This window comes from Paroedura picta, chromosome 2 (assembly GCF_049243985.1).
Source record: "Paroedura picta isolate Pp20150507F chromosome 2, Ppicta_v3.0, whole genome shotgun sequence".
Classification (NCBI taxonomy): domain Eukaryota; kingdom Metazoa; phylum Chordata; class Lepidosauria; order Squamata; family Gekkonidae; genus Paroedura; species Paroedura picta.
The window spans coordinates 177,912,524-177,973,471 of NC_135370.1; the positions used below are offsets into that span (position 1 = coordinate 177,912,524).

The window sequence follows — 60,948 nt, forward strand, 5'->3', positions numbered from 1 at the left end:
ACCTTGGGGCCAAGAGCCATTCAAGAACCTCTGCTCCAGATGTTTAGCCAGTCCCCTCCGGAAGCTGCCCATGGTTGTACCCACCACCATTTCCTGCAGCAGGGAATTCCACCAGTGAAGAAGGACTTCTTTTTAGCCGTTCCAAGTCTACTATGCATTTCATGGAGTGTCCATGACTTTGGGTAGTGTCAAAAAGGAAGAATAGTACTTCTCCTCCTACCTTCTCTTTCCTTTGCATCGTTTTGTCAACCTCTGTCACACATTTTCTCAGCCAGGGTTTTGTGAAGTTTTTAATGCATTTAATTTGTTAATCATTTATTGTTTGATATGACCGTATACGGTTGCGTCAAAAGCCACCCCCATGGCCAATGATGGGCCGGAAGGGGAGGGGAGGGGCCCTGGGCTGGCCTGTCCACCGCTCTGCTTCCCAACCACATTCTGCACGATTGCACCACTTCTAGTGTTTCTTGAAGCCTGAAAAAGTTTCAGGGGGTTCTCATTGGATAAAAAGTTGAAAAAGGCTGGTCTGTCATTTCACCCCACGGCTATCATTTATTCAAGGTAAAGAGCCCTAAGCGCCCTAACCTTTCTTAGAATCATAGAATCACAGAATCATAGAGTTGGAAGGGGCCATACAGGCCATCTAGTCCAACCCCCTGCTCAACGCAGGATCAGCCCTAAGCATCCTAAAGCATCCAAGAAAAGTGTGGATCCAACCTTTGCTTGAAGACTGCCAGTGAGGGGGAGCTCACCACCTCCTTAGGCAGCCTATTCCACTGCTGAACTACTCTGACTGTGAAAATTTTCCCCCTGATATCTAGCCTATATCGTTGTAAGTTAAAGGTAAGGGTATCCCCTGTGCAAGCACCGAGTCATGTCTGACCCTTGGGGTGACGCCCTCAAGCGTTTTCATGGCAGACTCAATACGGGGTGGTTTGCCAGTGCCTTCCCCAGTCATTGCCATTTACCCCCCAGCAAGCTGGGTACTCATTTTACCGACCTCAGAAGGATGGAAGGCTGAGTTAACCTTCAGGCGGCTGCTGGGATTGAACGCCCAGTCTCATGGGCAAAGCTTTCAGACGGCTGCCTTACCACTCTGCGCCACAAGAGGCTCTTTTTAGTTTAAACCCATTACTGCGTGTCCTCTCCTCTGCAGCCAACAGAAACAGCATCCTGCCCTCCTCCAAGTGACAACCTTTCAAATACTTAAAGAGGGCTATCATGTCCCCTCTCAACCTCCTTTGCTCCAGGCTGAACATTCCCAAGTCCCTATCTTCATAGGGCTTGGTCCCTTGGCCCCAGATCATCTTCGTCGCTCTCCTCTGTACCCTTTCAATTTTATCTACGTCCTTCTTGAAGTGAGGCCTCCAGAACTGCACACAGTACTCCAGGTGTGGTCTGACCAGTGCCGTATACAATGGGACTATGACATCTTGTGATTTTGATGTGATGCCCCTGTTGATACAGCCCAAAATGGCATTTGCCTTTTTTACTGCTGCATCACACTGCCTGCTCATATTTAGTTTACAATTTACAAGTACCCCAAGGTCTCGTTCACACACAGTGTTACCTAGAAGCATATCCCCCATCCAGTAGGTATGCTTTTCATTTTTCTGACCCAGATGCAGAAATTTACACTTATCTTTATTAAATTGCATCTTGTTCTCATTTGCCCATTTTTCCATTGTGTTCAGATCTCGTTGAACTCTGTCTCTATCTTCCGGAGTATTTGCCAGTCCTCCCAATTTGGTGTCATCTGCAAACTTGATGAGTAGTCAACCACATCACCTACTGTGAAGAGTAGAAGAGGGGTGCTTTCATCGTTGGGGATTTACCTGAAGGGTTACTTACTCCTTCGTGAAACGACGTCACCAGTACAGCTGGGAGGTCCATGAGTGGCCATTAGCTACAAAATAGATGGAACACAGTCTAGGGCAGTGATGCTCTGTATTCTGGGGGGGGGGGGTCACAGGGGTTTGGGGTCCACTGATGGACCTCCTGATGGCACCTGGGTCTTTGGTCACTGTTTGATACAGATCGTTGGATTGGTCCGGCCACCGGCATGATCCAACATGGCTTCTCTCATGTCCCTTATGTCTGGGGCAGAGGTGCTCTGATTTTTGGGGCTTCAGGGGCCATAGACGTTCTTACCCCATTGGTGGACCGCCAAATGGTACCTGGGGCTTGGCCACGGTGGGACACTCAGTGCTGGACTGGGTGTGCCAGTGGCCTGATCCAAAATTGTTTCTCTTGTTATATCTGAGACAGAGATGCTCTGTATTCAGGGTCCATAGTGGGAAGGCTTCTGAAGTTCTGGCTTCATTAATGGACCTCCAGATGTCACCCGGGGCTTGGCCACAGTGTTGGACCGGATGGGCCAGGGGCCTTATCCCTCTTCTGTACTTATCTACTACAGAGGGCCTGCTTCAGGTGCCCCTGCTTTCTGAGATACGGCTAGTAGGAACCCGGGAGAGGGCCTACTCAACAGCAGCACCAAACTATGGACATTTCTCCTCAGGGAGATTTGCAGGTCCTTTTTTGTTGGTACCTTCCTCCAACAGGCGAAGACTTTTTGCTTGGCCTCCTCTCGGTGACTCCTTCCTTCTCACTGTTTTAACCTTCTTGTAGTTTGGTGTAGCGGTTAGGAATGTGGACTTCTAATCTGGCATGCCAGGTTCGATCCTGCGCTCCCCCACGTGCAGCCAGCTGGGTGACCTTGGGCTCGTCACGACACTCATAAAACTGTTAAGACCGAGCAGGAATATCAGGGCTCTCTCAGCCTCACCCACCCCACAGGGTGTCTGTTGTGGGGAGAGGAAAGGGAAGGAGACTGGAAGCCGCTTTGAGCCTCCTTCGGGTAGAGAAAAGCGGCATATAAGAACCAACTCTTCTTCCTCTTCTTCTTCTTCTATATTTCTTTTACGCTCTGATCTGAACTTGTTTCAATTATGTATTAACATGTTGGTTTTAACGGCTCTCAAGATGTCCATTTGTATGCTTTGATGACCCTCAAAGGGGCAAAAAGGCAGGGTCAAAAAATCTTGTTATTAATCCCCGCCAATGGTCTCCTTCAAACACTGCATCTTCTCAGAATTCACCGATACCACTCAGAAATTTAATGCTGTCAAAAGACGAAGATACACAAAAGCAGCATGCATATAGAAAGGAAAAAAAATGAATTTTTTTTAAAGCAGATGTACAAAATAGTAACACCCTCCGAGTGAATGTGGGACCATCGTATTACTTTATTTCATCAGCACACAGGATACCACGCCCCCCCCCTCTGGTTCGAGAAATAAATAGCACACAATTCTCCAAAACTTTGCTGCGTTTTGCCCCTGAGGTGTTCCAACATTTTTAGCATTTTTTTTAAAAAGTTGCAAAGAAAGAAAAAGCGCCCCGTCTTTTTCCCTGCAGATTTATGAACGAGAGTGAGCCCCAACCCCTTTGCTAGAGTATGTGATGCGCTGAATACATGGATTTAATCTCATTTTGGTATACATAAAATAGCAGAGTAAGAAGTAGGCGTAACTCACCACAGTGCTCTGACCACTTTAAAGTGCCCAACGGAAAGGAAGGGAAATCTGCAAACGCTGGACTTCTTGTAGCCCACGACCCTTTGATAGCACTAGCAGTAACTATATGTGGATAGTTACTTGCGACAGGGACACCCTTATATATGCATACATATATATGTGGGGGACACCTGTAGCAAGTTTAAAATACGTGCAATGACATTATGACACTTATAATTATTATTGTTTAACATATGGCTTTCTACTTGCAATTTTTTTTCTGGGAAAGATTCCACACCTTCGTTTCCGCCCGGTTTTGCAATTTTAGAACTAACGCTACTTTTACATAGGAAAAACAAACAAACAAACAAGAGTTTCCTTGCCAATGCTAAAAGCCAGTTCAGCCTTCCGATCGAGCGTCCCGTGGGGAAAGTCCGTGAAGCTACGATCGACAGCTTTCTAGTTGGAATTCAGTGAAATTGTTGGGTTTTAAACATTTATTCGTAGATCCGATGATTGGTTGTTTGCCCCCCCCCCGACTGCTAAAAGTTTATAAATACAGACAGTGCTTTTACACTTATGCTTTGAATTGGGGGGGGGTGGGTGGGTTTACAAACCAAATACAATGATGTTAAGGTCAAGCACCGTACCCAAAACAAGAGGGATCGTATAATGTGTCTGCTGATATAACACCACCCATAATTGAGACAGTTCCTTAGGTTAATTCTTCACTGTTCGGCAATCCCTAATTCTGCAATAGGTTTTAAGGCTATATATACACACAACTGTATATTTCAAAGTTAGGAGGGAAAGACAGATAATAGAAAAAACGCATTATACATTGCTTCCTATAAAAAGGTACATTTTACACCTTTTAAAAAAATTTTCTAGCTACATTGCTACAACTTATTCATATCATGTTGATTTTCCTTTTTTTTTTCACGGGAGGGGAGGGGGAGGGAAATCCTGCTAAACGAACGTAGAGAAAGCTACATAGCATACAATGTCTTCAACTTTTAAAAAAGAGAAAATACAAGGTGCACGAAGTCGCAGTTCTGTCGTCATCCTGACTGATCAGAAAAAAAAAATTATCCTGTAGAAGAAAAGTCAAATTTAGTCAGATTACTTGCACAGGGTTTTTGTAGTTGTTGTTGTTTTAAAGGTCAATTAAATCCAAACACTTAAATATTCTGAACATGCAGTTATTTCACATGACGTATAATGTTAAATCGCTAGGAGAGTATTGTTTCGTTCTTTTGTTCTAAGTCAGGGGTAGTCAAACTGCGGCCCTCCAGATGTCCATGGACTGCAATTCCCATGAGCCCCTGCCAGCGAATGCTGGCAGGGGCTCATGGGAATTGTAGTCCATAGACATCTGGAGGGCTGCAGTTTGACTACCCCTGTTCTACGTCAACAGGGGAGATATAAAACATACCAGTCGAGGGTAAGATTGTCTGGCTCTGACAAATGAATTTTCATTAACGTAAACTCCGGGAGGTTCTCTCAATAATAATAATTATAATTATAATAAAAAGGAAATAAATCCATGTAAATAGATTATTCCATTTTGGAAGCCTAACGGGCAGCGGAGGGAGGGGGGGAAAAGTCCGCCTGTGCCTTGGGCAACAGTCAAGGGTTCTTCCCATTTCAGAAACGGGAAACGAATGAATAAAAAATAATTATCCACGTAGGACATCCCATTTACAAGTATTTCAGAAGGGGAGGGGGAAGGAATTACACGTCTATGGTTACGTTTCTTGGTTAAATCAAGCTTTATTGATAAAATGGAATCCAGGCTACCTTACGCGGAACAGCAGCCAATCCAGCTGGTCAGGAGAATCAGTGGGGTGAGCGCCCGCCAGATACAGAAAGATACAGCTTTTGATAAACTGAAAACCAGAGGAGGGTAAACGGGTCGCGTGCTTACCAAACGGATGTGCCAGCAACAGCGTTGTCCTCTCGGAGGAGAGCGCTGCCGTCAGCCAACGGATGGGACGCAACCCCAACGCTTCGCTCTTTTTAAAAAGTGCGTATTATCAACGTGTTTTCGGTCTTCCCCACTCCACGCCTCCCCCCCCCCTACCATGCCACGTGGCACTACTGGCAAGCCTATCCCTATTTTGGGTTGACCCCTCCCACGTACGAACATGTTTCAGTGGGAGTTTTAGGCTCCCCCAGAGGGATCCCAGCCAATTTTAAAAGTCTGACGGAGAATTCCAGTTATTTCTTCGTACTCAAGTCAACGGTGATCTAGCTCTGTAAAATACCCCCGTCCCCTATATCTTTCTGGGCGCCTCTTGAGCATTGGCTGCTGGCTCGGCTGCTGTTCCCAGCGATCCAGAACCACAAATATGAACGGGAAAGGGAAAGGGAGGGGAGGGCCGGGGTACTTGTGGCACCGAAGAACAAACCAAGCATCTTGTCTAACCTTGAGTAACGTAAAGCCGTTCATTATTAAATAAGCATTTTGTACAACCACAATTGCACTTTACAAAACAAAACAAAAAGAAACCAAAAATCATACAACGTAAAATGCTTTTCCGAGTCCGATTTACAACATTATGATTTTCTCAATATCACTTTTGCAGAAGATCTGGGTTTTGGGTTTTTTTTTTTTTTTTTGCAAAATGAGACCACCAGTTCCTGGGCTACGGAAGTGGGTGGCAGGACCACTGCTTCCCGGCGTGTCACCGCCTTCCTCAGCACAGCTTGTCCCCCTCTTTCGGGTAAGGTGGAGGATGGACGTTACGAAGGGTCACGGTTGAGCTAGGTGCATTTTTTTTTGTTTTCCATACGGGGAGGGTGGACACAGACTCCACGCAGCTTGGATGGCGGCCTTACCACATTTCATCCGTTGACGCAGAGTCCTTAAAGAAAAGAGAAGGGACCCTTTAAAGTCTGGAGCGCCCCAAATGACGGCAGTTTCTGGATAATCCAGACTGGAAAAGGAAGAAATGCGGATCATTTTAGGACTTCAATTTCCATCCCATTTCTCTTGGGGGACAGGGAGAAAAGAGTTTTTCTCTGAGCATAAAAGTTTTTGAGCATATCGCAAGAGAACAGATGCACTAAGCCAGGGGTGGTCAAACTGTGGCTCTCCAGGTGTCCGTGGACTACAATTACCATGAGCCCCTGCCAGCATGTTAGCAGGGGTTCATGGCAATTGTAGTCCATAGACACCTGGAGAGCCACAGTTTGGCCACCCCTGCACTAAGCTGTTTGGCGTTTGGGCCTTGCCTTTAAACAATTTCAAAGCAGCCTATTTTGAAGGTGTCAGAATTAGCTTGGCTATGAAATTACAGTACAAAGAAAGAAAGGTTCACAATGAACAATCAACAGAAAGGAAAGGGAAATTGCCTTTCTAAGGCAATATGTTTGTAATATATACAATGAGTAAATACAATTTCTTTTACATTTTTATATATCAGAAGGAACAACCATAACGGCTTCTAGATCAATTCCATTTTCGTTGGCTTCGTCCATAGTTGAAACCTCCAATCCTCCAAAACAGTTCGGAGTATCAAAGGTGGCAAAATCCTATCGGCGATCCTTATATCACTATTGTGAATATTTTAGTATCAATTGACCAGAGGCTCTCTAGGGCAGTGGTCCCCAACCTTTTTATCACCGGGGACCACTCAACGCTTGACAATTTTACTGAGGCCTGGTGGGGGGGGTAGTTTACTCCTCTACTCTCAACCACTGCCCTAACGCTCTCTGATCGCTATGGCAATGTTTAAACATCCCTTCAAAATAAGATACAGACACGCCACAACAATGAACATAAGGAACATTTTATTTTCATGGAAATTTTAACTCATGACAATGACAAATCAACGGGAACCCTGAGCTTGTTTCTCTGCAACGAGATAGTCCCATCTGGGAGTGATGGGAGACAAGGACACCCAAAGTGTGCTGTAAGGGGCCGGGGGGGATGAAGTAAAGGGCCGGGGGGGGGGGGGGAGAAGGCGTCCTTCGCGGCCCACCTCCAATTTAGTCGATGGACCACATGTGGTCCGCGGCCCACAGGTTGGGGATCGCTACTCTAGGGTACTGTGGGGAATGCTAGTGAGAGCTTTCTTGTCCTCCTCCCTTGAACTCCGAAAGAACAAAAAAGAATCTTTTTTGAAAAGCAGAAAGAGAAACATGGATGGAAGTGAGAAAGAAAAGGTAGGAAAGAAAAGAAAACAATTAGACAGGAGTTACCACGGGTTACCACGGAGTCGTTCTCCAAAAAGAGGAGACACAGCGGAAAACTCCAGTAAAAGTGCGAGGGAAGGGCGAAGGAGAGAAGGCTAGAAGAGTGGGAAATATTAGAAATATTTAGAAAACTTTAGAAAAAGTCTGCAAACAAAGCAAAAAGAAGAAGAAGAAGAAGAAGAAGAAGAAGAAGAAGAAGAAGAAGAAGAAGAAGAAGAAGAAGCAGCAGCAGCAGCTTTTCCCTGGCAGAAGCTAAATATAACTAGGAGGGGGAGGTTCCAGTGAAAAACTCAATTGCGAAACAGTACAGATGCACTGGGACAACAATAGCAATAATAAATAAATCAAAGAAAAGTCGTCTCTCTTCAATATTCAGTTGTTTTTTAATCCTTCATATAAGTCCCAATGCGTTTCACCTGTTGGCTTTATCAAGGGACAAATATGAGTGTTTCAAACACGCTTCTTATATGCCAAAAACCTTGTCTCTTGGACAGTATGTAAGGTCGTATTAATCACAGCTCTTAGCTAATGGCGTTCCAGACGCCTGGCAGAGGCAGGAAAGAACTGGAGCAGAGAGGCCCATCACATGGGAAGCAGGAGGGGGGGGGGAGTGAGCCTGCCTCCCTGAACCGAGGGATGAAAACACCCAAAGATGTCTTCCGCCTCTGGGGGAGAAGAAAACACCACAGTGAAATGAAGACACATTCACTGGGTGAAGTCACTGGGGAGCTATTCAAAAGCGCACCGAGCCTGGCTCACATCTTGATCCTACACTCCAGGAATGTTCCCTCCCTTACTCCAAGCCCTGATCCAAATGAAGGAAGAGTTACATTTTTAGTTATCAGTTTTGAAAGAAACCAATGCCCACATTTTCAGGACGAGTCTGCTGCGGGGTGGTAAACTGTAAGTTCGGAAAAACACCCTCCCACCCCCTTCAAATCAGAATTAAAACGAGTAGAAAGGACCAGCTTCTGCTGGGAGGAAATACTCACAGTCTCGTCATTTCTATAAGGGACCAGTCTGTTATAAACTGCTTCGATCAAACCCCGTCTGCAGAGAGCAAAGTGGGGAAAAAGGAGAAAGTTTTAAAGGAAGTTCAGCTTTTCTCAAAAAAGAAATACTTGGGAAAGAAAGTTCTCATGTGTTATAATTTCGTAACGTTTTAAAGGTAGCCAACATTTCTCAAAAGACTAACCATAATTTAAAGGTAAATGGTAAAGGTATCCCCTGTGCAAGCACCCGGTCATGTCTGACCCTTGGGGTGACGCCCTCCAGCGTTTTCATGGCAGACTCAATACGGGGTGGTTTGCCAGTGCCTTCCCCAGTCATCACCGTTTACCCCCCCAGCAAGCTGGGTACTCATTTTACCAACCTCGGAAGGATGGAAGGCTGAGTCAACCTCGAGCCGGCTGCTGGGATTGAACTCCCAGCCTCATGGGTAGAGCTTTCAGACTGCATGTCTGCTGCATTACCACTGTGCGCCACAAGAGGCTCTAACCATAATTTAAGATCCTTAAACAGAGCTACACTTGGCAATCCCTCCTTGAGGATCACAGCAGAACTACTGCGGGAAGGCAGGAACGGAATTACGCCCCGGGATCCAACGTGTTAAAGGCTGTTTTCCCAGTTGGATGGGGTGTTGTCACCAGAACCCTTTGAGTGTGAGAAGTTCGGAAGCTTGATGCAGTCACCTCTTTTCCAGAAAAAGTTACGAGGCATTCTGCAAGGGGCTGGACTAGATGACCCTGGAGTTCCCTTCCAACTCTATGATCTTATGCAACTACTTCTTTTCTAGAAGAATCATTCAAACCCTAGAGCAGGGGTAGTCAACCTGTGGTCCTCCAGATGTCCATGGACTACAATTCCTGTGAGCCCCTGACAGTGTTGACTACCCCTGCCCTAGAGAACACCGACAGAAATCAGGACAAAGAACCACAGAGGTTAAATTTCTCCTCCTTGAAAAGCAAACCTCATCCTATCCTGTTGAAAACAGAGAAGATTCAAAAAAGAATAATTGGTGACAATCTGTGTCTGTTAGGGCAGGGGTAGTCAACAAATGCTGGCAGGGGCTCGTGGGAATTGTAGTCCATGAACATCTGGAGGACCACAGGTTGACTACCCCTGCGTTAGGGGAATCAAATATCCCACTGGCCATTCCTGAGCAGCTTCGCCTAGCTGAAATGGTCTCTGTATCCTAGCTTAAGGGGTCAAGGAAATTCTCTATATGACGGCCTCGTACTGGGAAATGCAGGCTGTTACGGCAGGCTCCTTTAGACAGGGAAATATCGCAGCTGATTTGGCTTTTTATTACTGAGATATTACTGCATGGTATTTATTACTGCATGGTATTCAAACCATCTCAAATCTCCTCTAACGCAACAGCAGCCAAAAGAACCTCAATTCTGGTGCTAAGTCTCCCGAAATAACCCCACTAAGTTTAAAAGGGAACATTTAGATCTGGCAAAAGTGAATGGCCTGAGCTGGGCTCTGAGTGGATGGCGTAATTGTTTCGGAGGCGCCGGTGACCTCGTATCGAGTATTTTGAGACGTACCACCATAGTTTATCTTTTCTCGGGCGATACGTTTTGTGACCTGTTTAATTATGGGAGCCCGTTATAATCCACCCCCGGTATTCCTTGACAAACTGGCCGATTGGTCATTCAGGAAAAGCAAGTTTTAATCTTGGCAAAAAACGCAAATGTACAAAATAAGCATGAAGCATGAACAACCCCCCCCCAGATTTCTTGACAATTTCAAAGCACAAAAACCCAGATGACAAATAGGAACGTATGCCACGATTTTATACTCGCAAGACCTGGAAGAGGTAAATATTTAAAGGACTTTGGCGAAAGGATGAGGCAAGACCTTAAAAATAGCATGACCTTTCTTCGGCTAAAGCATGACACAGGTTTACTTTTAGAATCCACCTCTCCCCTGCCTGCCACGGCCTTCCATTCCCTTTTTCAAAAATAATCCCAAATTGGAAACAGCTGGCTTGGTTCTAACACTCGGTAAGCCCCATTTTTGTTCGGCGCTATTTCGGTGGGCTTCCCAGCCCCCCCTTCCCCGCTTTAAAAATAACAACGACAATAGCGGGCTTATGTACAATATTTGAAATCAAAAGGACATTTAGGCTGGCGGAAACTCACTTGCTTGCCAATTCACCCCCGGGCGGAAGGTTGGGGATGTTCTCCGTTTGCAACGTGCGCATGACGTGGACCAGGTCTGGTGCTCCTTCCCCCTGCTTCTTGATGATCTCTGGGAATCAGAAGTACTTGCTTTGTAAGTTCAGTTGAAAGGCAACGGAAAAGACTGCAGTGCTTGGGTTTTTTTATCGAAAGTAGACCTTTGTAGGCCTTTGGCTCTGCAGTGTAGGGATGTTAGTAATCCAAGTGCTCCCAGCATCCCTACACTGCAGACAGAGAGAAACAGACCTATCCATCCACTGGCAATATGATAAATAAAGAAAAAATGTCCTATTTTTTGTGGTTTTCCTTGTTTCTTTATTCTTTAGGACTTCTGTCCTAAATTTTTGTGGTTTTTTTAGGACAGAAGTCCTAAAGAATATAGAAACAAGGAAAACCACAAAAATAGGACATTTTTCTTTATTTATCATATTGCCGGTGGATAGGTCTGTTTCTCTCTGTTTGCTTTAATTATTAGACCGTCCTTCTTATACTCCCTACACTGCAGAGCCAAAGACCAGGGTATACTTTAAATAATTTCTTCTCATAGAGGTATTGAAGTACCAGTTCATTTACAAGTGAGAGGAGCAACCACTGAGGAAAATTTGGTTGGATCCCGCAATAAAGCCACACAGAACGAAGAGACCTTTTATCTTATTTTTCTTGATTCTGTATAAAGTTTGCAAACATTTCTAGTAGCCTAGGGATAGGTTTTTCTTTCTTTTTTGGTTGTATACACTACAGACCGTCCCTTTTGTCTATATTTGGTTTTTATCAAAGCCAAGCTATGGCTCTTGGAAGCAGGCTAAAAGCAAAGTCAATACACACGCAAAAAGGAGCCGGGGGAAGAACAGTTTTATGTGTCACCTGTGTATAAGGTCAGCTCCTCTGCAGAAAACAAGAAATTCCATACAAGAAATCCTTTAGGAGCACACAACCGTAGGTTTATTAGATGGTCATGTCATAATAGCGAGCCTGAGGTTCTTATAAGACTGCGGAAGAGCTTGTGTTAAAAGGGCACTAGGATCTGGTCTGCTTATACTGACCGAGAGAAAAAACACAGATAGACGGTCCGTGTTAAAATGAAGCTGCCATTTTTAGCCGGGGGAAACGATACACACCAAAAACTCTGGTTTTCCCAGAGTTTATCACTTGAAGTATTCAAATATGATCGAGACAGTAAAAAGGCATCCCAACAGGAACAGATTGGCAAAATAACAGAAAAATGCATTACACGGTGTATGAAAGGGGGAGGGAACGATGCAGACAGAGAAGTTATAGAAATAATTAAGCCCCAATGTGAAAAACATTCAACGACCAGGTTTTTGGCCACAATGCTGTCATTCGTTTTTAAACAATATTTGAGCATGGAATGCATTCCCCTACATTTCCCATCCTTTTTCCCATCTGAATGAAGAGCAGAAATCTGTCACATTCATAGGAAAATCGGGTCCCAAGATGCTGGAAAAATGTTTAAACTCGGATTGCTTAAGTTCACCAACTCGACTGCTACCGATTAATCCTGGGACACGATATCTAAAGATCTTGGGGATCTGAGCTGTTGGTGTAAGGATCTACCTTAAATCATCAGATGAACATCGCCCAAGAGTCCTTGTCTTCACTGACAGTAGCCTTTCTCAGCTTCACTACCGGTATTGCTTAACTGAAGACATTAATGGGACCAATGTTGGAAACGTCTGCTTGTAAACTTGTCCTATTTTGCAGTGTGAAAACCTATTTTGCAACCCACAAAACCTTTCCGAGTCTGTTGGAATTTGGACACAGTCCAGTGAGCGCAGCAACAAAATGGCTGCCACAGGAGGCGGAGCTAGCCACAAAAGGAGGCTGCCACAGGAGGCGGAGCTAGCCACTGTGTAAATTCATTAACAGTTTAGATCCAGGTGCTGTGGCAGCAGCTGCTAGTGAAGCAGCCCAAAAAACCTGTACAGCCAATCAAATCTTCAGCGGTCAATCAGAAGCTTTGCCTGGCTCCGCCCACATCCTACCTGGCTCCGCCCACTTCCCACTTGGTAGGCACCATGGGGACCCTGTCCTAAGATGAGTATTCTAATACAGGCTTTCTTCACAGGAGCAGCATAGTTGTAAACCAAGAGAATATCTGGGCTTTATGTACACAAGTTCCATTACGATTTTATGAAAACGCCAAGAAAAAGGTCACTTGGGCCGATTTCTCCCAAAGACGTCAATTCAACCTTTTATATTCAAAATGAAAAGGGATATTTACCACAAGTAACCTTGAACCGTCTTGAGGAAAAAGCAGGGTGTAACTAAGCGGCGTGACATTTTTATGATCTACGCCAGTGAGTGAAGCTGCTATGCAAAACGTATGAAAGGAGAACACAACTGGTGAAGTAATTTTTTTTTTAAAGGCAATTTCTGTCATCTTTTTCTTACAGTAAGCTGCACCATTATGTCATGCATCCGACAGCAAACACGTTGGGAGACGGTTTGGGCAGCTGGCTGGGCAGCTTGTCATTTAACCCTAGAACTATGATTTTTATTCTGTTCAAGCAGGAACTGTTAACAGTGACCAGGGTGTGAAGACCTCTCTAAACCTGGTGGCCGGAGGCGTAGGCTAGCCCAGTGGGAATGCGGCCTTTCTCCCCCTTGTTTCAGCAGCTAATCCTCTTGCCTCCGATTCAAAAATAGCTTGCTGCGTGGATCAAAACGCTGTGGTTCAAGTTTAAGGATTTTTTAAAAGGCCCACCAGACTCACAGGAATTTCATTGCTCTTAGGATCCTGGACGGTGTTTTGTGGCAAGTGCTTTAAATTATGAGACAGAAGGTACTTTAAAGGGGAAGCACTAAGGCCAAAGATACGTTTTTCAACGCCTACTAATTTAGGACCAAAAAAGAAAGACTTCTAATTCTGAAGGTTGAATAAAGAGAAAAGATCTCGAGTTTTGTTTCGCCAACTTCTTTTATTGTGAATTGTGAACATCTAGCATTGTCTACATCGCTCTAACGCGGAGTTATCTTCTGTACAAAAATAAAGGGATTTAAAGGGACCTGGACGACAATTCCGAAACCTAAAGCTGCGGTACATTTTTTAAAACACGTTCCCCACTAAAATTAATACATTTGGATCCAATCGAGACATACGCACAGCCCGCATGAACATTTATGGCATGAACGGGACCATCATGCTGGCCTTCCTGCTGCAATCTCTCTTTTTTTTTTTTGGCATTGATGCATATCACAGTTCCTTCTCATTAAACTGTAGTACAAGAAGACTGACAGACAAGACAGACTCAAAATGTACCTTATTTAAACACGAGGCCATGGTGCTAAACATTTGAAAAACAATGTTCTATGTTTTTACAGTTGTGGGAGATGGTTTTTGCATCCAGACAACAAAGATTTACTTATGCTCTCTTTTGAGAAAGAGAGAGAGAGAGAGAGAGAGACAGAGAAAACATGTCTACAGCTAAACATCGTCTCTTATCGGCAATATGGAGAAATAGGTCTATACCACATTAAAACGTACTAAACTCAGTGTATTCCTCAAAATACAAACATTTAAAACAGTAGTCAAGATCTGTTTGCTACAAAACGTTATTTCAAAACACAGATTTTTTTTCTGACCAATCCTTAAAGTACTCTCCAAAATGGAATTCCCACACAATGGCAGGGGAGATTTGAGACTAAAATATGAACAGTGAAAGTTTTGGGAGTTATTTGTTTAAAAAGAAATTGGGTTCGACCCATTATCTGCGGCGTTAACAGGACACCTGGGGACAAAGATCTCAACATCGGCAATTTTGTGCGGGAAGAGAGCAAGGGACGATGGCGTAAAGATGATTTCCCACCTTTATTTACATGTGAACTGGTTTAACGTGAGCACAAGAAATTGAACAGAGAAGAAACGGCAAAAGAACCTGTTACTGCCGTATTCTAAACCAGACAACAGCGCAGCTCCCTCACAGCATTTATAAGTCTAAACCGGGTAAGTTATATTTATTATTCTCAATCAGGTTTGATTCTGAACAGGTCAACAGCAGAGCTCCTTCAGGGCAGTTCAGGTTACCTGTGATACTACCAGCAGCATTTTTTACAAGATCACCTGGGCAGAAGTACAAGCCCTAAAAGTCAGGTCATTCTGAAAAATGCAGCGTGTCCATTTCTGTTTGCCTTGCCTGGTTTCCCCGTGCATCCTGAAATACTTCAAATGTTACCTGAATCTTTTCAGTTTTCGTAGCACAATGTTAATTGGCTTGTAAATGTTCCTCTTTCAAAGGTAACCACTGGACGACAGCCAAAGCAGAAGCAGTCTGAAGAACCCCTCAATTGTTCCAAACCCTTCCCAAGTTAGAGGAATTTTGTACAAAAGCCGTTTAAGGAACAACATGGAGGAAAATGGAGCACATGTACCCCCCCCCCCCCCAGAGTTCCCTTTAAAATATTCTAGCATCAAATTCCTAAAATTGACATTCACATTGAGGACATCTTAAAGAACAGCTCAGGAGAGCTTGGTTGGGGGAGAATGAGAAATGTTTGAAGAAGATGAGGCTTCAAGAAGATGGTGTGCAGCAGAACAATTGGGTCAGAGCAGAGGCAGACAAACTGTGCCTCTCCAGATGTCCATGGACTACAATTCCTGTGAGCCCCTGCCAGCATCAGCTAGGGGCTCATGGGAATTGTGGTCCATGGGCATCTAGAGAGCCACAGTTTGGGTTAGAGTCTGGTAGGCTCTTAGAGACCCAACGAGACTAGGAACACTTACTTTCAAAAACTCCTACCCTGACGACCTTGTTGGGTCTCTAAGGGGCTATGGGACTCTCTCTGGATCACAGGTATGATGCTTAATCATAGCCTCGACAATTCCCCATCTACAGATTAAGAGCCAAAGAATCCAGGCCCCCATTAGCAACAGGTTTAAACTTTTAAATGTTTTTATCTCTGAACTGTGTTCGCTGTGATCCAAAAAAGCTCATGCGTACTGCACACTTTCGCCACATTGGTGACAAACATTGAAAGGTTGCCTATAGCCCCTTCAGGATTCTTGCTCAGCGTCCTGTGCTGCTGGGGGGGGGGGATGCTCTGGCCTCCAGGAGCACCTTTCCAAGTGGGGAGGGAGAGTGCAGGGGGAACCCGCCCTCGGGAAACCACTGAATGCTCCTCTTTGGCATGCGCCTCCCGAATGCTCTTTTAAAATTTCACTGCAAGGAAATTTGGCAATGGCGGACAAGCAACTTGCTGTAAACAGTTCTTTTATAAGCTTGTCAAATTTTCATGGGGGGACGGGGGCAAATGGGTCTGTGACACAAAGCAGAGGAAGCCCTATTTACTGGGTGAAAGGCAGGAGCTGCTTTAGGATAGGGCAAGAAGCCAGTAGCAGCCCTATGCAGACCGAGGGAGTGGGGCAAGGCACGGACAGGACTCTTGGGGCAGTGCTGGGCTTGACCAGTGTGGGCATAGCCTCAGGGACAAAAACGTCAATCTCAGAAAATACAGGGAGGGGGTGAGAATGTCAGGAAAGCAAACTGGCAGATAAAAACTGAGGAGGTGTGAAGGGGGAATAAAGAGGAACCTGAAGGAGGAGCTGGGGCCTGGGGCAAAGAAAGACTGCCAAACTGGGACGGGCCTGGGGAACTGCCCCAAGGCAGATCAGACCCCAGATCAGACCCCTGATGTTTGAAGGGGCAGAAACGGGCAGGTAAGCGTGCTTGTGAGACAGCCCCTGTAGAGTATGCTGCATCCCCTAAAGAGGCAATTAATGAACATCATTATGTCTGGTCTCTGCCACCTGAACAAGTCAGTAGTGATGTCCAGCTATTCCCCCACCTGAAGGGACACAGGGTCACAGGATGGATTGCAGGCACGACATACAGACTGCAACATCTCTTAGCCAGGGACAAAGAAAAAGGGTTGCGTTGCATCTACCCCAGACTCCTATGAGTGTCACACCGCCATGAAATGGGACTTCTAAATAGTTATGTTAGTAACCCTCGAGTATACTGCTTCTCGCATATAGTGCTCACATGGCTGCCCTTGTAGGCCTAGAGTTAGTAGATTTGGGTAAATGTTTAATGTACCTTTATGATTGGCACCTGCTTGGCACCTAGCAATACTGCATCAGTATTCACGTAATAACGTTTCCCCTTGTCATTGGGGGAGTTATTTCTCTCTGTCTTTTACTGCATTTTTTTCTGCACATTCTCAAGTATCCACATTTGTAGCACTGGGGGAAAGCTATAGTCTTTTCAATGTTTTTTTTTCCTTAGAAGCTTGCAAGCCTTCATTTGTTTCTTGCTAAGCCCTAGTTATTTCGATAATTCTAATCCAGCACATTCCCCCAGGAACGGTTAAGTTTGTCTAGACGCTGGGCTTTTTTTGACTGCGTGCTGAAATTTGTGAGTCGAGTTTCATTCCTAAGAAAGAGCCGTGCTCACTGTCGTGCAAATGAGGCCACACCTAAGGACTTGGCATGGTTTTTGTTTTGCTTGTTTGTAAAACACGCTTCCCATCCCACAGGCTATAACACACAGGGTCCAACGAGCAAATTTCGAGGGAGAAAACACGGACAGGCACGTTTACGTTTGAGGGAGAAGCAAACAGTCAAAAATAAAGTGCATGGGGACATGTGACTCAATCGTCGATATGGTAGACGTACGCCTGTGCACAGTGCTGATGTTGTCCAAGCGCATACGTGAATATGCTTGGATCCGTAACACAACCGTAACACAACCGCCCTAACACTGTTAAAAGGGTATACTGTAGTGGGTTTCTCCACTTGGGAAATGCCTGTGCACTCCTAGTTTCTGTCACCCTCCTTCAGGTTTCAAGGCACTGTTATATTCCAGATTGTGGCACACCTTTCAAACCTATCATTTTAACCAGATTCCAATTTCAACCCAGATGGTAAAAAGTCATATAAGACACGTTTTTTTAAAAATCTACCATTAAAAAAAGCATTGGGATTAACATTTCTTATGGACTACAGCAGGGGAGGCCAAACTGTGACTCTCCAGATATCCAGGGACTACAATTCCCATGAGCTCCTGCTGGATATAAGGAGAGACGCAGTTTGGCCACCTCTGGCCTACGGACCGTTCAGAATGGCTTTTATATAGCCATAACAGACGCTGCTGCATCTTTCCCTTACGTATAAGCGTATTACGACGGCTAACCCATGCCTCAGCAACCTAGAACAAGGAAGCATTTCTGCCTTGGGTTTATTGCTGTTCACGGTCCATCATGAACGCGACCTTCGAACTTTCGTCTCCCGCAGGCAAAAACTGCCAAGACCAGGCAGCGGACACCTCCCGTTACTTGGAAAGGACGTATGACACACGTCCAAAAAGACGACAACAAGCGCCTTTTTGACCGGTGTGTGCTAAATTGTCCTTGGGCACTTACGGGTTTTTTTTTTTTTAAAGCCTGCGGTTCTCGAGGGGTTGGCGGTTGGGGCTGAGAAACGAAATTACTTATTTTTTTTTAAAAGAGCCACCTTCTACTCTGCTCTCCAGGAACTTGTCCAGCTCTGCCTCTTTCTTCAATGCCTCCGGCAATACCTTTGGTGCATTTGGGAAACAGATCAGAATCACGCTCATGTTGTCCCGGCTGCCCTGGAGGAGAGGGGAAAAAGAAGAAAGGGGTTCAGAGGAGGTCCGATTTTTCGTCCCATTGCGCACTGAATGCAGTAACTTTTTATTCCTGAGAGAAAACCTGCAAGAGAAAACGGATGAAATGCTCTGCTTCTATATATGAAGAAAGTCCATTTGCTTATAACACGTGTCAAAGTTTCTCACTGGATCACTATCCTCTTTGTGACTTGCTCTCATGTCTCCTGCCTTGACGGAGCCCAAATTCGAACTGTATGACTGCTGAAACAGGGCAGCCGCCCCCCCCCCTCCCCTTTCCAGGCTGCAGAAACTGTTTAATGGCTGTAGACAAACTGGAGCGTGTCCAGAGGAGGGCAATGAAGATGGTGAGGGGTTTGGAATCACAAGATATATGAATCACAGAGTTGGAAGGGGTCATACAGGCCATCTAGTCCAACCTCCTGCTCAACGCAGGATCAGCCCAAAGCATCCTAAAGCATCCAAAAAAAGTGTGTCTCCAACCTTTGCTTGAAGACTGCCAGTGAGGGGGAGCTCAGGTTGGGGAAGCTTGGTCTGTTTAGCCTGGAGAGGAGACGACTGAGAGGGGATCTGAAAACCATCTTCAAGTATTTAAAAGGCTGCCATATAAAGCAGTGGTCCACAACCTTTTTATCACTGGGGACCGGTCAACGCTTGACAATTTTACTGAGGCCCGGGGGGGGGGTAGTCTCTTGCTGAGGGACGTCGCTGCCACTGCCTGAGCCCCTGCTCCACTTGCTTCCCCCCCCCCCGGCGCCCCTGACCTCCAGCCGCCCGCTGGGGGCAATGCCAGCAGCACCTGTGCAGTGCCACGCCGAGGGGGAGCCATAGCCATGGTGGTCGCTGGAGAGCACCAAAGGTGATCCAGCAGCAAAGTGTCAGGGAAGCCCGCGAGGCAGCAGCCGGGGAGGAGGACAAGGAAGAGCCATGGCCCGGTACCGACTGATCCACGGACCGGTCCTGGTCCCCGGACTGGGGGTTAGGGACCACTGATGTAAAGGATGGAGCAGAATTGTTCTCTCTTGCTCCGGAGGGACGGACCAGAACCAATGGCATGAAATTAATGCAAAAGAAATTCCGTCTAAACATCTGGAAGAAGTTCCTGACAGTCAGAGCGGTTTCTAAGTGGAACAGGCTTCCTCGGGAGGTGGTGGGTTCTACATCTTTGGAGATTTTTAAACAAAGGCTGGATAGCCATGATGGAGAGGCTGATTCTGTGAAGGTTCAAGGGGGTGGCAGGTGACAGTGGAGGAGCAAGTGGGTTGTGAGTGTCCAGCACAGTGCAGTGAGTTGGACTAGATGACCCAGGAGGTCCCTTCCAACTCTGTTATTCTATGATTCTAAGTTCCTGACAGTTAGAGCGGTTTCTCAGTGGAACAAGCTTCCTTGGGAGGTGGTGGGAATACGCACCAGAAACCGGGCTGCAGCGGAATATGCTGGCTGCAGCCCACTTTCTAGTGTTCAGGTGGCATGGAGGCAACTGAGTGACATAGACCTGCCCCAGCCCTGTTTCTGCAGCCTCCCACTTCCCTTTGGAGAAGAAGAGCAAACTGTTAGGCAACCCAGAATGCTAGTACAATTCTGGTCGCAAAACATCATCTTGAAATATTACTGTGCTGTCACTTCCTGTGCTTTTGGAGTAGCCTGATGATGTCACATCTGGCCAGTTTCTAGGTGATGTCACTTTTGGTGTCATGTGACTTCCGGAGGGGTGGCAAGAAGGTGTGGCCTGCTGTCCTCACTTTTGGGGTTTCTCTAAACCTGAAGAATGTTCCAGAGGTTTCTCAAAGGCTGAGAAAGACTTATTTAAATGGAGGAATATAAATACCTGCATAAATAACCTTAAGCACAAAGACAATGGTTAGCAAACATGGTTCAATGTATAAGCATGTGTGGTTGGCATCAGTCTTATATAACCCAATCTATGAATTTGCTTTCCAATGCCACTGGGGGAAGGTTTGCTCTCCCAGGACACACAATATTGAACACATGAAGCAGTCATACTAAAATCAGACCCCCTGGTCCATCAAGGTCACTGCGGTCTCTTCAGGTGGGCAGTAGCTCCTTCACATCACCTACGACCAGGTCCTTTTTAACTGGAGGTGCCAGAAGCGGAACCTGGGACCCTCTGCCAGCAAAGCAGATACTCTTCCATGGAGCCCTGGACCCTCCCCTCTACCCAAGCTGCAGGGTGCCGTATCTTACAAACTCTTCACTATTAAGTCATGCAAGGTCAGCCGTTCTGAACGGATAGCCTTGGAAAACTCCTAGGGAAATCAAGTGCAGCGGCTTCCCCCTCAAATTATCCAGCTACCTTGTACAAACAGGTGTCGACGATCTCATTGCAAACTCGCTCAAGGTCGTCGGTGACTTCCAGCCTCGACCTCACAAACTCGCACAGCTCCTCGTTCCCCATAACATCCCAGATTCCGTCGCAAGCCAGAATGATGAACTGATCGTCCTCTTCTGATCTCTCGATTTCATAGACTTCAGGCTCAGGGGAGACCAGCTGCTCCGTGGGGCCCTTCCCGTGGACACATTTGTAATCAAAGTCCCCGAGCGCTCTGGACACCGCGAGGGAGCCGTTCACGCGCTGGATCATCACCGAGCCGCCCGCGTTCTGGATGCGCTCCTTCTCCAGTGGATTACTCGGCTTGTGATCTTCCGTAAAGAAATACACCTTCCTGTTCCTACAAAGCAAACCTCGAGAGTCTCCGCAGTTGATAAAATAGATGTGCTGGGGGGAGATCAGGACCCCCACGGCCGTCGACCCGCTTCTGTCCACGCCGTGCTTCTTCTCGCAGATGACCCTCATTTGGTCGTCAATCTGCAGGAAGCCGGCTCGGATCCCCGCCTTGACGTTCTGCACGGACGGCGGGCCGCCGCCCATCAGGAAATCGTCGTTGTGTGTGATGTAGTATAATAAATGCTCGCAGCAGTATTTGGCAACTTGAGAGCCGGCGTGCCCGTCGTACACGGCGAAGAAAGACCAGCGGTCGAGTCCGTTTGGTAAGCCAATCACGGCGGTGTGCGCGTCCTCCATCTCGACCCGCCAACCCTGCATGCTGCTTAGCCCATAATGTAGTCCGTTGCCCTGCCCTTGGGCGTTGTGCTTCTCCATCTTTGGCTTATCTAAAAATGCTCCCATGATGTCTTGTCCTTTTGGATCTGGGGAAACAAAAAGGGTTGTTAGGCCGTTTCTAGGGAACAGATAGTTTACTTACAGGCTCCTTGACAAACAAGAAAGAGAGACTTAAGTCTGAACGGCAGTCTGTCATGACAGATGACGGGGTGATGAGGAATTGTATAGGGTCTGCCTTAACTCGGAAGCTGAGCAACTTTGCTTTTAGGGCCCACGCTCTCAAGCATATGTGGTATATTTTATAAATATTTAAGCTGTTACTATGTGAGAGGAGAGTTTACACTACATTTATGTCGCTTTTATCAAAACATCTGCAGTAAATGTCAATAAATCAAGCCACAGGGCTGGACGGTTCAGAAATAAAACTCCCTAGATCATTGGCTGCACTGAACCATCTTGTTTTGAGATGCTCAATTGTATATCAACAATTAAAAGTCAGATTTAATTAGAACGTGTCACATGCTTGGGATGGCTGACCTCCCCGCAGTCTACGGTTTCTTGACAAGCCGCAGCTGGAAAGCACGACTTATGTGTGGAGCCTCTCTTCGGGGCCAAGATAAATGTTTTGCACTATCCAGGATAATGGATCGGACAAGGGTCTCCCAACATGGTGCTTGCCAATTATTTTAAGACACAACCACAGTGCCGGTTAGGCTTGTGCTCTTTGGACGCTAGCGCTGCGACATGGAGGGGAGGGGCAGCGGCAGCGCACCAGTTGGTGCATGCACACAGGCACAGAGCTCTGCGCCGGGTCACCCCCCCCCTCACACCACAACACTGGCTGCCTCGGGCTTGAATGGCTGTCGAAGTGGCCAAAATGCGCCACAAGCTTAGAGTCGGTTTTGTCCTCTCTTCCGCTCTTTTTAATATGTTTAAAAATCAGCCCTCTTCTCTCCTGCACTTGGACTCCAATGTGTAGGCACGCCTGCCTCCTGACGTCACCATCTTGTGTCCACCACTTTGTTGTGTCCACCACTTTGTGTCAGAACTCCAAAATTGGCTACAGGCTAAAAAAAGGTTGGGGACCCCTGACTTTTTTCTTTTTCGATTTATAGACAGTGGTTCCCCAATTTGGTCTCACAGCGGTTCACAACACAGCATTAAAATACAATAAAATCCCCAATAAAACATCCCCCAACTTACATCATGCAACATGTATCACACATACTAGCGGCAAGTGTCACAATTCTCATCCCAACTCCTCCCTCTCTATGTCCAGCGTGGTGGGAAAGATAACATTCAAAGAGAGTGGGAGCCAGTCTGATAGATCTTAATATGCTCAATCTCAATATTAGAGATCTCAGTGTTGGAGGGGATCCATGGATGGATTTACGGGAGATTGCCTTGGCCTCAACCATACGCCTGGTGGAAGAGCTCCGTCTTGCAGGCCCTGCGGAAAGCTGGTATATCCCGCAGGACCCTTAGCTCTTCTGGGAGCTCATTCCACCAGGTTGGGGCCAGGACCGAAAAGGCCCTGGCCCGAGTCGAGGCCAGGCGAATGTCCCGTGGGACCGGGACAACCAGCTTGGAGTGTCCAGCCTACAAAATATAGGACGGATACACAGAGAGAGATATTATATGGATTATTTATTTATCAGGCGTGTGTAGTGTAGCACAGGGGTAGTCAACCTGTGGTCCTCCAGATGTTCATGGACTACAATTCCCATGAGCCCCTGCCAGCAAGCGCTGGCAGGGGCTCATGGGAATTGCAGTCCATGAACATCTGGAGGTCCACAGGTTGACTACCCCTGGTGTAGCAAACCGGCGTGTGTAGTGTAGTAAACCAGTAGGCAGCCCAAGAGATCCGAAGATAGTCTGATGTTTGGAGGTGGTTTGCCATTGCCTGCCCCAGCATGATCCCCCCTAGTGTTCCTCGGAGGAACTACTACCCAAATCCCTGGAGTCTCCCATCCAAATCCTAGCCACGGTTGGCCCTGCTTAGGTTCTGAGATCTGAAAGGATTGGGCTTGCCTGGGCTATCCAGATCAGGGCTATATTGTACGGAGTTTCAAAGGAAAACCTTCACGAGAGACATGAATGCCAATATTCTACGGAGAAAAAGGCTTATTCGTTTTAACCAGCAAATCCATAAGCACGTTTTTAAAACCACTAAAGATATAAAGTGATAAAGGTAAGATGAGCTGTATGAACTTCTCAGCCTTGGCCCTGACCTGGTGGAACAAACTCCCGGAAGAGCTGGGGGCCCTGCAGGAGCAGCCGCGGTTCCACAGGGCCGGCAAGATGGAACTCTTCCACCAGGTCTTTGGTTGAGGCCAAGGCATAGAAGATCTGCCCCCCCCCTCTACTTTATGGTATTCTATACAATAGTCAACACCCTGAGGTATTGAGGGGGAGGGAGGGAGAGGGTTGGATTTCTTACCATTTATTCTCGCCATGGGACTATGTTAGGGTTTTAATGTGTTATCTGTGGGGTTCTCTTACGTTGTAACCCGCCTCGAGCCAACTTATTCGATAGCGACGGGTAATAAATCGAATAATAATAATAAATTTTGCAAATGCTTCATTCCATGAAAACGACCTCTCTATTCAAATACAAAATAGGCCAGTGTGTTCCAAGATCTATGCTAGGTTGGGGCATGCATCTAAAAGCTGTCTGTGCAGACCGTTTGGAACTATCCTGAGAAGGATTTGCATCCCTAGTGATTTAACTGTCTGGCACAGGGCTACACAGCTTGTAAAAAAAAAAAAACCCCTCCATGTTGCTACCAAAGGCTCTATAAAGTCAACTGTTTTTGCTGTTTATCAGACGCTGTTAAAAAACGGTGCAGTTCTCAGGCATCTAGCAAGCCACGGTATCTGGCAGCCAGCTGCATCCCTGCTTGGTGGTCACAGCTACAGCGAGCCTGGTTTGGCGTCCTGTTCTCCCGGAAATGAAGCGCGTGCAGTCTTCAAATGCACACCTTTCGTGCTACGCCGGAAAAAAAAATATCTTCCATATGAGTAACCTGCAGCATGTGAAGCATGAAGCGACTTGGCCTGTGAGATGAAATTATATCCCAGGGCCGCCAACGGAGCTGGGTTTGGATATACTGGGACAGAAAGCACGGGGACTCACTTGCAATACTGAACACATGGTAATGAGACACCGTGGTGAGGCAAGGGATGGAAAACAAGAAAGGTTTCGGTGCAAATATGCTCCACGTATGGCTAAACAAGAAGACACTTTTTGGGCTGTACAGATGGTATCAGAAAAATGCCAAAATGATCCCATGGGGAGGAAAATAAAGCTGATTAAAGTGATGGTTGACGAGTCCTTTCAACGTTCCGCAGGGCCTGCAAGACGGAGCTCTTCCGCCAGGTCTATGGTTGAGGCTGGGGCTGCTGGGGTACATCGACTGCTCTCCCCCAGGCTTCTTCTTGGACACCGTTGACCTCCTTCTCCTCCACCCCCCCTTTTTTAGGAAGGGGAGTAAGGAAGGGGATCTTATTATTGTGCCACCATGTTGTGACATTTTAAAGTCTTTTAATGGGAGTTTTAATGGGGTTTTAAGACACTGTAACCCGCCACGAGCCATCTGGGAGTGGCGGGAAATAAATCAAAATAATAATAATAATAATAATAATAATAATAATAATAATAATAATAATAATAATAATAATAATAATAATAAATGTTGGTATGGTTTTGGTTTTGGTGGGCATTACTTGCATATTACCATTTGCAATTGCCATTTCCCTAGCATCCCAATGAATGGGATGTGAGCAAAATCAGCAGCTAAAAAAAAAAAAAAAACATAAGTACTAGAGTATATTAGAAAGCACTAGAATATATAAGAGGCTCAGAAAATATTGTCAGTTGTAGAATCATAGAACCATAGAGTTGGAAGGGGCCATACAGGCCATCTAGTCCAACCCCCTGCTCAACGCAGGATCAGCCCAGAGCATCCTAAAGCACTTCCTAGGTCAGGGGTCTCCAAAGGGGTGCCCATGGCCACCTGTCACATATCTTTAGAAGGTGGGTAGGGCCAGGTATGGCTTCTGCTCAGCATGGCTTCTGAACAGCTATGGAAGGCTTGATTGGCTGGCTGGATTTTTAAGCATGCTTAGGCGGCGGATTCTAGCTCAAGAATCTTCACTGCGTGACTGAAGGAACACTTTGGGGAAAGTTTTGTGGCTGGCTCCACCCCTTCTGGCGGCTATTTTGTGGTTGCCCCCACCAAGCTGTGCCAGAATTCCAAAAATGCACACAAACTAAAAAAGATTGGGGACTGTTGTGCTATGCCTGGCTATTTCATTCCCTTAAAACTTTTCTATCCTGCCTTATCTTCTAGGACACCAGGCAGCAGAAACAGAGAATCGACTCCCTTCATTCTCAGCACAGGATTTAAAGCTCTCGCAACTACATTTCCAGCAGACGATGACTGATGATCCTACCCAAGAAATCCTAATGTACTCAGGAACTGAGTAGGATATATGACTCCTTGGTTAGATGTTGAGAACTAGCACTGTCACAGGTCCTCAGAAATGACTCTGGAATCGCATGAACTTGACAAATGACTCTCAATCGGACCTGCCTTAGAAAGTTAAGAACAGAAACGTAAGAAGCCCAACAAATGCTTACAATATCCTGTAGAAATCATATCACCACCACACCACAGGTACTCTGACATAACCTTCCCTTTCCTATTAGATCTTGCACAAAGTAGGCATGATTTCTCTTGGAGACCAAGACGTATGAGGAAAGGTGGGGGGAGCTCGGTCTGTTTAGCCTGGAGAGGAAACGACTGAGAGGGGATCTGATCATCATCTTCAAGTATTTAAAAGGCTGCCATGTGGAGGATGGAGCCGCGTTGTTCTCTCTTGCCCCGGAGGGATGGGCCAGAACCAATGGGATGAAATTATTTCAAAAGAAATTTCGTCTCAACATCCGGAAGAAGTTCCTGACAGTCAGAGCGGTTCCTCAGTGGAACAGGCTTCCTCAGGAGGTGGTGGGTTCTCCATCTTTCGAAATTTTTACACAGAGGCTGGATAGCCATCTGACAGAGAGGCTAATTCTGTGAAGGCTCAAAGGGGTGGCAGGTGACAGTGGATGAGCGATAGGGTTGTGCGTGTCCTGCATAGTGCAAGGGGTTGGACTAGATGACCCAGGAGGTCCCTTCAAACTCTATGATTCTATGAACTGATCACTTCCATTCCAGGACATTATAACCGAGAACATGTATGTGCACACAAAAGCATAGACCCTGAATAATTCTTTTATGGGATCCAATTCAGTGTTTTGTGTGGAGGAATTTGTTGTGTGTGCTAAGTAAAAACATGTCATTAAGCAACTTGAAATTTATATGTAACCTATAGAGAAATCCAGCAGCTGCATCAAAAAGACTAAAGGAAGTTAATGGACAGTTGATTCAGCATGGTCAAAAGAAAACAGTTCTTCACACAGAGTATGATTAAAATGTAGAATTCACTGTCAGAGGATAGATTCAAATGAGTAGCCGTGTTGGCCTCAAGTAGCACAATGAAATCAGAGTCCAGGGGCACCTTTAAGATGAACAAAGATTTATTCAAGGCGTGAGCTTTCGAGTGCAAGCACTCTTCGTCAGACTAAGAACAGACCATCATAACAGTAGGAATATATAAGCAAAAGTTAATCCTGTTGCATTAGTAAACTGTGTCACAGCCTTCACACACAGCCACATGATAATTCCCTGCCAAACCAGGCTTTGACAGTTTTATTTCTGACTAGAAATAAAGCCCATTTTATTGTTAAATAAAATGGGCGCTAGGAGCCGGTCTTCTCTCGGCCCCGGGAGCAGCCTCACTGCAGCGAGGCCGCTCCCGGGGCCAAGAGAAGGCCGGCTCCCGCCCCCCCACTGTCCCCGAAGACGGAAGAAGGTGGCACGGCTCCCTCCCCACTGGCGGCTCTCTCGAGCCTTCGAGCGGCCGGGAAAAGGCAGCGCGGCTCCCCAGAGAACTCACCCCATCGGCTGGCAGTCCAGTCTATGTGGTGATTCCCTGGCCGGGTGAAGCATTGGCTGCTTGGGCCGGGATGGACACTCGGAGGGGCCAATCAGGAGCCGCTTCGTGGATCCTGATTGGCCCCTCCGAGTTTTTATCCTAGACAGGGCCCACCCTAACTCCTCCCACACAGCCCTTACTCTTTTATTCAGTCAGTGGCGCGCTGCGCCGTGGGGTTGTTTAAAGATATGTCTTTGTGAACTACAAATGGGTCCGAGGGGTCTGATTGGCTGGTTTGGCAGGGAATGATCATGTGGCTGTGTGTGGACTGAATAAATCTTTGTTGGTCTTAAAGGTGCTACTGGACTCTGGTTTTCCTGTCATAGGATGTAGGTCACAGGAATAAACAGCTTTAAAAGGGGATTAGACTCAAGGAGGAAAAATCCATCAGTGGCTATCAGCCATGGCAACTGAGAGGAACTTCCACATTCAGAGGCAGTAAACCTCTGAATCCCAGAGCTAGGAGGCAACATCAGGGAGAGGCCTTGGCTTCTATGTCCTGCAATTGATCCAGCGTGGTGTGATGGTTAAGAGGGGCAGCTTCTAATCTGGCGATCTGGGTTTGATTCCCTGTCTTCCACAGCTGGGTGATGCTGGCCTAGTCACAATCCAGATAGTGCTGTCAGAGCTCTCTCACCACCGCCTACCCACTTGAATGTCTGTTGCGGGGAGAGGAAGGGAAGGTGATTAGAAGCCGCTTTGAGACTCCTTAGGGCAGTGAAAAACAGGGTATAAAAACCAACTTTTTTGCTGCTGCTTCCCCTCCAAAAAAACTGGTTGGCCACAGTATGAGACAAGAAGCTGGACTAGATCTGATCCAGAAGGGCTCTTCTGATGTCCTTAGGAAGGCCTCGGCCTCTATACTCCGTTGTTGGCCCTCCAGAAGAATTGGTTGGCCCCTGTGAGAGATAGGATGTTGGAGTAGATGGACCACTGGTCTGATCCAGTAGGATTAATTTTATGTTCATATGAAGGCATCAGTTTCTGTGCCCTGTGGTTGGCCCTCCAGAGTAACTGGTGGCCCCTGTGAGAGACAAGATGCTGGACGAGATGGACGCCTGGTCTGATCCAGCAGGACTCTTCTTATCTTTAAACAGCCCGTGGCGCCACGGGCGCCACGGACTATATAATTCGTTAAGCCCCCTAGAGGTGGGCTTTGTCCGTGATGAGGAAGGGTCCGGGTTGGACCCTTCCTCACGACAGACAATCGGAGGGACCAATTGGCAGGCGCGAAGCGCCTGCCGATTGGTCCCTCCGATTCCCAGGCTGAGCAACTGCGAGCCGCGCACAGCGCGGCTTGCAGTTGCTCCCGGTCTGACGCTGCGGGAGGCGCGAAGCGCCTCCCGCAGCGTCAGACCGCCGCCCGAGGGAACCCCCAGCAGTCGCGCGAAGCGCGGCTGCTGGGGATTCCCTCCTTGCCGGTCTGAGGCTGCGGGAGGCGCGAAGCGCCTCGCGCAGCGTCAGACCGCCGCCCGAGGCAACCCCCCTTTCAAAACCCCTTTTTATAAAGGGGCTTTGAAACTAGTGTTCTTATATTTCATAACAATTTTGCATTTCTCTGCCTTGGGAGAAACTAGAGTTGCAGAGTCCTGCTTGATGAGTCATCAACAGCAGGGAAAGAAGCACAGACAGAGGAGGTGTGTCCTACAAAAGCACTACGGTTAGCCTAATGTCACCATAGCTACTAACTTTCTCTGCTGCTCTCTGTGGCCAACTCTGTATGTAGGAGGCTGAGAAGGGCGGTGCTAATGAACGAGGATTTCCAAATTCAGCCAAAACAAGAAGCCACTTGTGATACTAATTGCAGTTAATAAGTCAGGTACAAGCTGTGGCACAGAAATTGTGAATTACTGTGATTATACAAAGTAAAGTACTCTCCTGAGTTTTTCTTCCTTCTTCCTCTTCTTCTGAGATCTTGAAATTGTACTCCTATACATCCATCCCCAAAAATGAAAGGACCGATGAAATGGAATATTGGATACATCGGGAAAGTTCCTTTTGTTTGAGAATGAGGATAATATTCTAGCACATCTGGGTATTCCTCTTCCCATCATCCGAGGAGACAGGAACTAGATTGCTCTTTCCATCCCGTTGGGGAAGGGAGTGCCCAACCTCTTCAGTTCTGAGGCTCCACACGGCTGCTAAAGAGACTACTCTGTGTACTTTGAGAGCCTTCCTCCATCTTCCTCCTTCTGAAATAACCTGATCGGGAGAACAAAGCTCCACTACATCCCCCCAAGAAAATTAAGATTTACTCAGCAAAATTTGCTCAAGGTCTCCGGCCCCCCAAAAGTTAAGTTGGCCTTAAGCAGGGGTCACAGCCTTTCTGGCCTTGGCCCGGTGAAACGCTCTACTCGGTATGATCAGGATCATGCAGGACCTTAGACAGTTCTGCAGGTCCTGTAAGATGCAGCTATTCTGCTAGGCCTATGCTTGAGGCCTAGAAATACCATAAAATAACCACCTACCCAGAATCAATGGGGTGAAATTAATTCAAATGAATTTTTGGGTAAACATCAGGAAGAAGTTCCTAACAGAGCGGTTCCTCAGTAGAACAGGCTTCCTTGGGAGGTGGAAGTTTTTAAGCAGAGGCTAGATAGCCATTCGATAGAAATGCTGATTTTGTGAACTGAGGCAGATCGGGAGTGGGTGGGCAGGAAGGGATGTGCCAGCGTTTGTCCCTTGGGACCCTTGCTTGGATATCCAGGGAATTGCTAATTGTCGCTGTGGGGTGGCAGGTGAATTCCTTCCAGGCCAGGATGGATTCTGGAGATTTTGCATGAAGGGCACGAAACTGGGGCGACTGTGGGTGGGCAGGTAATTCTGAGTTTGCATTGTGCAGGGAGTTGGACTAGATGACCCTGGAGATCCCTTCCAACTCTATGATTCTATGATACCGATAATCAAGAACTCATTCGCTGGAAGAGGAGGTTGTCCTTCTGGAATCATTTGATTTTTAACATAAATTTGTATTTTAGGAATTTACATGCAAATGTTATTGTTTTACTGTTTATTGTTATGAGCAGCTTTGAGCCCTCCGGGAAAGGTGGCACACAAGTACAAATGTATACATCAATAAAATAAATACTTAAAGGAACAGAAAGAGGCAAACAAACAGTTCTATCTATTCCGCACCCCTGGAGGCAAAAAATACAAACAGCTTAGTGGGGGGGAGGTATCTGAAACATCCCCCTTGTTCTCAAATGAAAGGAACCTTTAGGATGCTTTGGGCTGATCCTGTGTTAAGCAGGGGGTTGGACTAGATGGCCTGTATGGCCCCTTCCAACTCTATGATTCTGTGATTCATGGAAGTCCAATGTTCCGTTTTTGTTTGAGATGAAGAGGCCATCTTGACACATATGGGCTGTTACACAAAGCTACATGTCCAGTGGGAGGGCCCCGACTGTGAACACAAATACAAATCTATCTACACCACCTGCTGCAGCACTGTTTGGCCTAAGGATGCGCCTGCTGCTACTGTAGTGCCCACTTTGTAATGCCTGACAAATATTGACTTGGATGCCCAAGGTACGTATGTCTTCCCCTGTGGCATTTGCATGGAATGCAGACAAAGTAGATGGACTTCTGGTAGAATGTGCCCTTTGGTTAGCACTGTTCTAGACTATACTGTGCTGTAATAACACATGGTTGATCTGTCAAATGGTCCTTTTTTAAACAAATGACAACCAGGTAGAATAGTCAATCTGTTTCAATTATCAAATCCTTGATGCTCAAATGTAAGATAAATTAAACAGTATTAATTTCCCTGTTGGACAGATCATCAATATACTGATATAACTGTTCCCAAAAATGCACGATTCAGGCATTAATAGTGTACCAAAAAGGGGGGGAACTGGGTAAAGGGGAGCACTACATCAGGGGTAATCAACCTGTGGTCCTCCAGATGTCCATGGACTACAATTCCCATGAGCCCCTGCCAGCATTTGGTGGCAGGAGCTCATGGGAATTGTAGTCCATGGACATCTGGAGGACCACAGGTTGACTACCCCTGCACTACATTACACTGTCAGCAAGTGTACAGCAAGAGATGGATTCGGAAAAGCCAAATCCCAAAACAAAATGTAGGCATAACTTGGCAATACTTCAGACTAGAGTTGGGCACTTTGGCGTCTGAAGCGGCCGTTCGTGCCCGAAGCAGCCAGCGGGGGGGGGGGGGGAGCGCCCGCACCCATGCCTCCCCTTCCCTTCTGCGCCACTGGCTGCTTCGGGTGCGAATGGCCGCCGAAGTGCCCAACCCTACTTCAGACCACCGTTACTTACCGTTCAAATGAGACTATGGGGCTTTTTCATATGTACACCTTTAATCAGTCATTTCTCTCACTACTGCACGTTTCTCAGTCTTGTACATCTCACGTATGCTGCTGTGGAGATGTCTCCGTGTGTTGCATTATTTAGTGGGAATCATCTGCCCTCATTAATCGATGAGGAAGCCAAGATACAATCGCCCCATTTCAAGTATTGCAGGCTAAAACGTAGCTGCCACTATTGTGTAAGTCAGATCGGCAGGAGACAGTGTTCAGCCTACAATAAACATACGTCATATAATTGTGATAGAGTACAGACTTGGAGTATATTACTGACACAAATATGTTATTACCATGAGTATATTACTGTTATTAGTACACATAAGGTTGTACGTGACCTTGGGGAGAACAGAAGTTAGGGGAATGGAGGACAGGAAAAGACAGGTAGCAAGACATGAATGTAAGCCAATGCAGTTACTCATAGGTAGACTAGAAATCATGCATTTTTGCTGTTAAGAGGAGCCGTGTTGGATGAGGCCAATTGGTCCATCCAGTCCAACACCCTGTGTGTCCCACAGTGGCCAAAACCCATGTGCCATCAGGAGCTCCACCAGCAGGGCCAGAATTCCAGAAGCCCTCCTGCTGTTGCCCCCAAAATACCAAGAATACAAAAGCATCACTCCCCTGACATAAGAACATAAGAGAAGCCATGTTGGATCGGTCCAATGGCCCATTCAGTCCAGCACTCTGTGTCACACAGTCAACAATGCTGTCAAGAGGTCCACCTTCCCTTCAAGCACCAAGAAGATGGAGCATCACTGTCCCAGACTAAGAATGTAAGAGGAGCTATGTTGGATCAGGTCAATGATCCATCCAGTCCAACACCCTGTATCCCACAGCGGTCAAAACCCAGGTGCCATCAGCAGGTCTGCCAATGGGGCCAGAACTCAAGAAGCCGTTCCACTGCCAGATTAGAAGCCCTCACTCCTAACTACTACACCAAGCTGGCTCTCTCAGGACAGCATGTTGAAAATACTAATACAGATAGATATACCAAGATGTCACAAGACTGTGTGTGCATCACCTCCCTCCTGCTGCTGGTTTCTGCCGCGTGGCTTTTGTAAGCCTAGCTGCAGTCCCAAACTAGCAGGTTCGGGAAAACGAAAACACTTTAATGAGGATTGAGTAATGGAAAAGTTTCCAAAGTGGCGGAGAAGGTATTTTCAGACATCGCATTTACTCCATGACAACCAACCGCATGATGCGTCCAATGTTATCATCAGTTTGTTTATGGAAGCAGGACACATGTTCTTTTAATATGGGGCTAATGTTGCCGGCTCTAGGTATTTGTACCTGCGCACAAATCGTCAAATATTATGTGGGTCTTTTTATACAGCTATGTTCTTTCCTTATAAAAAAAACAACAACCCATCAACACGGCTAGGGCTGCCAAGAGGAGAGATCAGAACGGCGATTTTAACGGTAACGTATACCAAAGGATATGACGAAGACCCCCAAGTATTCTCCGCACTGCCTACTAGCACGCTATAAGGTGATGTGATGACAAATTGTTAGAAAGGATATTCCGGGGATTGCAGGCATGCTTTGTGGAGGCTGCCAACGCTGGAGGTTAAATATAGCTTCTAAAACACCCCTCAGACAGGAAAGCGTAGGAATAGATGGCCAATGTCATCATAGCACAAGATCAACAGGGTATCTTGGGCTGCTCTGCCATGGCAACTTCTTTTAACCATATGCTCACAACTCTATACGAAGACAGCGAGGAGGCAAAATCGGCAAAATCCGGGTTAGCAAACAAGTGAGCTGGCGAGCGAGTCCTAGTTTCATCCAAGGCGACATAAAAATGCAGGTATTTGTTGCGTACCTCCGGAAGCGTCTATGCCAGTGGTTCTCAACCTGGGGGTCAGGACCCTTTTGGGGGTTGGACAACCCTTTCACAGGGGTTGTGGTGGGGCAAGCAGCTTGGCCGGGGGGGGGCGCCATCCACACAACAGTCTTGCAGGGTAGACCGAGACAGAGCAGAAAAGAGCAGACATTTGCATTATTTTATGGCTGGGGGGTTATTATTATTATTATTATTATTCGATTTATTGCCCGCCACTCCCTTGCGGCACGTGGCGGGTTACAACATTCTAAAACCCCCATAAAATCCATTAACGACAATACAACCAACAATTATTAGTTAGCAAGCTAACATGGCAAGATCAGCTAGTCAACTTCTCCCTCCCTTACTAGCAGGTGGAAAGGGGGTGCTGATGGTCCCATAATCCCAGGTCCCGTGGGGGGGGGGGGGCGTAGATGTTAGCCTTGGCCTCAACCATAAACCTGGCGGAAGAGCTCCGTCTTGCAGGCCCTGCGGAACGATGGAAGATCTCGCAGGGCCCGCAGCTCTCCCGGGAGCTCATTCCACCAGGCAGGGGCCAGGACCGAAAAGGCCCTGGCCCAGGCCAGGCGTGCCTCCCTAGGGCCGGGAACAACCAACAGATTTTCTCCCGCAGAACGTAACCACAACAGGAGGAAGTATTAAAGGGTTGCAGCATTAGGAAGGTTGAGAACCACTGGTCTAGGCCTAGACCCAGCTCCTTCTGACCAGTGGCCCTCTGCAGTTTCCAGTCACCCGGAATAAGAAGAGGGGAGCAAGAAGCATGCAGGCACCTCGAATGCTCCCGCCAACAATCATGGTCCCGCCAACAATCATCTCCAGCTTCTAACAGTATCAGTTAGGCCAACAGAAGAAGGGATGCCTTAGCTAAAAATCCACCTGATTCTGATCCTTGCAAGCCACACTGAGTAAAGCAGGATTTATACTTAATTCCGAACAGGATCCCAAGATGCGTGGATCGTTGAATCTGTAGATGAGGGCCATGTACTGAGAGGGGAGACCTTTCTAATAAAGGAGCAAAACTGGAGGACTAGAAAAAGTGACAGGGACTTAAATATCCACAGACGTAACCCCACATAAGAGATTCAGGACATCTCAAAACATTCAGCCACTGCCTGGAGAGCTAGCCAAGCGATGCCAAGAGGCTTTGGCCTGGGGGTGGAGGAACGGAGAAGAAAAAGGAAGCCGGGGAGCGCCAATGCTGCCTCTGTCCTTAGCTCTCCTCTCAGCCTACTTTGTCCTCAATGCCAGGAGAAAAAGGAGAAGCGAGGAGACGGTGCTGTGGAACACAAATGGTGTTTGGGCTCCTGCCGCCGCCCTCCCTCCCTCCCACCATATTAGCTCTCTAGCTGCAGGAGGGAAAGAACAGCAAGTCCTGAGATGTTAGTACTGAGTGTCAGTGGTGCAGTGGGGCTAAAAGGAATCTGTGGTCAGTTCTGGCAGTGCCACTGCCCCCCTACCCCAGTCAGTGCTGTAGAGCACCAGCTTGGTGTAATTTGATTCCCCGCTCTCCCACATGCAGCCAAGCTGGGTGACCTTGGGCTCGCCAAAGCACTGATAAAGCTGTTCTGACCAAAGCAGTAATATCAGGGCTCTCTCATACTCACCTCCCTCACAGGGGGTCTGTTGTGGGGAGAGGAAAGGGAAGGTCATTGTAAGCCGCTTTGAGACTCCTTCTGGGAGAGAAAAGTGGCATATAAGAACCAACTCTTCTTCTTCAGCAATATCAGGGCTCTCTCAGCCTCACCTCCCTCACAGGGTGTCTGTTGTGGGGAGAGGAAGGCGAATGTAAGCCGCTTTGAGACTCCTTCTGGGAGAGAAAAGTGGCATATAAGAACCAACTCTTCTCAGCTGGTAAACTAAACCAGCTTGGTGTAATGCCTAAGAGCGGCTGTGGCTTCTAATTTGGTGAGTCAGGTTTGATTCCCTGCTCCTCCGCACACAGCCAGCTGGGTGACCTTGGGCTAGTCACAGTCCTGATAGAGCTGTTCTGACCGAGCGTACCAGGGCTCTCTCAGCCCTTCCTATTTCACTGAGTGTCTGTAGTGGGGAAAGGAAAGGGAAGGCCATTGTAAGCCGCTTTGAGACTCCTGGTAGAGAAAAGCAGCATATAAAAACCAACTCTTCTGCTTCTTCTTCTAAACATAGCTTAATACTCAGAACAGCCTCCCCCACAAAGGTTCAAAACATCTTTTACTACTCCAAGTCGCTCACAGAGAAGGAAGTTCCTACTGGGCGGTTCCCGATCTTGTCAAGGAATCTCCCCAACTGCCAGATCCCTGCTTTTTGAAATTTCAAAAGCTCCTGCAAAGGTGAATTGAAAAGATCTTGTGTACTCCTACAGATGCCTCTATGGCCAAGTCCCATGCAATGTTTGTCACCCAAACAATTTATACAAAACCTGAAGTGGTATTAGGACAGAATCACAGAGTTGAAAGGGACCTCCTGGGTCATCTAGTCCAACCCCCTGCACTATGCAGGACACTCACAAACTCATCACTCATCCATTGTCACATGCCACCCCCTTGAGCCTTCCCAGAATCAGCCTCTCTGTCAGATGGCTCGCCAGCCTCTGCTTAAAAATTTCTAAAGATGGAGAACACACCGCCTCCCGAGGAAGCCTGTTCCACTGAAAAACCCCTCTGTCAGGAACTTCTTCTTCGGAAGTTAAGACGGAATTTAGAATCATAGAATCATAGAGTTAGAAGGGACCTCCTGGGTCATCTAGTCAGGACACTCCCAACCCTATCGCTCATGCACTGTAACTGGGAGGGAGGAAGTGACACAGAATGTAACAGCACTGAGTCTTGACAGGATCAGAAGTAAACATAACGCAGCTCCATGGTAACCTTTACCAACCTTTTCCTGTTATTTAACAGGATGCAACCCCTCAGACTATTATTTAGTGGGGAAAAGTCAAGCAACCTCAAGCCCCATTTTTGTGCTGAAAATCTTTACCCAGACGTTGTTTTAGCTACCACTGAAGAAAACAGATGAGGGCACACAATTGTTACATAGTGGGTGTAAGAACAGCTTACACAGGGGAGGGGAATTTTCAGCAGGGAGATGGTCAAGAGGGGATGAGCTTAATATCTATTTTCATCTTTAAAATAAATCAGACTTCTGGGGAGAGGGCGACCTGAAGAGGAGTGTCATTTTCAGACTCATGGGAATTGTAGCCCATGGACATCTGGAGGACCCACAGGTTGACTGCCCCTGTAATTAAAGCACCTGGAGGAGAAGGATTTATACTCACCTATCCTCCCCATTGGAGGGGAGAACCCAACTGACAAATGAATCCACGGGGACCTGATTTATTCAGTTCCAGCGGGATCTGAGACTATCAACAAGCATCACGGAGAAAGTAGGATTTTTGCCTTTAAGAGGGAAAACTGATGACTCATATCCTTTGTCAGAAATGTTTTTTTCCCAATTATTAATCGATAGGGCGTATTTATATACCACCCTCCCTTTTGGCGCAGGGCGGTTCACATTGGAAACTTTCATAAAACAATACAATACAACCAACATCTTGACTGATAGAGCATCTCCCACAATGAGAACTTGTATCGAAGAAAGCCGTTTGTACTTTAACGCTCAACATTCCTCATTCAACTACTCAATTTCTGTGATTCCATGTTCTTTCTGTGGGTGCATTTGATGGTGGGAGGGGCCTCTGGGCTCTGGCTGGGGGCTTGTTCACTTGTCGGCGAGGGGGCCAGCTAGTAACGTTGCCAAGGGGTTAAGTAGTATTAGTAGTGCAGAACTGCTTCGGTCCAGCTGGCGATGGGGGTTGTCCATCAGGGCAACCAGAGCTGACTCAATCCCATGGCCAGACCAGAATCCTGAGTGGGCTGGGTTTAGGGCTGAAGCTTCTTCCAGGAAGGCTGTCAGTTGGTCCATGGCAGCTCTTTCCAACCCATTCCACATTCAGCTAGCTGGGTGACCTTGGGCTCACCACAGCACTGATAAAGCTGTTCTGACCGAGCAGGAATATCAGGGCTCTCTCAGCCTCACCCACCTCACAGGGTGTCTGTTGTGGGGATAAGAAAGGGAAGGCGATTTGTCGGCCGCTTTGAGACTCCTTCTGGTAGAGAAAAGCGGCATATAAGAACTAGCTCCTCTTCTTCCCTAAAAACACCAAGTGCGAGACATGGTGGTATTTGGCAGGCTCATGCTGATCCATGGATAGTTTCTTCAGCAGAGGCCATACCAATGACAATTAAAAAAAAATTAAATTGGTTCTGCCTCTACTTGTTCCAGGAAACACGTTTCAGGTATTCTCTTATTCTATCATACTGAATGTTCTGTGTTTTTGTTACGGATTCTCTTGCTTTTGTTGAACACACAAAGTACTTCTTCCGCTTTCCTTCCACAAATGTTATCAGCATGTTTACGTGAACACATCAGTAATGCACACTCTTTATCCATGGCTCCTTTCCCCCATAACAATATCCGGCTTCCGTGATGTTTCCTCCTTAATTCTCTTCCTGTGGCATTCATGCTCTGATGTTTAAGCTTTCCAACTTTATTTCTGCCCTCGCAACGTTCTTTTCCCTTCACCCAAGAACTGACAATAATACAGCAAGGCCCCCAGAGGCCCTGTGAATGAAACCGGAACGAGCCGGGTTCACCAACTCTACTCACGGAGATGAGCGAAGAAGCGAGTTCTCCACAATGCATTTGACTGCCCTGGCACAGGGCTGTGGCACGTTCTCCCTGCGTTAAGGGACGGACACTGAGAGCGCATGCTCAAATGCTTCTGTTCTCCATATGTCACGCAAAGATAGAATAATTAGAAGGGTGTTCTTAACTGCTCAGAAAGATTATGACGCAATAGCCGAGGAGCTGTTCTCTTACGTAAACTGGCCTAAATCATAAAAGGTTTATATAGGTCAAAGCCACCACCCTGAATCACGCCTGGAAGAAAATAGGAAGCTGGCTTAAACACTGATGCAATGCATGCTTGATGTTTCACCCTTATCAACAATTGGACCGCGTTCTGTAACCACTGAGGCATTAGCTCACTTTACTAGGGCAGTTCAATATAGAAGAAGAGCTGATTCTTATATTCCACTGTTCTCTACCCGAAGGAGTCTCAAAGCGGCTTACAGTCACCTTCCCATTCCTCTCCCCACAACAGGCACCCTGTGAGGGAGGTGAGGCTGAGAGAGCCCTGATATTACTGCTCGGTAAGAACAGCTCTATCAGGACTGTGACTGACCCAAGGTCACCTAGCTGGCTGCAGGTGGAGGAGGAACGGGGAATCAAACAAAGCTTGCCAGATTAGAAGTCGGTGCTCTTAACCACTACACCAAGCTGACTCTTACCATAGGCTGTACTATGTCAATATAACTTGTGATAAGGCATATCTTCAAGGATGGGTGGACCGTAAGCTGAATATTAGCAGTTAGTGTAATACAATGGCCAAAAAACATAATGCTGTCTTGGGGTATATCATCAACAGATGCATAACATCCAAATTGCAAGATATAGTATTGCTGTATACCACACTGGTCGGGCCACACCTCAAGTACTGTGTCCAGTTTTGGAGGACGTAGGTAGGAGGGAGTGGGGGTAGAAGAGAGCAACAAAGATACAAAGAAAGGATAAAGGACCTGGGAATGTTCAGTCTGGAGAAGAGGAGACTGAAAGGGATATGACTGCTATCTTGAAGTATTTGAAAGGCAGAGGAGGGCATTAGTGGGTTTAAATTAAGGGTGGAAAGATACTGGCTGGAGATTGGGAACAATATAAGGGTATTAGGCTGCCTAAGGAGGTGGTGAGCTGCCCCTCACTGGTGGTTTTCAAGCAGCAGCTAGACAGGTACTTATCAGGAATGCTTTAAGCTGATCCTGCATTAATCAGGGGTTGGACTAGATGGCATGTCTGGTCCCTTTCAACTCTATGATTCTCTTCTATATGGTTAATTGCCAGGTGCTGACAAAAAATGGAAATGGGTTATGAAGAAAGTTTGTTGCAATATACCTAATTGAAAATAAGTGAAATGAGTTCTTTACCTCAGTCTTGGCTGCCTAACATATTAGCAGAGAGACTCAAACTTGGAACACTGTTCTGGGGAAGGCAACTAAAGGACTATGCCTAAAGGGATTTGAAGAAATTATGATTAATAATGGACAAGGATGAATCATATGGAAATAACCCAAAAGTTGTTGTTAGGTGCGAAGTCGTGTCCGACCCATCGCGGCCCCATGGACAATGATCCTCCAGGCCTTCCTGTCCTCTACCATTCCTCGGAGTCCTTTTAAGTTTGCACCGACTGCTTCAGTGACTCCATCCAGCCGCCGCATTCTCTGTCGTCCCCTTCTTCTTTTGCCCCCAATCGCTCCCAGCATTAGGCTCTTCTCCAGGGAGTCCTTCCTTCTCATGAGGTAGCCAAAGTATTTGAGTTTCATCTTCAGGATCTGGCCTTCTAAGGAGCAGTCAGGGCTGATCTCCTCTAGGACTGACCGGTTTGTTCGCCTTGCAGTCCAAGGGACTCACAAGAGTCTTCTCCAGCACCAGAGTTCAAAAGCCTCAGTTCTTTGATGCTCGGCCTTCCTTATGGTCCAACTTTCGCAGCCATACATTGCAACTGGGAAGACCATGGCCTTGACTAAACGCACTTTTGTTGGCAGGGTGATGTCTCTGCTTTTTAGGATGCTGTCTAGATTTGCCATAGCTTTCCTCCCCAGGAGCAAGCATCTTTTAGTTTCTTTGCTGCAGTCCCCATCTGCAGTGATCTTGGAGCCCAGGAAAATAAAATCTGTCACTACCTCCATTTCTTTCCCATCTAACTCATTAAATCTCAAATGTAATGTTCAGTCCTTAGGACCAGTGGGAGGATACCGCTAAGCAGCAAAGGACCTGTTTTTCATGCAGAAGACCCTCAAGGTTCAATCCCAAGCATCTTAATAGGTTGAGCTAGTAGGTGACGTGAATAACATCAACCTGAAGCCATAGCTCACTTTGTCAGATAAGGAGCCAATACTGAGGCTGGCACTCCCTGGTTCTGACTTCAAGTGAAGCAGCTTTGTGTATTTCGGGGCAGATAATATATATGTAAAATCACCAACCTAGCTCTTTGAAAATGGGTACAGTTAAGTCTGCTGTTAACACCAAAACAGCCATTCAGCGCTAGGAAAGAAGTTAAAAGTATCGTAAAGCCATTATATAAGCCTGCGGTTCAACCACATTCACATTTTTGCCCACGTTGCTCCAAGAAATCAAAGTAAAAATGTATAAATCTTTAAAAGGAGGTAGAGCCAGAAAAGTAGAACCACACCGATCAAGGAGCGGGATCATTTCTCTTGCAAGAAAAAGCTAAAAAGATCTTTTCGCTTAAGGTATTTTAAATGGTTCAGGAGGAGGAGTTTTACAAATATGTTGCTCATATAATAATAGAACTCAGACACAGAATATGCTAGGATGGATGTGTTGTCACCGATGTACAAATCCTTATGTTTAGTGTGAAACATTGAATTCGAGAACAATTGCTGTATTGAAGATTTACTCTGCTCCCCCCTGCCCGGCTCAATTTCACTGGCAGCTGCTGCTTGAAGAGAGAGAGGAAGCCAGGTATGGCAGGGCGGAAAGCTTGATGCTCACCTAGCAAGATCTGATTGGGGTCACACTAAAGCAAATGCTTTTTCGGCTTATGTTTGCTACTGCGAAATGTGTGACTGCTAACTTAAGGTTACTTTTAAAACAAAATGATGATGAAGAGACGTTTCTTATATGCCACTTTTCTCTACTGTGGGTTTCATAGTGATTTGTGTAGAAGGTGAAATCAGTTTGCTTGATTATCAAGATGTTAAAATACTTTATATGTACTTTTAAGACATGAACAAAATGCTAAACTGAGGCTATGTGAGAAGAAGAGTCTTTGGAAAAGATAATTGTGCCAGGAAATGTTGAAGAAAAGAAAAAGAGCCAACATGAGGTGGATTTCATTCATTTGTCCCTACGTTTATATATGGTTCTCCCCTCATGGCTCAGGGCGGTTTACAGAGGACATGGAGCAGCTGAGTTAAGGGTCTGCAGGGGAATCTAGACTGTCTTTTGTGCCACTGTCAATTGTATTGGGGGTTTTATATTTATTTTGTATTTGTATGTAAACCACCTTCTACACAAATCACTATGAAAACCCCAGCACTGATACAGCTGTTCATTTCCGTCAACGATAGTGAAAAATTATCCAAAGTGAAATTCAAAAATTTGCTCGGGGCATTTTGGTCAGCAACTGAGCTGCTGAACTACTCTAAAATGGTCTTCTGTCTATTAATACAACTACCACTTAAATATTGCAGGGAAAAAGTGAAATAAATAGTTTTGTTCTTAAGTCCAATGTGCTGCTGCATTAGTTGCTCTTAATAAGAACCACAAAGTAAGTTAAAACAATATCTTTCCCTAGAGGATCAAGTAGTTAGTTGATCCAATAAGGTATTAATCTATGCTAAGGCAATCATGTTTTAACTAAGTGCTTAACAGATTACCAATCATGTCGGTTTTGTCATCTGCTGCTGGGTTTTCCAGGCCTAAAACCTCCCAAACACTGATAAATACTTTTTCAGCTCTCTGTCCAGAAAAGCATATACAGATAGGAAATCAGGACTAGGCATTTTAAATCAGTGAAACTTCTCACACTTTTCAAAATATGTAAAATAATATTTAATGGATGCCTGGAAGCTAAGATTTCTGCTTACTGTTGTCTGAACTTCTAAAGCTTCCAGGGGACTGGCATTGGAGAAAAGGCATACGTCAGATTATCTGTTCAGTCAGACGTCAAGATGCCTATTACACCCACGCATGGTGGTACCTAGAAAAGAAGCAATCTACTTGGTGATTTGTAGATGACTGTCTACTAGCAGCAACCCAAAAAACAGTTCACCATCAGGTTGACCATGTCTTTCAGGGAGCATTCCCCCTCCTGAACAACATGACTTAATATCCACTTTGTTGGACGGCCCTTGGATATATTCAACTTGAGCAGACAAGAGGTTCTTCACCCATGGTAGGATCTGAAAGTTTTCCTTGTGTAGAAGACATCAGGAAGAAGTTCCTGACAGTTACAGCAGTTTCTCACTGGAACAGGCTTCCTCGGGAGGTGGTGGGTTCTCCATCTTTGGAGATTTTTAAACAGAGGATAGATAGCCATCCAATGGAGAGGCTGATTCTATGAAGGCTCAAGAGGGTGGCAGGTTGCAGTGGATGAGCGATAGGGATGTGAGTGACCTGCATAGTGCAGGGGTTGGACTAGATGACCCATGAGGTCCCTTCCAACTCTATTATTCTATGATTCTAAGAGACCGGGACTACCCCTTGCTTGTTTATATAAGTCCTGACTACCACATTCTCAGTTGTATTAGAACATAGCAATGTGCTATGCAATCTTAGACTTGTAGGAGGGCTAGACAGATCGACCGGAATTCTAAGAGGTTGACTGAAAGGGAACCTTCTGAGGCAGATCACTAGCCTTGTGTTAGAACTCCATCTGACATTCCCTAGTTTGAGGTTCTATTCATTTATCCACCATACCAGACTGTATTGGAATTGCAAGGAGATGCTTCTTGAGGCATCTTGCCTTCTGCAGGAATAGTTGCAATTGCCAAGAATGTATTCTGCCCAACTGGATCACATCTATGTTGGACAGAAACAGACTCCTAATAGTGAGATTCATGAGAGATGATGACTTGTTATGATTTACAACCTTCATGCTTTTGGTCTTTTTGATTTTCTTTTCTATGAGGAACAGACAATTTAAGCTGGTTTCCATACGCAACCCTAGATGCTTGAATCTCTGTGTGGGACTGATAGTGATCTTCTGGAGATTTACTGGAAATCCATAACTCTGAAGCTGATTGATAGCTTCTTGCATGTCCAGCAGTGACTGCTGACTTGAGCTGGAATGAATGGGCAGGTCATGCAAATAAGAATGCAAATGTATGCCTTGACATCTTAGGGTAACAACGGGATTGATAAACAGTTTCGAGAATATCCTCAGGGTGGTGGACAGCCGAAAGGTAGAGTTCCAAATAGCAGGCAACTGTTTTCTACATAGAAGTGAAGAAGCCTGCAATGCCCTTGGAAGACTACAACATGGAGATAGGCCTTGGTGAGATCTATGAAAGTCAGAGACTTTTGTGACCACAGTGAATCTGTTATTGATCTCAGTTTTTTGATCTTGAAACATTTGAGCCTGTTGAGAAATTTCATCGCTCTCCAGTCCCCATTTTTCTTTGGGACCGTGAAGACGGATGGGTGACTCACCACCACGAAACACGGAAGGGAATCTGCATCTTCTTAATCTTTGTATGGACGGATTCCAAGTGTTTCATCTACCTTCTTGGCAAAACTGGGACAATGAGTGTTAGGCACAAAAAGCAGTAAGACAGAAATGACCTGCGGTCACCACAGCTAATGTTTCTGGGAAGAACCTTCTAATACAGGGGTAGTCAAACTGCGGCCCTCCAGATGTCCATGGACTACAATTCCCAGGAGCCCCTGCCAGCAAATGCTGGCAGGGGCTCCTGGGAATTGTAGTCCATGGACATCTGGAGGGCCGCAGTTTGACTACCCCTGTTCTAATACCTAGTTTGCACAAGACTTTGGTGTACAGTACTTCCAAATAATTTATCTCGTGGAAGAGGTATGCTGAGATTCATGATTTATCTGTTCACCTGCCAGGCATTAAGCCACAATATCCTATTGGTGGTAGCTGCCGAGGCCACGGCCCTCAAGAAAAATGGCCCTCAAGAAAAAATTCCAGATTCCAGGGTTACATCAACTGAAAAAGATGTTGCCTTCAGCAACCTGTTGGCACCTTCAAACATCCTGCGATTATTATCAGGGATCAACTGCAGGAGTTTTCGGGTCCACACTAAAGCCGCATGTGATATGATATCAGCAGTGGTGGAGGTTCTGATTGCCACTGCTATGGTTTCATTCACCTTTAAGATAAAATCAGCCTTCTTGTCTAGGAAGAAAACCTTCCTCATCTTCACAGAGCAAGCCTGCTACAGGTGCATCAACTAAACAAACTTGTAAAATAACCTCAGCATAATTAGGCAGAGAATATGCTGTTTGATAAACGCTGTAAATTAGCAATTATTCATATGTCTAACACACTCTCTCTGCCTATATCCCACAAAAAGCACTACGCTCTGTCACTCCTCCCCCACATGCAGGTGATCCCTGGCCTCAAAGAAGTACGTTGGTCTTTGACAAGGGTCGTCAGAGCCTTCTCAATCCTGGCCCCCACCTGGTGGAACGAGCTCCCTGAAGAGATCAGGGCCCTGCCTAAACTCCCACAATTCCGAAGAGCCTACAAAAGGGAACTCCTCAACCGGGCATTTGCCTGAGACCAACCAACCAATAACATCCACAGGTCCTGTCCCCCCCCCCCCCCCCAAGACACCTCCTCCATACCCTAAACCTGTCTGACCTCTCTGGGAGTTTCTATGTTAAGTTGTCGTTCCTCTTATATTATTGTCGATGTTAAATTATGTTAAATTAGAGCCACTGTTGGATTATGTTGATGTTATTTCTGTCTATGTTATATATATTTATAAGTCGTTCCACGTATTACCCCGTGATGTTATATGTAAACTGCCCTGATCCATATGGGAGGGCAGTAGAAAAATCTAATAAATAAAAAAAAATTGGTTTATAGCAATAGTTTGTTGCTAGATCTTAGTACCAAGAAGCAGAATCAAAAGCCCCAGTTGAAGACAGTTCTTCCGGAACTAGAGCATATTAAAGGAGCATCTTTCTGGTAGTGTGGGCCCAATCGATGTTATTAGATCACCGGCCCCAGTCGATGTCATAGTATCGCTGGCCCCAACCAAAAGCCTGGTGGAAGAGCTCTGCCTTGCAGGCCCTGTGGAACTGTGCCAGCTCTGTCAGAACTTGGATGTGTTCCAGGAGCTTGTTTCACCCAGTGAAAGCCTCTTAAAACCACTAAGAAGGAAAAAGCACAGCATGATCTCACTAGGAAGTGGGGGCATGCAACTGCATGATATATGCCTGCAGGATGCATTTTAACAACTGAGGAAACCATTGTCATAAACCCCTCTGCAACATCACTTCAAACATTACAGCATATTTACAGAGACTCTGATTTAAAGTAGTTTTAAGTTAGCCGTTTTCAGGTATTGTATCTCTCGGCTTTTGCTTTTACAACCGCATAGTAATATATAGCAGCATGGATAGATAGAGGTCAAGGTATCCCCTGTGCAAGCACCGAGTCATGTCTGACCCTTGGGGTGACGCCCTCTAGCGTTTTCATGGCAGATTCAATACGGGGTGGTTTGCCAGTGCCTTCCCCAGTCATCACCGTTTACCCCCCAGCAAGCTGGGTACTCATTTTACCGACCTCGGAAGGATGGAAGGCTGAGTCAACCTTGAGCCGGCTGCTGGGATTGAACTCCCAGCCTCATGGGCAGAGCTTTCAGACGGCTGCCTTACCATTCTGCGCCACAAGAGGCTCTTGTCAGATAGAAGTACATTTGCTTAAGTTTGTATAGAGGTCCACTTGCTTGGTGTAGTGGTTAGGAGCGCAGACTTCTAGCCTAGCGAGCCGGGTTTGAGTCCCCAACTTCTCCCCCACCTGCAGCCAAATGGGTGACCTTGGGATCGCCACAGCACTGATAGAGCTGTTATGACCGAGCAGTAATATCAGGGCTCTCTCAGCCTCACCCGCCTCACAGGGTGTCTGCTGTGGGGAGAGGAAGGAGAAAGCAATTGTCAGCTGCTTTGAGAGACTCCTTCTGGTACAGAAAAGTGGCATATAAGAACCTACTCTTCTTCTTTTATATTCTTGCAGTAACAAATTATATTGCATACAGGGCAACATGCACGTGCAATCAGGGAGAAATTCATATACTCAGAACACAGCTTCAAAGACACATATACTTCTGAAATGTCAAAAACATACCTTCCAACTGACTTTTCCCAACTCTTTGCTTCAAATACTATGTGCAGAGCCTCTTGTGGCGCAGAGTGGTAAGGCAGCAGTCATGCTGCTTGAAAGTTCTGCCCATGAGGCTGGGAGTTCAATCCCAGCAGCCGGCTCAAGGTTGACTCAGCCTTCCATCCTTCCAAGGTTGGTAAAATGAGTACCCAGCTTGCTGGGGGGTAAACGGTAATGACTGGGGAAGGCACTGGCAAACCACCCTGTATTGAGTCTGCCATGAAAACGCTGGAGGGCGTCACCCCAAGGGTCAGACATGACCTGGTGCTTGCACAGGGGATACCTTTACCTTTACCTTAATCTATGCTACTTGTGGGAGCGGACAATACCCATGAGAAAAAACGAATAGCACTTAGCCTGTGAACAAGGCCCAAGCTTGTATTGTCAAATGCATTCTGCTTATTTCCCTTCCCAGCTCTAACCCATGCATTAAATGACTTCTGCTATTACCATCTCATCAACAGCCTACAGAAGCAGCTTTCTATCCCCCTGCTTTTCTCTGCCTTAAGGAGTCCCAAAGTGGCTTTACCATTGCCTCACCCCACAGCAGGCAGCTTGAGAGGTAGGTGGGGCTGAGAGAGCCCTGATATTACTGAAGAAGAAGAAGAAGAGTTGGTTCTTATATGCCACTTTGGAGCTGTGAGCGGCCATGGGTCACCCAGGAAGCTTCATGTGCAGGAGGCCCCTGGGAATCAACCTCCCCCCCCCCCCCAGTTCTCCCAATTAAGAGTCCGCTGCTCTCAACTACTATCCCAAGCTGGTTCAGATCGGAGGGCTGGTTCAGAAGTCTAAACGGCTTCTGCCTTACACAACGCTGACCTCGACAGTGCAAACTTTGCACAGCTCTACCTTTGTACTCAGAACACGTGTATTGTGTCTGGAGGCTATTGCGTAAGTGGAGAGCACTTAGACAGCACTTCCAAGAGAATAAGTGTGCTCTCCTTTTGAAACAACCCAACCTGCTCTTGTTTGTAGCACGCTGTAGTAATTCGCTGCCTATTTTGCATGGCAGATCTAGGTTTCAAACTTTAAAAAAAAAAACACTCTAAATCACATCCTGCTCTATAACCAGGAAGCAACTCTTAAATAAGCTGCACTAGAACACTGATTTGAGCCCATCTGCGATGGGGGCACGGCCAGGACAGATTAGGAGAGCGCTTTTAATCGCCGCAGAACCAGCCTCTGCAGCTTAACGTGACACACCTAGTAAATTATTAGCATAGGATTTCCCATTAAATGAAGGATGGTAGGAGAAATGAATTCCATTTGCCTCTCAGAGATCTTTTATGCACTGGAGGTTTCATGCCAGGCTGCAGGCTGGAGTTTTAGTCGTGGCAGGTTGCCCCACCTCTTCCTGCACCCACACGGGGGGAGCATTTGGAATGCCGCACCTCAGTTGCCCTCGATTAGTGCAGCTGCATGGGAGCTGGAGCAGTGAAGTTCCCAGTGCGTAAACAGTCAGAGAGGTGCATGGACTCCTACTGTTCGGTGTCCGCCAGCAATTTTATCTTCAGGAAGAAGGCAGAATCATTTGACGCTACCAGAGTTAACTTGAAAAGTGTCGTCAACTGGGATCAATGGGACATCCTTCCCATATTTCAGGCAAACGGTAAAGCATCTAAAACCTAAGCCAGCCAGCACTCAGCCAGCTGTTTGACCAAACTATGTCTTGTCTATGCCACAGATGGGGCCAGCAACAACTGGGAAAGTGCCTGCCGTTAATTACTAATGGAGACAGTTTTATTTCTCCAATGTTTTTGTGAACTACAACTGAACTCAAAAGGACTGATTAGCTGTTTTAGCAAAGAATTATCATATGGTATCATATGGCTTAATTTGGATATTATGACACAGTTTACTAATTTGCCACAATTTGCTCCACAGATATGATGGCTTTTCAGTTAGTCTGAGGAAGAGCGCCTGCACTCGAAAGCTCACCCTTTTAATAAATTTTTGCTGGTATTAAAGGTGCTACTGGACTCTATTTTTGTTGTGCTACTTCAAACCAACATGGCTACCCCCTAGAACGTGATCCCCCAGTTTCAGTTTATTGTTGATATATGGCCCTCAACCGGTACAAGCACAAGGCTTCACAATTAAAGCATGCCAAAAAAAAATCAAATTATAAAAAGGAACAGAAAACAAAGCTGCTTCATCAATACAACAATTCAGTATTAAAATTACTACAATTACAATTTAGTATTAAAAATGTATTTATATGAATAAATTAATTTCAAATTTATCTGGCCTCAGCTACCAAGTACAATTTCTGAAGCTTTCGGTCCAAAGTCTGGCCACTTGACATGTTGTTCGATGGTCCCTGTCAGCCAAAAAGGCACTCAAGCCTAACCAGAAAACCTAACAGTGGGCAAATAATTTCCATATGAATCTTCCTATAAAAGAAACAACTGAAAAAGGCTGCTATAGAGAGGATGGAGCAGAGTTGTTCTCTCTTGCCCCGGAGTGACAGACTAGAACCAATGGGATGAAATTAATTCAAAAGTAATTCTGTCTAAATCTCCGGAAGAAGTTCCTGACAGAGCGGTTTCTCAATGGAACAAGCTTCCTCGGGAGGTGGCGGCTTCTCCATCTTTGGAGATTTTTAAACAAGAGTCTGGATAGAGCCATCTGAAGAGCCATCTGACGGGGAGGCTGATTCTGTGAACCTTCAAGGGGGTGGCAGGTGACAGTGGATGAGCGATAGGGTTGAGAGTGTCCTGCATAGTGCAGGGGTTGGACTAGATGACCTAGGAGGTCCCTTCCAACTCTTATTGTTCTATGATTCTATGATATGCTTCACTGTGATCCCAATTTATCCTCTTTGTGTTCTATTTTGGTCACTGGTTACACTTGGAGAAGGAACTTCGTCATCCTCAGCTTTGGTGGACACTACCCACTGCTTTCCCCAATTTTGCGGCCAGTGGAATGCCAAAATTTCATTGCATGCATTCATGTCATGCTGCGTTTTGGAGGCACCTGGAATGCTTTCAAAGCAGTGTGACTACAAATCATTCATTGCCATCCTTTGCATTTCCACGCTTTGGAAAAGGGCAACTGTTAATCATTTTGCTCGGCCAAGTATCCAAGATCCTTGACTGTGATGCAAAGATATGGAAGTAAACTATGCCCAGTTAATACAATCACATCAAACCCACTTTAAAGACTTAATGACTTAAAGACTTAATTGAACTATTAAGAATGAGCCTTCTACACGCCCCCCAGAAATTATTTGGAGTCAAGCACTCAAGTTGGATCATGTCCACTGCATTCCAGGTAATAACCACCTCACTGAACAAATCACCCAAGAAAGCACCCACCTAGCGTACTACGGTGGTGAAATAGGAAAACTCTACATTAGCGACTTTGGGATTATTAGGAAAGGGTTTACATTAGAATTCGGAAAGGGATTGAGAATAAAATGGCTGATATTGTAATGCCACTGTATAGAAGATTTTTTAAAAGATTTTTATGTAAACCACCACAAGCCACCTAGTACCGGGAGTGGCGGTCAACAAGTATAAATATATAAATAAATAATATAAATAAATAACTTTTAAAACTACTTTTGAATATCCAGTACCTCAGATTTATTTACAACTAAATACATCTAAATACATTTACATACTAAACTGGGAGGGGTAGCAAACACAACCGAAGACAGAATCAGAATACAGGATGATCTTGATAGGCTCAAGATGTGGGCTAAACTAAATAAAATGAAGCTCAATAGGGACAAGTGTAAAGTTCTGCATTTAGGTAGGAAAAAAACAAATACACTAATATAGGATAGGAGAAACTTGTCTTGACAGTATCATGTAAAAAAAGGATTTAGGAGTCTTAGTAGACCATACATTGAACATGAGTCAACAGTGTGACTCGGTGGCTAAAAAGGCAAATGGGATTTTGGGCTGTATCAAATGGAGTATGGTGTCCAGATTGTGGGAGGTGATGGTACTGCTTTACTCTGCTCGGATTCGGCCACACTTGGGAGTCCTGTGTTCAGTTTTGGGCATCCCAGTTGAAGAAGGATGTTGACAAACTGCAGCATGTCCAGAGGAGAGCAACAAAGCTGGTGAGAGGCTTGGAGACCAAGACATATGAAGAAATGTTGGGGGATCTTGGTCTGTTTAGCCTGGAGAGGAGACAACTGAGAGGGGATCTGATAACCATCTTCAAGTATTTAAAAGGCTGCCATGTAGAGGATGGAGCAGAGTTGTTCTCTCTTGCCCCAGAAGGACAGACCAAAACGAACAGGATGAAAATAATTCAAAAGAAATTCCATCTAAACATCCGGAAGAAGTTCCTGACAGTTAGAGTGGTTTCTCAGTGGAACAGGTTTCCTCGGGAGGTGGTGGGTTTTCCATCTTTGGAAATTTTTAAATAGAGGCTGGATAACCATCTGATGGAGAGGCTGATTCTGTGAAGGCTTAAGGTGGTAGCAGGTTACAGTGGATGAGTGATAGGGTTGTGAGTGTCCTGCATAGTGCAGGAGGTTGGACTAGATGACCCATGAGGTCCCTTCCAACCCTATGATTCTATCAGTGAAGATTTAAGTGGAGTGTATATTACGGAAATAAAAAGAACTTGTTTAAAGAATCACAAAGTGCAAAGTAAGAACCAAGCTAAGTTAAACTTTAAAGAAGAAACACTGGTCAGCTAGCTGCCTATGACTTGTCCATGGTTGAATACTTACAAATATTGCATGGAGTCCAGAATAGCCTTGTGCAAGGGGGAAGCCTGACTCTAACTGAATCATGGTGTTTATCTAATAATGACAGGACCGTAGGTTCTTTGTTCCCCAACCCTTGAGAAAAGTGAGTACATGTGCAGACTCACTTAGAAGTAGGCCATTCCCCTGCCTTACAATTCCATTTAAGAATCCAGTACATCTTCACTATTGTTCCATTAAGTTCATGTCTTAAATACCAAACCATTTGAACAATCATGCTGAGGAGGTCATGTGCCAATGAAGAAAAGGATGAAGTTATGGAAGCAAATCTATGAAGTGGAGTCTCCAAGGTAGAAAAGGGGGCTAGCTTTTCATCTTTCTGTATGCTAGGTTGGTAGGTATACAGATTTACATGCCCACTAGTTCCTTCCTTCCACCCGAACCCTTCAGAAAGGAAAGTAGAGCTGAGTTCCAATCACTCCCTAGAGAATAACATACTTGGATATCAAAAACTTTGACCATTGAAAACACTGAACTTTTACATTATCTTAACACCGCCCGCGGCACCACGGACGCAGCAGACTAAATAATGCGCTAAGGGCTGGGGGGGAGGAATTAGGGCGGGCTCTGTCCAGGATGAGGAAGGGTGCCGATTGGCCCCTTCCTCCAGACCGACAATCGTAGGGCCCAATCGGCAAGCGCGAAGCACCTGCCGATTGGGCCCTCCGATTGGCCACCCGCCGGCAAGGGAGCTACTGCTTGCGGTTGCTCCCTTGCTGGCGGCCTGACAAGTTGAGAGGCGCAAAGCGCCTCCGACACGTCAGGCCACCGGCACACCGGCAATTAGCGCGGCCGGCCGTGCCTCCCTTGCCGCGGCTCTCCGTTGCTCCCTTCCCAGCCGCCTGACACGTCAAGAGGCGCAAAGCGCCTCCGACGCATCAGGCCGCCGGCATGCCAGCAATTGCGAGCCGCGCAGAGCGCGGCTCACCGTGGCTCCCTTGCCGGTGGCCTGCCACCTCGGGGGCCGCGCACTTTCCCGCTAGCGCCCGCTGTATTTCAGGTACAGCGGGCTTGATTACTAGTCCTTAACATACTGATTGCTGCCAAAAATAAATAAGTGAATGGAACAAATCATGGGAGATTTTTTTAGGATTCCTCAAAATGCCTTGAAAAGAGGGCAGAATCTGAAAGAACAGCTCCCTTGCATTTTTCTCATTTTTCCAGGGCCTTCACATCTCTAGTCTAGGTCATTCTCCACTTGGACATTCTACCCATCTACAGTTAACATATCAATATTTTGCCCAAACAGTACTGCAAGTTTTTTCTAAATTTCAACTTCTATTTTTTCCTGCCTGGGCAAAGGTGACACAGGGAGCAACAGTTTGTAGCTAATTTTAGTGTTGCATATATTTGCAGTTTTGCCTTGTAAGAAACTAGTGCATATATTTATTTGTTTGTTTATTTATATTTCTATGCCGCCCATTTCTTTGCAGCTCTGGGCGGTTTACACTGAACATTATATATCTTACATAGATAAACATTTTAAACATTTGAATTAAATAAATGCCAATTAGTATGATTACATATGCTACCAAGCTATAAATAATGCATTTTATGTTGTTAAAATGCAAAATAAGAGCAAAATAAGTTTAGGATTGATAGGAAAAGATATATTTCTGTCCCCTCCCCTCAAATTTCATCTTTTTCCTAAGTCTAAGGGTTCAAGAAATTTTACATTCTAATCTAGGAAAGAGTTCCATTTTCATATCATCTGAAATATATCTATATTGTTGTTAAAATTGCAGTAACACTAACCTAGCTTACAAGACTGTTAAGACCAGCCCTGCAATCGCCCACTCTCATATAGAGGAAATAATTTCCTCTAAGCAACTATTTTACTGGAACCTTTACTTGAGGAAAATTGTAACACATGCATATACAGATAGATTTTACAAATCTATACTCATCTGAGAACAAATACAAAAAGAACCAGCGGACAAAGATTATAAGGGCCGCTGCAATCCACTGGGTATAAGAGAAAATTTTAGAACTGGGAATACACTGTATACAAGTACACAACTAACTTACTGTATGGCCTTCAGCTATTATTCAACCTCAGTTTCCCAACTATACAATGGGAATATCGTACTGTTCCAGGCTAAACACTAATCAAACTAATAAGAATGAAGCAATTTTTGTCCATAACTTAGACTTGAATCTACTGCAGCATTTCCAAAGATGGAAAGATTTCTGCTTGATTGTCTCACTGCCTCACCCAATGTCTCTCCAGCAAGACAGGGGACCTTCAGAAAAATGTTCGGGGGGGGGGGGGGCTTTGTGTGGATTGTGAGAGGGGAGGAGAGAAAGATATGTTATGTGATATGAAATCCATCTGGTTGATCCAAGCCATGACAGTCCCAATATATTTTAGGCCACTTTCCAATCAGAAATCGGTTCTTAAATCACCCCATAGGGGCAAATCCCAAAACAAAATAAATCCCACTGGAAAACGTTCCTTGCAGAAGAGATTCCAAATTTAGCTGGATTCTGCCGGGCTGCGCTCCCTCTGTTGGCCTTACCAACGGTAACTGGGCAGGTTCAACAAGAGCTAGATTAGGTCAAGATGGAGGATCAGATGGCTGCTTCCTGCCCTTCCTCAGCCCCAACTCCTCAATATATTCTTTGGGACTGAAGGTAACACGGCTTGACTGCCAGAGAAATATTTCATTGTCGGGGTGTTTAAAAGTGTGCAAGGTTTAAAACGAGAGAAAGTAAAAGTTTGCCACGTGGTATTCTAGCCGAAGAAGCCTCACGCCCAGCACCACTGGGTAGAAAGTAGCACGAGGGGAGTTCTAAAATTATTTCGCCATGTTTAACATTCGTCTTTAGCTGTCATCTGTATGTATAAATATTCCACCCAACTGGCTTTTGAAAGAAAGCAGAAATACATGGGGACGATTACCTGGCTTCACTACAGCTTTATATATCCCCTTTCCTACCGGGTCTGTACTTCTACAACTCCTTACAGCAGGGGTAGTCAAAACTGCGGCCCTCCAGATGTCCTTGGACTACAATTCCCATGAGCCCCTGCCAGCATTCGCTGGCAGGGGCTCATGGGAATTGTAGTCCATGGACATCTGGAGGGCCACAGTTTGACTACCCCTGCCTTATAGATCTATAAAGGAAGAGAAAGAGAACTGACAGATCCTGACAGCTCTGTTGCTTTCTTCAGGTCCCTGGACAGGCGAGACCCAAAAAGATCACAATCTCAATTTCATTCTTAGAGCCCGACAACGCCTCTTGGTCTCACTGGAGCACTCTTGGTCTGCAGACTCAGGGGGGGGGGGGGGACTGCTGGGTCACATTTGGACGGCTATTGCTACAACCAAGACACCCTTTGTGAAACAAGAACTTCTACGTCTCATAAATAAGGGTTTAGTCGGATCACACACGGACACCCAACCCAACAAGAGGCGTCACGATTTTAAGCATACATATTAAATTACAAATTGTTTCAATGGGAAGGCGAATGTAAGCCGCTTTGAGCCTCCTTCGGGTAGGGAAAAGCGGCATATAAGAACCAACTCTTCTTCTTCTTCTTGCTTTTACACAACACAGAATTCATACCAATGCCCGATCAATTCTTACTAAGCAATCAAAGTGAAAAGTCACATTGACTCAAAATACCTAATTGATCGAGACTAATCATTCTCACGCTGAAAAAACAACTTGGAACAACCACACCAGCCGCTGCCCATCTCTATAACTGAACCTTTCCCAAGGAAAGGACCTTGCGCTTTAAATTCATCCCTAAACCTGTGTTTCCGAGACACACCCTGGCAATCAGATTTATATGCACCACTGCCATTAAAGCTTTCAGCATCTGGGCAGCTTGTATTCTGCAGTCACACCTTGCAACCAGCAACCAGGCAACCTCTGCTCTCTAGCTCTCTTTTACAACATTTGTATAATTTATTATTGTTCAGGGTGGGTTGGAAATGCAGGAGCAACATCCACAGACACCTGGAGGTGAAAAGTCCAAGCAGAATTTCTAGCAATCTGAGGCTGGGCTACTGGGCCCCTGCTTAACTTTTCCCTTTCCCCGATTGCCACCATCAGTAGAATTACAGGCATGTAAATCATATAAACAAATCAGGGTGACTTGCAAAATTCATCCAAGCTGAAAACTTCAGTCTTTTCTTTGGATAAAATCTGAATTGTTTTACTGCAGGCTAGATATAGTCACGACCGTACCAGTTAAGATAAACAAACGTAAGAGCACTGCTTGGTCAGAATGCCACTTAAAATAGCTAATGTCAATGACAGCGTTAAAAAAAGAGCTAATTACTTTCAATATTTCATTGGGAGGTGATGCAATCCTCTCTTAAAACCAAGTCTCACACCCTGTTCTAATATCCGAAATATGTCATGAGGCAGTATATTTACATAACCCTTTTTTGTTTTGGTTCATTATTTCCTCCTTCCCCACAACTTTTTTGGTTTCAACAAAAAAAAAAAGGCAGCAGCAAGCAGTTGTGTGTAGGAAGGCAATCACTGAAGCCAACGGCTTTATAAATATTACACATTTTAAAGCATCTACCTAGTGAAGTGGATTATCCAGCAGGGTGGGGTGCTTTATAAATAGATTCATTTATTAATGGTTCAGTGAGCGATAGGAGAATGCTAAGCCAGAGGTGGGCTACAGGAGGCAACCGTGACCTTGTAACCATTATTAATAACTCCTGGCAGGCAGGGAGCCCTTTCGCCCACCAAAGGAACAGACTTCTAGATGTCATCACAAGACTGGGTTGATATGAACAATGACTGCAGAGCCACCAAAGTCCCAACTGGCCTTTTTTTTTTTCTAGACGCATCCATTAACTGAGGCTGCAAATCACACTTACCTGGAAACAAGTTTGATCAAAACGAAAAAGGATTTTTATTCCTCTGTGCCAGTGTGAATTCTGTGACTAATAGGCCTGCATGTGTCAGAAGCCCAGCCAATTGAACAAAAACCCAAAACACTCTGAGTCTTGCTTTGGCAAGTTTTAAAAAGAAAACCGCCAACCCCTGAACTACCAGCTTTTCAATGGCAATGGCTGAGCTTGTCCCATTACCTGCTTTTAAAATCTGGCTCTCCCAGCAGCTCCCCAGTGAGGGAGGAAGAAAAGGCGAGTGGAAATAAATTAACCTTCCCTTCAAAACAATAATAGCTGCCCGCATCCCTCAAATATTATTTTAATTTTATTTCTTACCCACCCTTTCTCTCCAGACTCAGGGCAGGTTATATCAAATGAAAGGATTTTTTAAAAAGAAAGGTACAAAAACATCTAGAATTCTCTCCTGTGCATTCACACTGCAACCCCTTGAGGGAACAGACTGGGGCCTTATTTAGGAAGAAGGGGGGGAGGGCATTATTCTGAATCAGCACCATGCACGACAACAGCCACAACTGCAGATGTGCAAAGAAAGATTTGGACTGTGTGTACAGGGTGTGTTTGTTATCTACTCAGTACAGACAGCTCCAATATTTCAAAAACCGCTCCCATCAATGCCCCCAAGTGCCAGTTGTTAGTAGGGAAAGGGGGGATAAATCAAGGGTGGCCAAAACATGGCTCTCCAGCTGTCTAAGGACTACAATAACCATGAATGCCGCAATCTGCAGTCCTTCAAATGCCTATAGACTACAATAACCATGAGTCCCACCAGCTGCACTTCTCCAGGTGCCCATGGACTCCAATAACCATGATCCGCACCAGCTGCAGTTCTCCAGATACCCACGGACTACCATTACTATAAGCCCCTGGAAGCTGCAGTTCTCCATATACTACAATAACCCCTGCCAACTGTGGCTCCCCAGATTCTCCCGGACTACAACGACCGTGAGCCAGTGGTGGCTTTGCGGATGCCCCGGGGGCTACAATTCCCACGAACTGCTGCCAGTGGTGGCTCTCCAGGTGCCCATGAACCACTTGCGCTGGCAGAGGCTCATGGTCACTGTAGGCCACGGGTAGTCAAACTGCGGCCCTCCATTTGTCCATGGACTACAATTCCCATGAGCCCCTGCCGGCAGGGGCTCATGGGAATTGTAGTCCATGGACAAATGGTGGGCCGCAGTTTGACTACCCCTGCCGGAGAGCCCCCCTACGACCTCCCCCCGTACAAACCAGGCCTCTCTCCCCCTCCCTTTCGCCGCCCCGCTTGCTTGCACGGCCCGGCGGCCTCCCCTCCACTCACCCCGCAGCCCCGGCGGGCAGAAGGGGAGCCCCGGGCGGGGCGGCTGCGGCTGCTCGGCGGCGCGGGGTCTGGGGCCAGGCCGGAGCGGGCCTCGCTCAGTTCATTCGCACGGCGGAGGCGACGACGGCCGCCGCCGCCTCTCCTCCTCCTCCCGCTGCTGCTCGTCGGCTCGGGCCCAGGGCGGGCACCGAGCGCTCATCGCTCCTGCCGGAGCCAGCCAGCCAGCCGACCTCCCGCGCCCCGGCCTCGCCTCGCCTCGCCGGCCGGAGAGCCGCCCGCTCCGCCGTCCCCTTTCCCTCAGCGCCGCTCGATCCCCTCAGGCGGGCCCAGGGCGAGCGTCCGCGCACGCGCGGAGGGGGGGAAGGGGGGTGAAAAACACACTCCCCGCGCGCACTGCGCACGCGCCCCGCGGACGAGGGCGGCCGCCCGCCCCGCGCGCACGTCTGACAGCCGCCCAGCGCGCAGGCGCGGCCGGGAGGCCCCGCCCTCTCTCGGCCCACCCCGTTCTTCCTGAAACGCTCGGTTTTGCTGACCAATCAGCGCTCCCCCCTCCCTCCTCTCGCTCGCTCCCTTTTGAGAGCGGCTGCGTCGACGACGGGCTTGCTTCGGGCCAAGCGAGAGTCCCGGATGTGGGGTGGAGGGGAGGGGACGGAGCCGGAGTGGGAAGCGCTTGCTCAGGCCGGGGTTCTTATTACATCACCCTGGCGGGCTGCTGCGCCTGCGCGGTTCTCTCCGGCCTGAGAGAAAGAAAGCGAGAGAAAATGGCCCTCAGGGAGGCGGGAGAAGCGGGTGGTGGCCCGACCTCCCTCTGTCTCTCTCTCTCTTTCCCCTTCCCCTTCCCCTTCCTCTCACTTTCTGTCTTCAGACATGCATGACCGAAAAGTGGATGTGACACAGCTAAAACAACAAAAACCCATACAATATACTGTTGCCAACCTCCTGCTGCCACCTGGAGATCTCCCATTATTATCCATTGCTCTCCCAATGGCCAAGACTAATTAGTTCCCCTGGAGACAGAGGCTGCTTTGCAGGGTGGACTCTCTGACTAATTTCATAACCCACTGAGGTTTTTCCATGTCCATACTGCACCCCCAAATCTCCAGGTGTTTCCCAACCAGGGCCAGGACCTTATAAGTCCTGGCCCCCAGGGGTAGTCAACCTGTGGTCCTCCAGATGTTCATGGACTACAATTCCCATGAGCCCCTGCCAGCAATTGTCCATGAACATCTGGAGGACCACAGGTTGACTACCCCTGCTGGCCCCTACCTGGTGGAACGAGCTCCCAGGGGAGCTGTGAGCCCTTGGAGGGCTTTCTGCTTTCCAGAGGGTCTGTGAGCCCTTGGAGGGCTTTCTGCTTTCCATAGGTTTATGGTCAGGGCCAGTGCTAGAGCAGATGGTAGGGTCCCCCTTGTACTCTGGGCACCTAAACACTGTCTGGCTTCCCCCCATGCCGCCCTCGTAGGGGCCTTCCTGTTTAAGGAGGGTTATGTTTTTTGCCGTTGGGTTTGCTGTAATTGTAGTTATTTGGGCTTTTTATGGGTATTTTATTGGGTTTTATTGTTTGGATTGTTTTTGTATGACCCGCCACAAGCCAGTCTCCAAGAGCAGCGGGCTATAAATCCAAATCGTGTCCAAAGTAAGTAAGCTTCAGCCGTAACATCTTCCCTTCCAATGACACAGTTGGCTTGCTCCTCTCCAAAACCATCTTGTTGGTGACTTTGGCTGTCCATGGGATTCGCAGCATTCGTCTCCAACGCCATAATTCAAAGGCATCTATTCTCCTCCTGTCTTCCTTCTTCAGGGTCCAGCTTTCGCATCTGTAGGTTGTTACAGGGAAGACAACGGCGTTGACTAACCGGCACTTTGTATTAAGGCTGATATCCTCACTCTTCTATATTTGGTTCATGACTAACATTGCATTCCGGCCCAGTGTTATTCGCCGTTTGATTTCACGGCTGCCTCCACCACTTTGAGTGATCATAGAGCCAAAAAAGATGAAATCATCAATACATTCAATATTCTCGTTGTCAATCGTGACTTTGGTGCTACTGCCAGTAGTTGTCATGATCTTGGTCTTTTTGATACTTAGGTATAGTCCCATCTTTTCACTTTCTTCTTTTAGTCTCTTTATCAAGGTCTTCAAGGTCTTAATGTATTAAGGGGTGTTTTTAGGGGATTTATTGTGTTTTATTGGACTGTTGTAAACTGCTGTGAGACTTTTTGGGAGCAGAGGTATAGAAATGTGAAAACAAACAAACAAATACTTCTGGTGACATTTGACTTGTGGGGGCTTGGCAGGAAGGTGTGGCCTGCTGACATTACATCTGGGGTTTCTCAAAACCTGAAGAATGTTTCCGGGGTTGTTCAACCTTAACAAGGTTGAGAAAGGCTGCCATAGAGTCCACCTTCCTAGATAAGGCCATTTCCCCCCATCTTATCGTCGCCTGGAGATCAGCTGTAATCCCAGGTCTCCAGCCACCACCTGGAGGTTGGCAACCCTTCCCTCAAGTTGCAGTTATGGCAGCCCTGTGGTTTTAAAGGCAATAGACAAAGACAGATGGCTTTCCACTGCTTGCCTCTGCACAGCAACCTCTGAAATTCCTTATTAGTCCAAATACTAGCCAGGCTGACCTTTTTTAGCTTCTGGGATCTGATGAGATCCAGCTAACCTGGCTCATCCAAATCAGAATAGATCAGGGTAGTTCATCCTCCTCATTTGTAAACAGCTGCATAGGAGTATTTTCAGAAAAACGCACCGTCATTCGGGAGTAGAAATTTTTTTTAGCTCCGGCTGAAGTTCCCCATCCTACCTTCAACGTGGAAGGTACATTCAGAAAACTTCTGCTAGCTTCTATCACACTGCCCCTAACATCTGTACTGCACTGTCGGTGGTTGTTTTAATTATCCCCATATTGGGTGATGCGGGAGGGAGGGAGAGAACGACCAGTTAGCTGTTTGTCTCAGCCACATCTGGAACGCTGACCTTCCAAAATCCCATTCTTAGCCTCTCCATTATTCGACCCATTCAAAAGGCTAGGGAATCAATAGGGAAACAGGAAATCTGAGGCCAGTCCTGCCTTAATTTATTGGTGGGACAAGTTATACCAGTATTGCTAAAACCTAACGAAGAACAGATCTCTCCCATATCCGTGAATGGATGCGTAGGAAAGAGATTAAGACCCACCCAAAGAGGCTACTGTTAAATCCCTGTAGGATCTTGTGGGTCAATGACTTATAGACGAGTCTGGAGCTGTTGTAGTTCTTTATTGGGGCCAGAAC

The 60,948-nt window shown here is 46.4% G+C and overlaps 1 protein-coding gene across 3 annotated transcripts; it reads right to left on the reverse strand.

Annotated features, from left to right (window-relative positions):
• Nucleotides 1-4,651: 4,651 nt before the first annotated feature.
• PPM1A (protein phosphatase, Mg2+/Mn2+ dependent 1A) lies at nucleotides 4,652-58,035 on the reverse strand. 3 transcript variants are annotated; one of them, XM_077323943.1, is made up of 7 exons: nucleotides 57,670-58,035; nucleotides 31,907-32,167; nucleotides 20,819-21,672; nucleotides 18,372-18,489; nucleotides 10,865-10,973; nucleotides 8,708-8,765; nucleotides 4,652-6,382 (listed from the first exon to the last, which is right to left on the reverse strand). In XM_077323943.1, the coding sequence occupies exons 3-7, from the start codon at nucleotides 21,650-21,652 to the stop codon at nucleotides 6,353-6,355; spliced, it is 1,149 nt and encodes a 382-aa protein (XP_077180058.1). In that variant the 5' UTR covers nucleotides 21,653-21,672; nucleotides 31,907-32,167; nucleotides 57,670-58,035; the 3' UTR covers nucleotides 4,652-6,352. The 3 variants fall into 3 exon arrangements, with proteins under 3 accessions (XP_077180058.1, XP_077180057.1, XP_077180059.1); XM_077323942.1 differs by lacking the exon at nucleotides 31,907-32,167 and having other exon boundaries at nucleotides 57,670-58,032; XM_077323944.1 differs by lacking the exons at nucleotides 4,652-6,382; nucleotides 8,708-8,765; nucleotides 31,907-32,167 and having other exon boundaries at nucleotides 10,861-10,973; nucleotides 57,670-58,033.
• Nucleotides 58,036-60,948: the final 2,913 nt, after the last annotated feature.

Coding starts and splice junctions, on each gene's coding strand:
- PPM1A (XM_077323943.1), bottom strand. CDS start 21,652: ATGGGAGCATTTTTAGATAAGCCAAAGATGGAGAAGCACAACGCCCAA. Junction 18,490..20,818: donor TCGACACCTGTTTGTACAAG/GTAGCTGGATAA, acceptor CCTCTCCTCCAG/GGCAGCCGGGACAACATGAG. Junction 10,974..18,371: donor CCTGGAGAGCAGAGTAGAAG/GTGGCTCTTTTA, acceptor TCTGATTCCCAG/AGATCATCAAGAAGCAGGGG.